At 28.4% G+C, this 72,089-nt stretch overlaps 7 protein-coding genes across 9 annotated transcripts in view; 5 read left to right on the top strand and 2 right to left on the bottom strand.

Annotated features, from left to right (window-relative positions):
• Positions 1-12,486, top strand: part of LOC112692684 — a 30,848-nt gene extending 18,362 nt beyond the window's left edge. The window contains exons 5-7 of the mRNA XM_025567423.1: positions 6,050-6,343; positions 10,664-10,963; positions 11,825-12,486. Coding sequence (XP_025423208.1) covers positions 6,050-6,343; positions 10,664-10,963; positions 11,825-11,828 — 598 coding nt within the window. The 3' untranslated portion in view covers positions 11,829-12,486. The remainder of the gene's footprint in view (positions 1-6,049; positions 6,344-10,663; positions 10,964-11,824) is intronic.
• Positions 12,487-14,714: 2,228 nt separating this feature from the next.
• On the bottom strand, positions 14,715-17,587 carry LOC112692682 (ankyrin repeat and MYND domain-containing protein 2). Its single transcript, XM_025567421.1, has 6 exons — positions 16,908-17,587; positions 16,653-16,818; positions 16,431-16,570; positions 16,148-16,341; positions 15,944-16,082; positions 14,715-15,448 (listed from the first exon to the last, which is right to left on the bottom strand). The coding sequence occupies exons 1-6, from the start codon at positions 17,100-17,102 to the stop codon at positions 15,131-15,133; spliced, it is 1,152 nt and encodes a 383-aa protein (XP_025423206.1). The 5' UTR covers positions 17,103-17,587; the 3' UTR covers positions 14,715-15,130.
• A 2,635-nt stretch (positions 17,588-20,222) lies between these two features.
• On the bottom strand, positions 20,223-26,646 carry LOC112692680 (ubiquitin carboxyl-terminal hydrolase ZUFSP-like). The gene is made up of 7 exons (XM_025567418.1): positions 25,909-26,646; positions 25,715-25,835; positions 22,703-22,993; positions 21,969-22,353; positions 21,672-21,802; positions 21,351-21,562; positions 20,223-20,456 (listed from the first exon to the last, which is right to left on the bottom strand). Exons 1-7 carry the CDS (start codon positions 26,278-26,280, stop codon positions 20,421-20,423), a joined length of 1,548 nt encoding a protein of 515 aa, XP_025423203.1. The 5' UTR covers positions 26,281-26,646; the 3' UTR covers positions 20,223-20,420.
• Positions 26,647-26,698: 52 nt separating this feature from the next.
• On the top strand, positions 26,699-30,220 carry LOC112692681 (survival of motor neuron-related-splicing factor 30). Of its 3 annotated transcripts, XM_025567420.1 has the most exons (7): positions 26,704-27,032; positions 28,452-28,593; positions 28,668-28,720; positions 28,879-29,005; positions 29,106-29,358; positions 29,422-29,548; positions 29,938-30,220. In XM_025567420.1, the coding sequence occupies exons 4-7, from the start codon at positions 28,921-28,923 to the stop codon at positions 30,073-30,075; spliced, it is 603 nt and encodes a 200-aa protein (XP_025423205.1). In that variant the 5' UTR covers positions 26,704-27,032; positions 28,452-28,593; positions 28,668-28,720; positions 28,879-28,920; the 3' UTR covers positions 30,076-30,220. The 3 variants fall into 3 exon arrangements, 2 of the variants coding, with proteins under 2 accessions (XP_025423204.1, XP_025423205.1); XR_003149426.1 differs by lacking the exons at positions 28,452-28,593; positions 28,668-28,720 and adding an exon at positions 29,653-29,827 and having other exon boundaries at positions 26,699-27,032; positions 29,938-30,029; XM_025567419.1 differs by lacking the exons at positions 28,452-28,593; positions 28,668-28,720 and having other exon boundaries at positions 26,703-27,032.
• A 1,878-nt stretch (positions 30,221-32,098) lies between these two features.
• Positions 32,099-34,260, top strand: LOC112692679 (uncharacterized protein YJR142W). The gene is made up of 7 exons (XM_025567417.1): positions 32,099-32,593; positions 32,709-32,947; positions 33,100-33,163; positions 33,226-33,475; positions 33,537-33,666; positions 33,736-33,835; positions 33,945-34,260. Exons 1-7 carry the CDS (start codon positions 32,503-32,505, stop codon positions 34,052-34,054), a joined length of 984 nt encoding a protein of 327 aa, XP_025423202.1. The 5' UTR covers positions 32,099-32,502; the 3' UTR covers positions 34,055-34,260.
• Positions 34,261-39,442: 5,182 nt separating this feature from the next.
• LOC112692678 (CTL-like protein 1) lies at positions 39,443-43,395 on the top strand. The gene is made up of 14 exons (XM_025567415.1): positions 39,443-40,125; positions 40,283-40,397; positions 40,496-40,635; positions 40,710-40,844; positions 40,908-41,179; positions 41,260-41,349; positions 41,411-41,550; positions 41,608-41,794; positions 41,855-41,983; positions 42,055-42,205; positions 42,263-42,400; positions 42,467-42,617; positions 42,693-42,914; positions 43,099-43,395. The coding sequence occupies exons 2-14, from the start codon at positions 40,284-40,286 to the stop codon at positions 43,228-43,230; spliced, it is 2,001 nt and encodes a 666-aa protein (XP_025423200.1). The 5' UTR covers positions 39,443-40,125; position 40,283; the 3' UTR covers positions 43,231-43,395.
• A 1,290-nt stretch (positions 43,396-44,685) lies between these two features.
• LOC112692677 (nitric oxide-associated protein 1) lies at positions 44,686-47,660 on the top strand. The gene is made up of 5 exons (XM_025567414.1): positions 44,686-45,347; positions 45,427-46,214; positions 46,271-46,421; positions 46,479-47,057; positions 47,445-47,660. Exons 1-5 carry the CDS (start codon positions 44,960-44,962, stop codon positions 47,609-47,611), a joined length of 2,073 nt encoding a protein of 690 aa, XP_025423199.1. The 5' UTR covers positions 44,686-44,959; the 3' UTR covers positions 47,612-47,660.
• Positions 47,661-72,089: the final 24,429 nt, after the last annotated feature.

The raw sequence follows: 72,089 nt of genomic DNA, 5'->3' as shown, positions 1-72,089 counted from the left end.
AAAAAAAAATATTTTTTGTTCATCAAAATTTGATTTAATTACCGATAGTATATTTACATGATAAATAATTTTGATCAATTCACACTTAAAAATGGCACAAAATAAATAATTAACTTATCATTTCATCCATTATTTTTGGCGACCCCCAAACCTCTGATTCGTAACCCCCAGGTTGAAAACCAGTGATCTAAATGAACACACATTAAAGTTATAGTTTTGGATAATGAAATTATATACATCCCTATTTGCAAATCTGATTTATGTAACTCGTATGATTTTTTTTTTTTTGTTAGCACGATCAAGTTTTATTCAAGTTTTTATTCCATTCGCCAAAATCATATTTATGAAAATTGTCCCTTTTAGAGTGCGATGGCCATGGAAATGACCATTAGCAGACGAATTAAGTACAAAATCAGACAAGTCATCATCAAATAATTAAGACTCATAATTTTCTCTCAATTATTTCAGTTGCCTTAGGTCAACCCCTAGGTGTTTGTTAGATTTCAAGCAATAAAAATGGCCGAATTTTATTCATAACAATGACATCTGTATTTTTGTTGTGTTACCATTGACTATATAAATATTAATAATATTACTGATAGTTTTCTATAGTGTAAATGAATGATTTTTGTACATGTAAATGAAATGTAAATTTAGTATAAATGAATGATTTTAAGCTGCAAAATAGAACTTTAAATTAACATATTTTTATTATATTGTCAAGCCATTGAAATCATCACTAAATCTTCTATTACAATCTATCAAATCACGCATATAAGACTTTTATTTTGAAAATAACTTGTAGGTATGTAAAAACGAATACGATTATTTTGGAGAGTATGATTTATTTGTTATCTATGAAAAATATTTTATAAATTAATCAGATAGGTTACCTAAAACGATTTATGAACCTGATTGTAAAAAAAATCCTATTTTTTCAAGAATGGAAGACTTTATTAACCTAGAATGGAAAAAAATTTTCCCTTCAAAAACATAAAAATGTTGTAACAAAAAAGGGAGATAACACGTGCCATCGTTATAAATTTGACTATAATAGTTGTAAAGCAGAATCTGTGTCGTTACACGTTTCGTTGCACACAAATAAGACACGAAACATAAAACAAGAATCGCGTAAAACTATTTGTACCTGATTAATATAAACGGTGGGTATTAGGCGAAATCCGCTACAATGAGTACTACTATGTTTCGGTGTAATATATATATGAAACACACAATGAGAAAACGTAAGTACTGTGTTATAAACGGTTCGTTAAAACCACATGACTATTGAAGACAATGTCATGTTTAATAAACGTGTATACTATTAGAACGATCATAATATTGAATGTATGTGTTTATGTTATTGAAAATTTGAATAACTGCATTTGCTAATAATAATTACTTTAACAATACGCGTTGTATATTCAATTCAAATCGAGATTTCTAAAATATAATTGACAAAAATCTTTAAGACGACTTTCAGAATAATAAAAGTAAATTTACAATGAGCAATGTGATTACATTTTCTAAAAATAAAAAAATATATATATTAGTCAACCAGTCAAATTCAATAAGAATTCTCTACCGCTCCTTGTAAATATACCGAATTTTTTTTTTTTTATATTTATAACAGCAAGACGTAATGAGAAGAAAATGAATGCAACAATAGAAAAATCAATAACTTACTTTGGACATGGAAAATAATAGAAAGAAAATATCGAAGGAAAACGATAGAAAAATTCAATATGAAAGACGTGCACGTACATGGTCGTCTGAAGGATTGTGTTACCGTTGGCACGCGATTTTTTCGATTGTATTCTTTTGGCTGCGTTTTACAGTGATATCGCGCGCGGAACGAGACAAATAATTGTTCGTTGGAACATCACCACCAACACCTTCGTGTCCATATATTCTTCAAAAAGGACACAGAGAAGAGAGAGAAAAAGATAGAGAGAGTGAGCTCGCATGGATGAGCTGAAACATGTGCTCTCACACGCGCGTGTGTGGGAAACCAGTTTTTGGTTTCGTACGTGACCGAAGTGACCGTTGTTCATCAATTCCTATGAATCATAATAAAAGTAATAATAATAATAATAATAATAAAAAGAGAAAAACGCAAAAATAATCGGCAGAAGTAATTTTAACCTCAATACAACTCGCGTCGGACAACCTAGTTAACTTTGGTAGTCTGTTTACAAACCCGACGAAAGCAAAATCGAAATTATTACGATGAACACGTCGCGAAATGTTTTGACAGTTGCCTGCATAAGTATACAACAGGGGTCACCAACCTTTTCTAACAAATGAGCTACATTGGAAATGTTAAGTCACTGGTAATCGAAATCTAGATTTTAGGAAGAGATTTTTTTGATAAGCAAAAAAAAAAAAGATCTAATAATTGTTTATTGTATCTCTATTTTTTACTTCATTATCATAATAATCTCATATTCTAATAGTAAACAAGAAAAGTAAAGAAAACAAATATAAGTTTATTAATGTGATACCTGACATTGGTTTTTTGCTAAACCAATGTCAACATTTTTTATTACAATCAACCTATATTTCTAAAAAGATCGACTGGTTAGTACCCCCTGGAATATAGTGTAGGAACTCTTGGACAACATGCTGTACTCTCCGATGGAACTATTATATATTTCAGCAATATATTTACACATTTATAAGTATTAGAATAGTTGACTTGGTAATTGATGGGAAAAAATAACTAAATTGTTAATGTTTTTAAATATTATATATTTGCTTAGAATTCTACTTTTAGATACCTACAGAAAAATAAAATGTTAAAGTTAAACAGTTAATATATCAATTATTTAATAAAATGTGAAAATATAAGCATAGAAATCACGACTTTGAACTTATCATATGATTTATTTACATACCGTGTTAGTTATAAAAAAAGATATACATTTAAATTAGTCTACAGTAAACTTGATTTACCCGCAATTCCTTCCGAGAGTTAGAATTTCGACACGATTTTTTCATATACCATTATGGTTATCGTAGATTACAAAAATAAAATTAATTCCATTTTGTAAGTTAAAAAAGAATTGAATTATAAAAAGAAAAAATATTTGTTGTTTGAACAGTATAATGTTTCATTAATAATAAGTTATTATTAATTATTATTATTATTAATTATTATTATTAATAATAACAAAATATCGGAAAAAATCTTGGAATATCAAACTGTTTTCATAATATCGACGTACTTCCGCTAGGACCAGTTAGTGATAGTGCGTGGAGATGAACAGTCAAGGTCAACACTACACCTTCCTGTAGGATGCACTACGAGCATTTCTGAAAGAGAAATTCATTAATACCACGGAATGTGTGTCAGACGCTTGGTTTATAATTTGTGTGGGTATTATATACATATACGTTTAAACATATTTACATATATATGTGTATGTGTGTGAACGCTTACCGTGTGTGTTATACATGAGTTGACGCCGACCGCATTGTAGGCCAGATACATAAATTAAATTATGACACCACCGCAGTAACACCACTTACAGTACCTAGAAAACATAAGGAATGATTAAAACTCTTTATCGATAATGAACGATAAATCGAACAACTTACATCCAGCAATATCGACATTAGACTACCTATAGACAAATAATATGAACTTAATTGCTTGATTTTTTTCTATAACCGAAAAAATTATAATCAGAAATACAACAATGTAAAATACGCAAGAAAAAAAAAAATAATAAGACAATTGCATACTTTCTGGACGTGTAGCATAATATACCGAAATGCTGATGACATAAAAGCGAAGTTATATTCAAAGCAAGACAGTCTACTAATCTAACAGTAATTATTGTCATAATCCTTATAACAAGAGTTGCAGATTTACAAGCACTGGAGTGATATAATTTTTTTTTAGATACTAACCGATAGTCTAACATTAGGAATCGAAATCTAAAATTCTTGTTACTTTAAACATTGTTAATATTTATACTATAATATCAACAACATCGATTAAAAGGGTACGTACAGAGGGGTCATTGCTTCCCCTTGGGTTTTTTTTGAAACTGTATGTCACTTAATAACATGTGCATCATCACTAATATAAAAATATAAAATATAACTGGAGTAATAACCTGTTCAGCTGTCTATTAAGAAAAATTAAGTATTAAACTTGTACTAAAAATAATGAAATTTTGTGTGATGGTCATATGGTCATACTATGTTAGATCATATTGTACAAGGAAAATGTATTAGAAACTACTTCCATAATTTTTATTGTTAATGGAAAAATGTTAAGACTTGAATTAAACAAAAAAGACATTTTTGAAAAGGTAATACAGATTTTTTGAAGTTATGTGGTTATATTGTATTATTCTAAAAATAAAACTGACTACCAGGTACACGCTCAGAGGATAACAAAATATATTTGAATGGCTTACTTTGATTTGATCACATTTCATACATATGTATACTTAAACATTTTACTCCGCTATAGTTTATTAAATATAGCCATTTATACATTATAATGTATTAAATCTATAAATTTTGTTGTAGTTTACTTCAAATGACAATACAAATTTGATTTTCGTCGTGGGTGAAAACTCGTATTTTTGAGCTACGTGCTCACATAGCTCGCCACACAACCAACTACATATATTCGAGAACAATATAAAATCATATAGAATATGCGTGTGTTAACGTTGTACAGCATTTAACGATGACGTATTTCAATATTTGTAGGTGATAGCAGTGACGTATATAGGAGAGGAGCCTAGTGGGTTACAGCCCCCCCCACCCCCCGAAATGTTTTAAAAAACTTAAAAATTATTTTTAATATATGTTATATTTTAATGGTGCTTTATGCTTATTTTGAATTTGCGTCCAACACCAAATCGTTTTGAGACTTTCGATAAATGGAATGTAGATAAGTACCTATTGTGTCTTGTTAGTAATTTCTTAAATAGCAGTGGTAATGTAACTCTGTTCATAGTAGCCCCTCCCGAAAATATTTTCTGTATACACCACTGGGTAATAGGGCTAAATTTTATCGACCTGATATGATAATAACATATTACTTCTGTCTTCTTTTGTAATTAATCACAATTGTTGGAAATTCAAAGAAATAGTTTAAACAACTTTTACTTTTATGATAAAACACAATGTTCAATATTATTTGACCATATATTTCCTGGAACATGTATCTATCTATATATATTTTCTCAATAACCCGTGTATTAGTGACTCAGGATAAAATAAAATAAATATAATTTCGAAAATATATTATACTGGTCGAAAATTCAGAATTCATCATTGTGTTTTAGAAAGATCCATCGTATTTGAACACGACGCACATAATAGTTATTCATAATGCTAGATGAATTTAATGAGTATTTAAACTCCAGATTCACCGACCGATTGATTGAACACCATGCGTGCGCTTTAGTCCGTATATTATTATTTATTATAATATGTATTTGTGTCGAGCGCATACTACGTAATGCATATCATTAAAATTTGAAGAATTGCGTTCTTTAGCGTTCGATGAAAATATATAACAGTCGTTTCTATTTTGTGATTAAAGCATTGTAATATAATATAATATATTTTATTATAATGCTTTAATCAATGAGTATAATATTATTATACTCATAATATAATCAAAAATAATGAACAGGAATTTCAAATAAAGGTTTCTAATATGAAATCATTCAGTTAAATACATTTTAAGTTAAATAATATTTCATTAATACTGCATGTTTAAACAGTTGAAATTTGGAAGAACACTTAACTAACTCCATTTACGAACTTATCTGAAATGAACATTTATATGTTATAAATTATGAATACTTTATTCTGTCATTCTTGTATCCTACAATTTCACATGAGAGCATAATACTTTTATACGACGCAACGGTCATATTTTTAATTCGCATTTCAATTTTTAATTTTTTTCTAAATATAAATATTTGAATTTAATTTTGAATAATTTACTAACTATATATAAATGTTATACTATTTTCTGCGCTAATCCTTTTAATAATATTATTATACTTTATAGATATCCATTGAAATACGGCCAGAATTCAATATCCAGCACTAAGCTGCAATCGGGTAATTACTACACAAAAGACAAAACCGAGGACTTCAAAGTATTCCACACTATACCAGCGAGTTCACACTTATTGGCCAACTACGACCCATTCTACAGTCCTCTGTTATCCAGAATCGACACCGTGTTTAAACAACTTGGCTACACCACGGAACCGTGCCGCGAACGTTTGGTTTGTCAGATGTACAGGAATCCTGCAAAGTTTGCACCGTACAGTAATCTCATTTCAGCACAGTTGAGCAGGTTAGTAATTAAGATACAAGTGGTACGCAGTAATGCTTATAATCGTTTATTATATGACATATAATATGAATTGAAATTATCCAAAAGTACATATACAAATAGTAAATTGCACTGAAAAAAAATATAAACAGCAGGCAAATAATAATATAACTCGGTAATTTTGTAAAAAAATTAACTCTTGGTCCTATAAGTTGATATAATATGAATTAAGGTCTATATTTTTGACTCGTTTTTGTACACTCAACCATTTTATACACCAGTTTTGAGTATTAGTTTAAGCGTAAAAGTACCAAAAGTGGAATTGTTAAATACTTGGATTATTCATATCCTTAATCACCTATTTGAGTACTAGTGATCAGAGAAGGGGCTTTACCGGATCTGGCTGACCGGAAAACGATCAACCACTCTGAATTGCTCACGTTATGCTCTAGTAAAGTAAATAGTTAGTAGCATTTTACGAAACTATAAAAACAATAAAAATAAAATATATTTTAATAATAATTACCATAAGTGCCTATAAACGAGTAACATAATTTTAATTTATTAAAAATCAAAATACATTTTGTCTAAAAATAAATGTCCATTTCGTTGAGAAGACCTATGTTAGTATACAGATACTAAATATTTTTAACGCGATATTTTTACATATTTTTAATCTGTTTCTTTCATCAACTTAATACTTTTATTATCATAAAGTATAATTTTACAATATTTAGTAACAGTAGAATTAAATTTAAAATGTTCATTATACTAACGCAAGCATTCATAAACATAATAGTGATATTAAACACTTGAAAAATTTTTTGGTTGATAATTTTTAGTGTTTTGAACAATCATATGTAACGTATTAAACAAGATTTTAAGATATGTATGTTTATTTTTTTATTTTATATTTTCACTATTATTATAACTAATATTTTTTGTAGATTTTTTTCTATTGCTTTTTTCGTCCTATATTACAGCATTACAGTTTTAATTTGTATGTAAATTCATAATTTACGTTTTTACAATTATTTAAAACTTTTATTTATTTTTATCGAGAATTTAGAAGAAGTATTGTATAGAGGGAAGAGTAGCTTTGGGAAAACAGTATGGAAAGTATGGAAGGATGGAGATGGCAAAGCGACGGGAAAATGAAGAGGATGTGATGAACGTCAGAAATCGTTTCATCAGCGAATTGGAGAGGTTTATATCATGGAACCAAGGAGAGTTAAGAATAGATGGAAAGGCTGATCAGAAAAACAGGGAAAAAATTTGAAGGAAAAATGAATTAATAGTTGGCTCATACTTTTTTAAAGTTTTATAGAGGGTGGAATGAATAGAAATGGGGATTTTTAATAAATGCAGAATGATTATATTTTTGGGAGATGGCCAGCAAGTCAGCAGTCTTATTACCTAGAATGCTCACGTAATTTGGTAATCAGATGAATTCGACGATGTTATGTATCGAGAAGAGTTAGCGTAAAAGAAATTTATTCGAAAGGATGAGTGAATAAAATAAAGGGGTTAAACTGTAGAGATAATAGGCATGTTTAGGAATCAGTAACTATGAGAATGGCGTTAAAATTGATCGAAAAAAATTATTGAAGGGGGTACATGATAGAATAACTTTCGATAGTAAAAGATACTAATAGGTGGATATTAAAATTAAAATAAATATTAACTGATGGAATGAAAAATGATAAACTAGAGGAGTAGAAAGAGGCTTTTTTTAGGCTGTATTACAATATATTTGTATTTTTTATCATTGACTACAAAATCACTATATTAGCCCCTAACCAACTTATAAACCTGTTTATAAAATAGGAACTAATTGCAGGCAAAATTGATTAAAACTCATCGCGTCACCAGGATATTCAGATAATTTTATTCGATTTAGCCCAATGCACATGCACTGACCAATAGTGTATAAATGGGCGTGCGTGTATGACTTATAAATGCAGTACAATGATACTTTCACTCGGAGTTTAAAAGTGCTTTAATCATATGTATTTATTATCTTGCAGTTGGCGCTACCGCGACAATATGGGTCACGGCTAGAAACAAGCCTCTTATTAGGCTGTTAGACAAACACATTATTAAAATATTACCCAGATGAATAAGTTATATGTATTCTAAAATAAGCATGTGATATGATAAGCAGTTTTCGTCGACAATATTGTTTTCTATTCCGTTTAAAAACATGACGTGTTAAATATTATTAAACGAGTTCGTCATCGCTTACAATTATAAGAAATCACTATGGTATATTGCAAATAATCATTCGTTGGTATTTTGCATTTTTATATGACAAATACAATTAAAAATAATTATCAATCCTGGCCCTATGCGATACTTTATGATGCTGCGTGATTTTTCTCTGTCCTCTAAAGGGCATTGCAATTTAATTACAATTTGATCGTAGCAGCGGAAGTTATAATTTAATTTTAAACAGAACGACCTGCATGAACGCAACTTATAAACGTAGTCAATGTGATATCAATATTGCCAGCCCAAAATTTATAAATAATTGATGTAGCTACACTGCACAACAATAATAATATTAACGTAGAATATTCGTTTCAAAAGACATTTAGTGAAATTTTTTGAAGATCATGCCGTTAGATATTTTACTATGACACTAAGAAACTGTATTTTGTGTATAGGGGGATTATTACAGTTTCGCTTTTCTTGCAAAATGGACTAGATATGTCGAATAATATGTAACGATTCAATTAAACACTATTTATACCTACCAATATTTCAGTTTATTTCTGCATTGGAATTGAATATTGAATAGTAAATACAATAATGAAAATTAAAACTTATAAAATCTAAATCAAATAATACATATTTTTATATCAATCGTCTAAAAATAGTATCATCTGGGAATATTTTACTGGACAATATTTTTATATAAGTTCTAATTTACGATCTAGTTGACATTTGTATAAAATAAAGCGTTATTTTAATTAATTACGTTTTTGCATAATGTATAATAACTAAAAATCTATAATTAATAAATAGTTAAAAAAAACTGGGTATACGTTATAATATGTAATGAGTTCTTTAACCTCGAACTTTTATTTTTCATTGTGTATAAATGTGTGTGTGTGTGTGTGTGTGTGTATGTGTGTATGTATATAGATTTATTAGTCGTATTCAATTTTATACCATAAAATTTGTTCTTATAATATTTGACTCAACCATTAAAATGTAGTGAATATTTTCAACTGATTCTAGAATTATTTTAAACTGCATGGATGATTATAAATATAGTATATTAAACCTGCGTAGAAAAAACATATTTAAAACTAGTTTCAAGGCGATGAACATCAGAGTTCAACATGTAAATACTTACATAGTCGTACGATTTTGTCAATTTGATAAAGGAGGCTAAATGTGAAAGTTTGATAATACTTTCTTACATTCATTACATTCATTACTTAAAATTATGTCTACAGGTGTAATGAATTTGTAAAAATGTTTAATATATTTTCTCCAGTGACACTGATTAGATTGTCGTATACCTAACAAATTCACGAATATATAGTTACAAGCTCGCAATGACAATAAATGACAAGCGTAGTTTTAAAAAATATTTTTTTATTCCGATAGTACTTACTCTTTATTTTTTAACAGTGATTGTTACATTATATAAGAATGTCTTTAAAATATATAAAAAGTAAAAAGAATCACAACATTCTTGATGACAATAGCAATTATAAGTACCAATGTGAATGAACAAGTAATAGTACCTATAACTTTTTGGGTAGGTTAACGTCGTTAATAATTCCCAAGTTTGGAAAAGATGCAATTTGGTACAAGTCGATTTACTTAACAAAAACACGAATGTAAAATAATGATAAAACTGTTTTTCTTTCATGCTCAATCTTATAAAATACGACACTATTGATATATTTTTCCTAATATTTCATATAAAATAACAAATATATCCTCGAAAGGTAAAACACAATGTGCTGCTGGAAAACAGTCTTTTTTTTTTTAAATGTATAGTAATAAATGACAGAAGTAAATAGTTGTCAAAAGTATATGGCTGTGTAATTTTGAAATTAGACTTCGAAACGATTTATTGCTGGTGTTGAGTTTTATAATAAAATGTTAAATCAAAAATTTACAAGAAAAAAAACGATAGTACCAGTGCACAACCATGTGTGAATAGTACCGATAGTTAACCTAAAATTGAATCGAAATCATTATGAAACATTATTAACGGCGTATTATGATTTTCAGTATCTAATTATTATATTTAGTATAAATCTAAAAAAATGTCACTTGCTTAAAGAATTGACATAAAATAACTATAATGTTTGGTTTCAGAGAACTGAATGAACTGCGCAAGCCATCTTCAGAAAACCCGGAGATATTACGATTTTTCAAGTACATGAAAGCTGCTAAGGATGGCCAAGACAATCAGGAGTGTGAGTTGATATTTTCTTCATGTGTGTCGCAAAGGTCTCCGGATGACTCAGTGCCTATGATGACAACATACAATGAAATAAACAAACTGGTGCAGGCTAGAAACGCGAAGAAACTTGAAGAATCGTCGGTATCGTCCACCGCTGCAGCAGCCATTAGTGCCATAAACGAAAGTGAACAGACATCGGTACCTACATTGAAGTAAGTGTTGTCGGAGTTTGTCGATCGAAGTTGGGGATTGGCCAAACCCTAGAACGATGGACGATATATTATCATACACATATAATTCTTCAAAATTTCAAATATATTTCAATTTCATTTTTCAATATCTAAATCACAATATAGGAGTTAACTTTGACAAAAAGCTAAACCAACCAAACAAACAAACAAACTAAACAAACAAAATTTAACTCCCATATCCGTACCCTCAACATTTTTTTTTTAAATTATAACAAAAAAACAAATAACAAAAACAAACATCACAGTGCCACCAGTGGGCGGCTTCTTCGCCCAAATCTACATGTCATTGTAATACTTAATCATCACTTATGTGTATTAATAAACTTAATTATCACCAAATTCTATAAATTGTAAAAATAAATAATAATAAAAGTACAGTTCAATTAATTATTAAAGGGTATTAGTTTAAATCTTCGAATTATTAAAATATAGTCGCCTTTAGTCTTTAAAAATGTTAAAATTATTTTTTCAAATACCAGTGACACTTTCTCAGTTCTACGCTCCCAAATAATTATACTCTGTGTCTTATAGATCACCTAAACGAAAATATATATGTTTAACGTATATACAACGTAAACAGCATGAATTCAAAACTATGTGAGTTTATAAATGAAAGAAGAATTTGAAAAAAATATAAAATTATTTACATTTAAAACGTATTTAAGCTGTTGACTCTTCATAAAATATATTAAAATTTCTCCGTTTTCTCTTGGTTTATACTATCCTTATGTTCATGGTTCAAATACTAAATTTAATTTTTATATACTTAAGTCAATTTTTTAAATGTACTAAGATTTATATTTATTTCATTTTTAATTTTAGGTGAAGAGACAAAAATATTAAAATGAGGTACGGCGTTTTTTTCGATCCAGACAATACGACGTGCAGCATTCAAGTCATTAGAAATTATATTACAATACCTCGACTAGCTCAATTTAGTTTTTAGTTGTAAATGCGTTTTAGCTAGTTGCCTACATACACACACATACACACACACACACACACAAACACAAATACACAGTACAAATACATATACACACTTTTTATAAATACGTAGAATAGATTATTTATTTATTGTCAATTATCATTATAATACTTATATAAGTACCTACTTATAATACCTATGTAATATAAATCCATATGGATGGTAAACATAACATTTCGATAATTTGTCATCAGTCGTTTTCAGTTACTTTTCGCGTTTTTTTTTTTTTCTTTTTCAATCAATTGAGGAGAGGGACTTATTTTTTAAACGTTAAATTACTGACAAATTCATCGAATTTTATGTTTTTAATAGTTATCGGTGTTTTCATATTTTTAAACAGGGTCGGTATCGAAATTACCTAGAGCTTAGTCGATGTCATGTGACACACGAGCGTTAGAAATATTACAACTGCGGTTAGTATTTCAAAGCTCTATACTATTGAAACATCTATTACTTACATATTTATATTTATTTATTTACATATTTATTTATTTATTTATTTATTTATTTATTTATTTATTCGTTATTCAATTTCGAATTGCTCAAATTGAAACTCATTCGAAGAATATTGTTTTTAAAACGGTTTCAAATATTTCCTTACAAACCGATATATGTTACATATCGTATGTAAATATACGAATACATGTTGAATGAGAATATACCTAACTTCGAACTCGTACTTCTTCGTAGTAAAAGGTATCAATATTATAATTATTATTATTACCGACCGTTATTGTAAAATTGTAAAAATAATACTTAATATATGATAAATGTTACGGAAATATTTCTTGACATTTTACACATACTACAAAGAGGAACACTTCGCTTATTTTCGTTTTATGCAAGTATATAATGTAAGAAATTAATAGCCTAGAAATGTATTTTAAACTCTAGACGAGGAAGAAAAACTAGAAATAAAACAATAAATTGTAAATAAAAGGGAGAATGTACAATATTTAAAAAATATAATTTTATAAAACATCTTAAAGGTCTCAAATTTAGGCCAAATAGATTTGATCAATAAATGTCCAATATATACACGCTGTTAGATATTATAATATGGGTTTATTTTCAATACATTTTATTCATACACAGATACATCAGTCATATTATGTATCGTAATATTTATTAGATTTGATTACATATTTTTGTTCTTTAATACTGATTTGTCTAACTAATTATTTTTGGCATTTCCTTGGTCCATTTTCCTTGTGTAATTTGCAATAACGTAGTTGAAAATCATATCACTGAGTTAGGTTATACATGATTGATTTTCAAAAAAAAAAATGCCCAAAAACCAAGAGTATTCTTGATAGGGTGGGAGTTTGTGGAGGTGCCCCGCAAACATTTAAATAAGGTTTTTTATTTTATCGAATAATTATTAAAAAATATTTTATTGTTGTTGAAATAATTCTAACATTCAAATTATTTACCTTAGTATAAAAAAATAATACATGGGGGGAAATAAACATACAATGTAGATAAAAATAGTTCAATTTACGAAATAATAAATAAAAAAAATAATACGAATTTTCGTCAACAAATTACTATAATATTATTACTTATTATGTATTATTGTTATTGTTTTTATTTATATTTTTATCATTGTAGTCAATATTTTGTAATTAATTTGTGCATTAATCAAACGTAGAGAATAATATAATCATGTTCTAAAAGTATAATCGAAATTATATCGTTATTTATCCTTGTGCCTTAATTCACTTCAATATTGTTGTTAACTTTTCATACAACGAATATTTATTTATAATTGAGTATCTGTAATCCCAACCGAATGTAAAAAAAAAATCGTTTTAAAACATAAACAGAGGTATTGAATAACTTTTTGTTTTATTTAGTTGTTTAAGTACGCTGAATAAAATAACAAAATATTAAAATTCGTAGTATAATTCTTTTGATTGAAATAATAACTTTTTCCAAAATACAAGCTGACAAATATAAACAAACTATTAGATCACAATAATACACAAATAGTTAACATTTGCATGACAATAGAAATTGCGATGTTCGTGAGTTTCTTAAGTTTCAAAATATATTTCCATTATATTGCATACAAGTAATGAATTCCAGGATTATAAAATAGTATTAAAAATACTAATCCGGAGCAAAATCAAAAATTAAAACTGGAATATTCGGATTTGGAGAATACTTAATCACAGAGCTGTAATATAATCATCAATGAATGAAAATTACTAAACATCAATCATAACCAGTTTATGATTACCATTAAGCAAGTGACAATGATCAAATAATGCATATAACCAAGGTGAGTTATTGGTATGTGAATGTTGGATGTATGCCAGCAAAATGAAAGCTGATTAATATTTAGCATGCAATGAAGTTTCTTCTTAACAATTGATATAATGCTAAACTATTTCTCTAGTGGAAACAATGTCTAACGTTCCATACATATCCACAAATGAAGTGATAATATGCATCAAAACCAATTAGAAATATAATTATGTCTGCGAAAAGACACATTCCAATTGTCAATCAGAAACATAATTATAACTAGTCAAGTCATTTATACCTAATATTTATAGGTAAAAATTCAAATGGCATAACTTGATTTTACCATTATTTGTATTGTTATTGCAGACAGTAGGATAGTTGACAAAATCACATCAAAAGTACACAATATTTTATTGATTATCAAAAGATTAGATAAATCAATATATTACACCAAATTGTTAAAAAAAAAAGTACAGATTAATTTGAAGGTATAACAATATATTGTTGTACAATTATAATCAATGGTATTATTAAATTAAACATAATTTGTATAAGCTAAAATTTGATTCAGTAATATGGAAACTAAAATGTTTGTATAACTAAATTATTTTATTTATTAAGAAGTACACATTTTAAAATATATTAACTTAAATATGGACTAATATATGGTTATAATGGTGATGTTTATAGTCTGTCTTAATGAAATTATTGTGATCAATGATTTTTAATACTCAATTAACATACAATATGAAATGACACATTTTTTAATTACTGAATAAAATGTTCTACAAATAAGTTGATTTAAATTTAAAATTTAAATGCTGCTTAACAATATATCGATAACATACATATTTGTAAAGTATATTACAACATAGGGTTGTTCTCTAAATAGTTTACTTAATTCCTATATTGGATAAACTCTCTGCTACATGTGTACTGTCCACCGATGGTTGCAAAGATCCATTGTTACCAGCTTCCCTATTACATTCTTTTTTGTGAACAAACCAATGAATGCGTTGACATTCACGATTACAATATTGTACGGCTTTGCACTTAGCACATTTTTTGGTAGCATTATTTTCAGCACACGTAGCACAGACACGTTCTTCACCAAATGAATCTACACCCATACCATGTCTATTTCCAATCATCACTAATATAACATTGAGAGCTGACATGCTATCTTTACCTCGTGTCAGACTGGCTACTATCTAAAATTAAACATTAATAATATTTAGAACAAAAAATAATGGGTTATAGTAATGTATTTCCATAGCTTAAAGTTTTTACCGCAAAAATAATTATATAGACCCGAGAGGAGTATGAAATCAATAAAAATTTTTATTTTAAAAAAATACCTTTTGCAATTTAAATCTTTTTGGTACATTACTTGTTGCTTTATTTAAGGTGAACTAACAAAACAAGTACTTGAATGAACTAAGCAAAAGTATACTTGTTTTAATACCTTGTGAATCATATTTGTTATTTAATATATTTTAGAACAAATAATTTATAATATGGGTACATCAAATATTGTAAAGGCTTAATAGTATATCTTTTCATCAAACTACGATCAATCTTATTTGATATTGTACTACAAAGTTAAAGTGCATAATCGTAGCTTATAAATTTACCTTTATTACTAGAAATCAATTTTTAAAATAATTAAATAAAATAAAAGATATAACAATAGAAAATTATTATACCTGTCTAAAAATTGTACAATCTCTGTAAGGGAACATTCTAATGGAATCCATAAGAAACTGTTCTAAGTAATTTTCATTTTTCAATATTTTCTTAATGAAAAATTCTTTAGGATCTGATTGTTTTTCATTTTTCACGTTGCTATAAATAATGAAATTAAAATACATAAATTTGATGTTTTATTACATATTAAAATTATGACTTACTGGTGTTTAGCAATTTCAATTAGAATGCTAGCTAAATAATGAAATTTAAAGGCCATCACTTCATTAGATTCCATTTGTTTTTTTATTTCACGTGCCGACATCAAATTTAACACTTTATAAATTGTTGACGCATTGTCGTCCACCAGAAAAACGGGAGGTATTTCCAGTGCAACTTTTACCGGATGGATGTTGGTCTAACAAAATTATTAAAGATTATTTGAATACAAATAACATATATAATTATTTGTCTTGATTATTATATATTGATATTATTAATAAATACCATCATAATGAATTTATGAACAGGTTTAGCCAATGCTAAAGGTAACTGTGGTTCACCATTAATAGTTTCTGATAATGTATAACACATAACTTCTTCTTCGGGTACATAATTACTAATGACTGCCACACAGTTGTGATTACCTTAGGAACATGACATAATTATAAACACATGCAGGACAAAATAGTAAAATATAATGATTATTACTGTACATAATTTACAAACCGACAAAGGCTCCCATTTGAGATGCGTTACGACCTACAGTGTTGGTCAGCTCGCTTTTGGCACCGGCAGCTAGCAGTAAGCTGCACACAGCAGGATTGCCACTCAGGGCGGCGAAATGCAATGCGGTGTACTTGTACTTGTGCTTTCCAGAATTGACGTCGGCGCCCTAGGGTGAAAAAATAATGACAACCCAATCGACCTACATAGCCCATCTCCCACGACTAGAGCGATGTACCAGCTACCAGCGCTACTTACCCGGTCCAACAACCAACGGACGATTTGCTCATTGCCCTTGTACGCGGCGTGCTGTAACGGCGTCATGCCATGCTCGTCCAGTATGTCCGTACCAAGGTTATGGTTGGCGTAGATCTTCTGCAGCCGATCAAAGTCGTTGACGAATATCGCTTTGAAAACTTCGTCCACCCCTTCCGATTGGATGCTTTTCGTCATTTCGCCGGCACGGTGCGTACTACTTGGGTGTTTCACGAAGACAATGGTCACAGCACGATGGACGGCCGCAGAAAACGTCTATAGAAATCGCAGAAGGACGAACGGTAATACGGCAACAGGCACCACTACTGACAGTGCGGGAACGGAAGTCACGGAGAAGACGTAACTGGTGTGTCGGAAATTATGTAAACAAATCAGGTACCGATCGATCGCGATGTGATAACGACGTACGGTACGGTGTGCCGGAGCTGCTATTATCGTCTCGAATTGACCGTGCGCGCGTTCTTGCGGTCCGCGACGGTTACAACTATCGGATTACGCGTTTACCGTGGCCGTGCGCGATCGTGATAATCTACACATGGGATTAGTGGCACTGATTTAGTGCACGGTCCAAGAAGATTTCCGTGCACCAGTCGCGAAAGCTGGGGTGGTGTTAGGGGGTTTACCTCCAAAAATGTCAAAAAGAAAATGTTTTATTTATAAAATATTATCGATACAAATATATGTTATTATCTAACCATTACATTTGTGGGTCAGGTTATTTTATTTTTTTTTTTATAATGGAAAACAATTTTACAAAAGAACTGACCAACAAATTTAATAGTTATTTCAAAGTTTCCCGAGAGACCTGCGAAATGAATAATTACGTATACTATGTAACAAATAGGTAAGAAAGCATGCGATTCATCAAAATTTTACACTTTTTCAAATCCTCACCCCCCTTAAACCGAAATGTTTTCTTGCGTTTGCTCCTGTCGTGCATACCGTCGTGCGCGAGTTGACGTCTTGAAATCGCGCAGCACGTCAGCCGTTCTGTGAAATGGCTCGTAATACTAGTAATAGATTGTTTTTTTTAAGTCCAGGTCGTTTAGTAAAATATTTTTGTCAACCGAATCGCCTTCGGCCGTTTCGTTTGATTGTTTCTCAATTGAATGGCGGCCCTCCTCTCAGCTGTCCACCGTTCTACTCGACCTTGAACGTTTAAGCCCATGCGGCAAACAAGCGCGCATCGAACGCACAAACGTTTTTGTATTACCGAAGCGTTTTTTTTATACTACACTCGTCCGGTCATCGTTGTTTATTCGTTCTTGCAGTAGAATCCACATGGGAGACCATCAAGTCTTAAAAATAACGGTCGAGAAATTATAGGCTTCCGATGGTGGAATAAAGAAAAATAAAAGAATAACGGAGTACAGATAAATGAAGTATAATATAGTTCATTCTATAGTTATTGTCTGTGTCTAATAATTACACCGTAATTTTCGATGTTTTAAATAGTAGTATAAAACTACTTACGTTAACACCAAAAAGTAGGCGCAAGGTATAGTTTTAATTTAATTTAAATTGCCGAGTACGTTCCATAATTATGTGGAAAATAATTTTCTAATTATACAGTTTAAAGCTTCCAATATTCATGCTTTTTATGTGTAATACTTAATTTGCAAAAAAATTTCTTATTTTTAACAAGGGATTAATAAGTATATGCATAAATATAAATTCATAGAAATTAAAAATGTATTTAATACACATTTTAAATGAGTACACGTAAATACAGAATATACTAATATAGATTTCACCTAATTTTAAATAAATTATTCATAATATGTAAAATTATATACGTTAAGTATTTAATACAATTTTTACAATCTTAATGAAAACAAATTTTAAATGGTTCTACTCAATTTTTTTGTTTTAGTACAAACATAATTATATATTATAATATTTATTATAGATACTGTACATCAGCGTTTCCCAACATAAGGGGCACAAAATATTTTTGATGGGTTGCTGTTCGTAAACTAATAATGAGAAAAATATCTACTAATCAAATTATAATTATTTTTATCGGAATAAAGTTTAGTAGCATCGCACTAGTAAATGATAAAATTCCTTATAATAAATGTAATAGTAATATTATTATATTAAAGCATACTAGCTTTTTGGAGGTTCGTTTAATAAATATAAAAGACATTTATAGGTGACCTTAGCATAAAGATTGGAAAACACTGCTGTACATTAAATATTATATAAAAAAAAAATCAAAACCTAATCAACAATGATCTAAAAGTATTTACATTTTGATAGTATTCAAAAATTATTATCAAGTATCGGTATACTAAAAATAAAAATACTATCAATTTAACGGACTTTAATTAATTTAACGAAAAACTATACATAAAAGTTTTTTTATGAAACCTCAAAATTTGTATTCAAGATATTTATTAGTTATTTTGAATATAACAATGTTTATTTTACCAATTACTTTAAGTTAATAATTTTGTAATTACAAAATAATATGAGTACTTTGGAGCTTTAAAAAATATAGCAAATTAAAGTTTTAGAAATTAAACGATCCAAAAAGATCTTTGACAAAAAAAAGATAAAAATATGTTTAAGGTATATTTATTATCTATAATTGTATTTTATTATTTTTATTATAATTATTATTATATTAGTTATTGTATTACATCATAGTTAAATATATTACATATTAATTAGTATTTGCTTGCATTTTGTACAGTATAAACAACATTTTTAGATAAAAAAAATTGTATTTCTTTATAACAAATTTTTTTAAATAACCTTCATGTTCTTTATGTAAAGGTTTGAATGTATATTCTAAATTATATATTTCTAAATGTAAAACCACAAAAGTTATTAGAAATTCAAATCATTGATACTATCAATACATAAAGTTTATAAATTAGCTACTATTAAAGTAGTAATACAACTAAAAACAAGTATAATGAAATTCTAAGATCGTTATTATTTTTTTTACTATTTAGTATCTTGGGTAATGTAGAAAATTATTGAGACATAAATTTAACATACAAGGAACGCACGAGAAAAATTTGGTTTTATACTTGAATAGTAAACATACTTTAACCATTGTTAATATTATTTTGTACAAATTTACATTAAACAATTAATTATTAGCTGAATTCTAATAAATATATTAAGAATATTACATAGATAATATTTATTATATCTTATATTTTAAAGGCTTGTTCAAATGATAATTGAATTAAGAACTTTAAAAAAATATAATATATTTAAAAAGTGTTTTAATAATAATATTTTATTTTAAATTAATAACTATAAATTTTTAATGTGTAATTATGACATAAACATTGAAGTCCGTAACTCTTAATATACTTTAAAATTCTAAGTGTCAAACGCTAAATTGCATTTAGGCTATAATTTTATTGACAAAATGTATTATATATAAATAAATAAAGAAAATTTTTAATAAACTAAAAAAAAATACAAACAAAATATTTAAGTTCTGCAAAACAAATTTTAGTTTCTTGATTGTTGTTATGAAACACGTTTAGATATAATTGTTTTGCCACTCTGCAATAAATAAAACATTTATTATTAATTAACAATTATTTGTTATCATAAATTGTATATTATAATCAAGAAATTATATTCAAACATTAAAATCTAAACATTACAATATGCTTAATCATCAATTTTCATTACAACTTCAAATACAGAGGTGGATTTAATAAAGAGAGTCGACATAGCGATCGCCTCCTCCTTGGGCTTTTTTTTATCACAGATGTATTTCATATTTTTAATATAGGTATACAGTCATACAGATATACATAATAAATATTTATAAACATTTACTATTGAAAAATATCTATATTTTTGTACAAAAAGCTTGTTTCATGATAATATATAATAGTATAAGTAACATATAATGTGTAATATAATAATAGTAATAGTATTCCTATTCGCCTATTCTCTTAAACAAGCTTCAGATCCGCCCCTGTTCAAATAAATGTTAAAAATGGCTTAATGTTGAACAAAGCTATCTCAAAAACAAATATAAGTACAAAAGATTTTAGATTTTAAAATTGTATTTTATTTCTATAACAAACTTGAAAATTGTTAAATAGTATGACCAAAATTAAAATATAATTTAAAAAAAGTTGGTCAATACAAATTTTTTTTTTTATATTTTTTTTTTTTTTTTTTATTAAATAGTTGTTATGCCATACCATTGAAGTATAATACTTGATTAAAATAATACTACCTTATAGTAATGATGAGATCAAGGTAAATTACTACTTTCAGTTTGACTTTCCCTGCATTTTTCAATTTTTTATTTTTTTAAATTAAAAGTTTAGCCCAAGGCATTTTATTTTTTCACAATGTGATTCAAACCATATAAAAAGATACACACACACATATATATGTGTGTGTGTGAATGTGTATTTTATTGTATATACTACTCACTTCAAACTCTGCATCACTTGTCATTATTCCTCTGACTGTAACTAGTTGATATTCCTTTGATTTGAACGTGTGGATAGACTTTCTTATATGGGACATAGTTATCATTCCACCTTCTGTTCTTAATTTATCATAGTGACCACTAGGGTCTAATACTAAAAGCAAAATTGTTCCATCAGACAATTTTTCAACGCCCACTACTGTCCGACTGTGACCTAAACAACAACCACAAACAAAATGTAATACTATTTATTTATTTAAAAATTGTGTATTATGAATTTTATGATTATTAATATTATTGAAAACAAATTTAAGCAAATTTACCATCATGTTGTATATAAACTGGAGGAATAAACTGTTTTTTTCTATTGCTGAAATGTTCATACAACCAGTGAAACATTTCTGGATGGGTATTTTTTGAACCAGTTGGTTTGTGAAAATCTAAAATGAGTGTTCTAAAACAAAAATAAACAAAATTAATAATTCAGTTTTTTTTTTTTTTTTAATTAATAAATAAATACAAAAAATGAATTTATTACCAAAGGGAAAAATTAAATAACTCTTATTTGTATTATAGATCTTTTATTTGTTTAAATAAATACATAAATATAAATCACATACTTAATTTTTAAAGCAGTTAGCATAGCAACAACTTCAGTAGCTCCAATCCATTTTTTAGTATTGTACACCGAACCACCTAATTGTTCTCTACCAGGTTCATCAATACCCATGCTCCATGATTTCTCCAAATGTTGTTGTAATCTTGATATAGATGGCATCCAAGCACGTGGTAAAGGTCCTTTCTCCACTTCCCATACTCTTGATATATGTTCATTATAATCCATTTGTAAAAGCATACTGGACATCAACATTTGCATATTTCTATATCCACATCCCCAACCTTTATCACCATAAGTTGATCTATAATGATCAGTAGGTGAAGCCAAATGTACTTCAATTACATTGGGTGATGTTGCACTGAAGTGACGAATATACTCAATTAAATCTGAAACAATTAGACTATTGATTAAACATCACAAAATTTACTGGGAAAATGTTTTAGAATTTTATTTTAATACATTAGTCCCTCTAGATCCATGTCTAGTACCTATCATATAATTTACTGGTAATGAACCCAAAATATGTATATAACAAAGATAATATTATATTTTATGTAAATAAATTTATTTTCATATAAAACTCAAGAATACATATATTAAATTACTTAAAAAATTAATTTAATTTTTTTTTTTTTTTATATATTACTTTAATAATTTTGAGTATACTTCATTCAATATTATTTATATTTTCTATTAAATAATCAGTCCAAATAAACTTAATAATAAAAAATTTACCTCTAGTAGCCGATTCACCAGTATCAAGTCCTTTACTTTCAGCCATTTTTATTTCATATATTTTTTCATAATAATCATAAACAGATAATTGACCACTGGATACAGCTTCTTGCAAATTAGTCATAGTTTGTTGATTATAATTGCCTTTATTATCCATACCATAAGCGGCTTGCAACTTTTGAAAATCTTCTTGTTCTTTTTGTTTCATACGTTCACGTTCTTGTTTTTCTAGCTGTTTTGCAAGTAACTGATCATGATTAGGTAAATGATCTTGAGTAGGTGGTGTAGTACCTAAAATAAAACAAAATATTTTTTATAATTAAGTGGTAAAATGAATATACAAAGAGATACTTATTAGATTTTTATTAATAAAAAAAGAGAAGGCATATGAATAATGAAGTTTTCTGTGGTGGTTCAAGTATTAGGTCAGCACATTTTTTAGTATTTTCAACAAATAACGACATACATAGTGCCTTCTCATATCAAATTGAATCTATCAGTTGAGGCAACTACCTAATGAATTGACATGTATATGGGTGATGAGAGAGCGTCATACTAATTAAGCAGTAAGCCGATATTTCACTGACTGTTTAGTTTGAAAAAATCATTTAGCCAAACAACTTATGAATCAACCGATACCAAATTGTTATATTGTGCGTTCTTACATAAATCTTCGTATTAATTTAAAAACTAACTGAACTATTGACTAATTATGTCAATAGTTTGCAAACTCTTTTATAATTAAAAATGCAGTAATAAATTAGTACGCCGAAAAAACATCAGTCTGTTAAGCGTTTACACAGTTTTGCTCCAAAAATGAGTTCAATACATTATTGTAGTAGGGTTATAATGGTGGATAGATGAGAGAACCTTGTCAGTTCAACAACAATCTGCAGACCTTGTGTGACTATTATACCATCCAATAAAAAACACGCCTTCAATGCTGTAAGTAATTCATTGACTTCCTTTTTTCATGTGTTAATTTAAATTTTGATAAATACAATGCTGATATCATATTTGAGGAGATTTAACTCCCTCCATCCATGAAAGGTACTGTCAAATTACTCGAACCCATCCCTTGTCTACTGACATAATATTTGAATGTTCCTCTACAAAATGCTATTTCCAGAAAATTATTATAAGCACAAATTTTGCTACTACGTGAAACATTTATTAATTAGTTTAGAATTTAAATTACTTTAATTAATTATTTATACAATAAATTCATAATATGTGTAAAAATTAAAGACTCACTATTACATATGACTAAAATTTTTTGCAGAAAATCTATTTTAAATAATATTGATCAAAATAAGTTAAATCATACTTCAAGATATATTTACATATTTTGTCAGGGAAACATAATTTTTACCAATTTTATTTAGAATAAAGTTATTACATATTTAATTAATTCAAGTTAATATTATTACCTAAAAATATATTTTGTTAATTTTCAACATAGTATAGAGTTATGCAAATTAGTATCTTTATTAGCACTTACAAATAATACATATTTACCATAGGATATTTTAATATTTTGAATATTAAAATAATAATAATAATAATTTAATATTTTATATTATATTTTAATATTTCATTTTGAAGTTATAAAAATATGATTAAATAAAAAAAGAAATACTTATTGTTGCATGTTAAGTATTCATGTATAACATACATAGTATGTTTATACTAATATTAATTTTAAGTATTGTAAAAGTACTTACATAAAAAATATTTGGATGGGGTGTTAAGGTTTTACATTTTCATACTTATATAGTCTATAAACGACTTTTACTCTATAAAAAACTATTTTATAATTTTCTTGGATTTCGGGGGCAGAGGCAAGGGGTTAAACTTCTAAATTCCCTCTTTGTTTACACACCTGGTGTTGTATTACAATTGGTGGAAAACATTGTACTAAATACAATTGTAATCAACAATCATAATGATTTATACTGTACTATAAAATACTAAATATGTATTATTCATAATTATAGTATCATGGTTATAAAAACTTAATTATTATATTTATAATTAATGATAATACTTAACAACTATTTTCATTCATAAAATAATAAATATATCTTATTTCAAAATGAATAGGTTATAAAAAAAAAATGGTTTAAAACAAATCTGATTTCTTAAGTACTAGGCAAAATGATAAATATTAATTAGCTATACATTAAATTTCAGGCCATAGAACATACAAAAACTTATTTTACCAAAGAATATATGAAATATAAATATATGATTGAAAATTTTAACTCTAGTAAAATTAATAATATATATATATATATATATATATATATATATATATCTGTTAATTCAGAAAAAAAAGGTTTAAAAATAACAGTAGATCAAACATTGTAAGACCAAATAATCTTTGATTTTAAATTGAATTACTAATTTCCAAACCCATAGTTTAAGATATAATTATAAAATTTTAAAAATGTATTTTTTTAGTAGATCAGTTTATTTTCATAATTTTTTTAAATCAAATATAAATTACTTTATATTTTTCCATCATCAAGCCAGATAATTTCACCATAGTATTTCATTTTATACATAAAAATAATTAAATCAAAAATAATTTTTAAAGTTTTTTTTTTTTAATATTTCATCAATTAATAGATAAAAATAAATTAATAAATTAGAATACAATATCCTGAAAAAATGGTTACATTTTATAAAATAATATTAATTATACAAAAAAACCATTTATACTGTAAATAAATCAATGAAATATTGAATAATCTTATTAAGTTTTGATTTTATAAATAACACTATAGTAATATTCTATTGATTTTTATGAATCCAAAGTTTGGCTGGAATAATTTAATTATTATAAAATTATAACTATTTAAAGTAATCATCTTATAGATATTAATAATAATATTTATATAATATTTAATAATATTAATATTTATATATGTTAAATAATTATATAAATAAAGATGAATAAGAAGAAAATTAGATAGGTTAGAAAAACATAAATACAACATAGGTAATTACCTCGATAATGTTGTTCAATATGTGCATCCAGATCTCTTAAACTATCAAAATTTTTCATACCACATATCACACAACCTTCATTAATATTTTCCAACAATGGTATCCTTTGACTAAGAGAATCCTGGACAAAAAAAAAATAATAATAATAATTATAATCTTCAGGTAAAATAATAACACAGTATTACTATTATTACCGATTGTGGGCTAACTATGTCGTGATGTTCTTCATTAATATGAGTTTCGAGATTATCACAATGGTCGAAAGCCAACGGGCATATTGGGCAAGGGAAGTCTACAGTACCGGGTCGCCGAGGACTGCCAGGGTCGAAATGCATACGATTAACGTGCTGTTGCAGACGATCTGTGTCCAAGTCAACGTAATCACAGAGCGGACACCTAACGTCGGAGTCGGCGTCGAGTTTCCGTCGCTTCGACGAAGAACCAACACTAGGCGACGGGCTCGTAGACGAGTGTACATGTCGTTGTGTTATGTGATTCGACAATTTGTTCTCCGTCAAAAACGATTCACCACATATTTCACACACCGTTTTCGATCTTAACGACATGATTACGTAACTTTACAAAATGCGCAAAAAATCGGTCACACGAAACAAGAGTACACGGGAAAAAAATTGGGAGTATTCAAACAAAACAAAACATAGGCCTGTAACATAAATTTAGATTACTTTTATTCTCCATAAATTACAATTCGATTATCAATATTGCAAGACAAGATAACAATAGTCAGGGTTAGCCAACGTTGACGAAATGAGAAGTGTTCCACGGCGGCGTTCAAACTAAACCAATCGTGGAAATCCAGAAATATTTCCGGTCCAGACGAGTTTTACGGATATTCGGTAAATGATTTGTCGGGGTTATTAATAAATTTTTAATCGTCGTCACGGAGTTACGCGAGATACATGTTGGCGTTAACTACGCAACTGATGGCAACACTAACCTTCTGATAATAAAACATATGATTCGCCTGTTGTTGACGTTTCCTTTTTTTTTCGTCATAACAAAAAAATCAAATCAAATCTCTTGATAAATGTTGAACAATAGAACGTACTCCGCGTGAAATGTGACTATAGTGAAATTGTATTTACTTACAGCCCGTGTCCGCGGTGTACTTTCATTGATATCTTAAAATCGATTACATTGCACCTTAACTAACGACGTACAGGTAATACAACCAATAACACACTTTGCTCGTAACCTATAAATTGTCTATTGTATATTTCATCGACGAATTTTTAATTTGAAATAAAACAAACAAATGGCGGACGAGCTCATCAACTACAAACTGCAGCTGCAGCAGGTAACTTTAATCATATTTATTAATCAATAATATTACAATAACTAATGTGTTATATCAAATAATCCTTGAAATTTGCATACAAAAACACTGGATGTTATGAACCATATTTTGTTATCAAGATTATGTAGAAACAAAATTTTATATTTTTCATATATATAATATTTTCCGTAAAATTCAACTATATGTAGATAGGACACAGATAAGGAATAATATGATGTTTCTATGAAACATTAAGCTATAAGTATAAATAGGTATTAGTGCAGCTAAGTTTAAATTTCCAAATTTTTTTTGACCTATCAACATATTTTATCCCAGGAAAACTTAACAAAGTTAAAATGGTTAAATTGTAGTTTTAATATTGTTATAAATTGTTTTTAAATTTAATAAACGACATATCCTAAGAATTATAGTTGTAAAAACTTATTTCAAGTTGAAATAGTATGTTTATAATACTTTTAATGCTTTCTTTTGGAAATCAAATAATTATACCATATTTGATAATAAATTTACCAAAATTAATATAAAATGCCTTTTAATTATTAAAAGTTGCTCATATGCTTACTATGAATATAATACAGGGATGGCAAACCTCCTGTGTCACAGAATGACACGCTTATACAATTTCAATGACATATCAATTTAAATATAATTCATTAGTTTTTCTTTACTTTCTCCTAAATTTTAACAAAAATTTTTTTATTATATTCTGTATTTCTATTTTGTTATTTTAGTGATTTGATACCATAGTAATTTTATTACGGAAGCTTTGGATTTATGATTTGCATCCATCACTCAAATTTACTCATTAATAACTATTATTATTCATTTTTTTAATTTAATTATAATTTAAGTTATATTTAAGTATGTATTAAAATACATTTTTTAAGTAAAAAAAAAGATCAATAACATTTACCCACAGGGCTAATAAAATCAAACCAAAATTGTTTCTTTGACATACAGATATTAAAAGTTTTGTCATCCCTGGTATAATACATTATAATATGTCAAAATTAATTAATTATATTTCCAGAAATCTTATGATTTATGTCAATTGAATGCACATGACTTAAAATGTATTGTTTATTTTACAATCATAGTTTTCAATAAAGTTGGTTTTCATTTTTATTTTAATGATAAAACAATTAATTATTACCTAATTTACTATTTAAAGAAAAATATCAAATAACCTATTTTTGTTTATTTTTAAGATAAAATAAAGTATACCTTAATTCAACTTATGCAATTTTTAAATCTTTCACCTGACACTTCTTTTTAAAAATAATAGATTTAGAATTGGGAAACATTGTTTGCACTATTTGTATATTATGTCAACTTTATCCAAAGTATCAAGGTATTAAAATTAGACAACAAATTAATTAAAATAAATTTTCTAATTTCTCCCGGTTTATAAAATTGTAGAGAAAATTTGCTGTCCATAAAAGTCTTGAACTTCAGATATGTTTTACCTGCGTTACCCCAATTCATCAATCAACATCAATTGGAAGTTTTAGCTGATATTTATTCACCAACTGATTGGTTACTATAAAAACAAACAACCGTGGTCTGTATTTTAATAAAAGTACTCCTGGTTGAGATTATAGAAATTATTTTTAAAAGATGTTCGGAAATTTTTAGGATTCAGCAATGTTGAACAGTCCACATCCGGATGTGATCATTTATACGCACCGGTAAGGTTTGACTGGTAAATCTATAGTCAATCGACTATAGCTTATTATATTTATTATTCAAAAATTAATTTTGTCTTAGGCCCCAATAACCTCTTTCGAGGAAAGTTGAAAATATTTTTATTATTTGCATTACTTATATATATATTTATCTCTTATAGGTAGAAGCTGCGTTAACCAATAGTCCTGATGATCCAGAACTTATGAAACTAAAAACTGATTTAGAAGAAGTAATTGAACTTACTGCTGAACTAGTAAGAACGCAAACTCAACCTAAAAAAGAAACTGGTTCGTAAAAAATAAATAAATAAGAAAAATAAAATGATTAAACAATTAAATAATATAATACCTACCTGCATATTAACTATTTTTCATTACTTGTTCTTAGTTCAAATAAAAAAAGAATCATCATATCAACCTGATATACTACCATCTGTTACAAAGACGAAAGGTGAATGGAAATCAGGAGACAGATGTTTAGCACAACTTGCTGATGATGGCAAATTTTATGAAGGTACTATTGAAACTATTGATGGAGAAGCTGTAGCAGTTTTAATAGATGGACAAAAAACTGCTGCAGTTACCACTATGGATTATATTAAAGATTTGCCTAGAACTCATCCTAATGAAATGAAACATAAGTATGAAATTAAATTTTGAAGTTTTTTGTTTTATTTTTAATATATATATATATATATTTTTAGAAAGCAACCTGTTGCTAAATATAGAGAATATCAAAAAAAAAGAAAACTTGCTAAACAGCAGAGATTTAAACAATTAGAAGAAGAAAGAGAAGTTGAGAAAAATAAATGGCTTGCGTTTGCTACTAAAGTAAGTTTTAATATCTAATATTTTAAATAGTTGTAATTATTATTTATTTAAATTTTGTAAGTTTTTTTTTCCTTAACATGTTCACTGCTGCTCATATTTGACAGGGTGAACCTTGGTACATACAAGTAATAGGCATGATTTTTATCACAACACCAATTAAATCTTACTCATTGTATAAATAACGTTAACAGCAAATATCCCAATGCTGATTGAATTATGAGACAATTTAAATTAGTTTATTGAATGACACCAATCAGTGGTGTCTACACTATTGACGTCGTTAGTAGCAAACATGTTAAATTATTATTAATAAATATAAATTTAAATTTATGGATTTTTGAATGATTCAATTAATGAATCTAACAATATGTTATTTTTTATTTGCTTAGGGTGTAAAAAAAGGCATACCGAAAAAGAGTATATTTGCTTCTCCCGATAATGTTAATGGAAGAGTTGGTATTGGTACCTGTGGCTTAGGAGGAAAAGGTATGACAGAATTTCCAACAGCTGAAAAAAGAAAAAAATAAGACTGCAATATTTATGTATTATATTTGAAAATTGTAAAAAAAATATTTAAATCAATCCATCATATCAACATATTTGTTTGATCTTCATGAATTAATGTTTTTTTTTTTTATTATTATTAAATTAGATATTACTTTTCGGTGTCTATATTTGTACATTTCATTCATAAATATAAGTTACATATATGTGTGTGTTATTAACTTAAATGTACTACTTTTTAAATTTTATTAACAAAAATAAAACAAAAATTCAAGTAAAAAATTAATACTTTTACAATAGTTTTAATTCAAAATGTAAATAGTTTATATTTATATTAATAAAATTAAGCAATCATAAGATTTCAAAACATAATTTGTTTATATAATTCAATATAAGAAATAATTTAAATAACTGAATAAATATTTAATAGTATTTGGTTAATAATTTATTTACTTTAAATGATGTACAACAATAAGAATGTTGAACAATGTGTATGAGTATTCTAATATTATTTGGCATTAATTGATTTAGTCGATCACTTAAATTCCAGATCAAAATAATCATTCATATTTTCTTTAAAATCATTAGTTATTATAAATTTCTTTTGATCATGCTTTGTATTTACTATGAGTATGTATTTTAATTAGAACTAGATTGAAATCTGACTGAAATTATATAAAATCAAATCAAAAGTAACATAGTGAACAAATAGCAACAGTTTTATTTTAATTTCTTAGAACTGGAAAAATCCATATTATTACCTAAATATTTGCATAATAAAGAGTAAAGGCAATAACAGTGATTATGATGATTGTTTTGACAGTATATTTGAAAACGCAGAACAAAATAAAATTGAAAATCAACCTGTATTTGTGACCAGAAATTTAGAAAATATAGGAAGTATGGGAAATTTATTTAAACTGTTTTGTGTATCTCAATTAAAAAATGTTTTTCCAAACTTACACACTTTATTTTATATCACTATATTATGCCAGTTTCAAGTTGTTCCCTGGAAAGATCTTTTTCTAAGTTTAAGCTTGTGAAAACAAAATTAAGAACTACAATGAAAAATGAACGTTTGGAAATCCTTTTAAAAGTTACTTGTGAACAGGATTGTGTACCAAATGTAGAAAACGTTATCAATATTTTTGCCAATAAATGTACGGAATTATCAAAAACACTTCTATGTTAATACTACTAATAGTATAATTGATTTTTAAACAATTTTAATAAACTTTTATTATACTGCATTTACATTTTTAAAGTACGTATTATCTACTCTATATGAAAAAAACCACCAATCAAAGAATATTTTTTTTATGAAAAAAAAAGTAATACAATCTGTTAAGAGTAAATAAAATTTATGTTTTTTTTTATAATATATTTTAATTACGTGTTTTTAAATTTGTAATGCTTAATGTACACAATAAAATTGATAGTATCATTTTGTAACCCCTAACTCCCCTGCCATATTAAAAATTATTTGATACAAATATTATAAGATAAATAAAGAAAAAATATATACCTACGTGTGGTGGGTGGTTAAATTAATTGGATCTAGTTGGCAACATAAAATTTTTGATACATCGGCGCCACTGGTTACACTTGCTTAAAAGCTTCTGTTTAGTGCAAGAGTTGATGTCATAATACTTCATAATAATTTTTCGGAGTACTATTTTTTAAAATAAAGAAATGCAATTATACAATATTATATTTTGATTGTATTTCTATTACACAAAAAGTTATCCATTAAATGTAAAAATATAAAGAAAATACGTGAAGTGTAAATTACGGGTTTCCATTTCACGAAATGGACAAAATAAACGTGCATTACATAAACCTAAAACCATTATTCATGATATGATCTAAGTTCATAAAATGAACATTTATTTCGTGAAATTTAAGATTACACTTATTTCACTTATTGTCCATATTTTGGTCAAGCCAAAAAATAAACTATGCGAAATGCTGCAACATTTCAACTGCAATTACATTATTGACATATAATGTGTTCCTATCAGACGCATCTGCACTTTTTTCAAACCACTCGGCTGCATCTGCGAATTTCAAAAGTTCAAAAAGTCGCGCCATTTTCCTACCCTTGGGCATCGATTACCTGGTAAAATTTAATCGAGCAAAAACCCTTATCACCGGATAACATGCCAAATATTAGCAATAATATGAATAAGACCCGTCATTATATCACTCACACTCCAAGGTATGTGCGTACGATTTCCTTAGAACAAATCCTACATCGAAATCATTAATTTGTCCGTCGATACCATCGCGTGTCGCGCTGACCCGTTGGGCCATCACGGTTAAACATGTATACTTGCTGATCGAAAATAATCACGAACGATGCTGCTACTAATCGGCAGATAATGACGTATTGAACCGGCGGCGCGAATCACATGACATAGTTTATAGTGTTACACTCCGGATAGTCGGTGATGAACGGCTCTTCTGCTGCATATCCACTCGATCGTACAATGTCTAAATTTTTGAAACTAGCGCACAAGTTTAATAGCTTCTATTTGAACGGTACGTATTCTAACATTTTTAACGTTGCACTATGGATGCGATACAGTGTCTTAACCCGTATTTAGTAATAATGATGATTATAACAATATTTTTTATATACTTTGTGAATATGCAGGCTTGCAGAAAAAAGAATGCCTCGCATTCATCGTGGATGGCATCCAAGTGGGTTTGGTCCGAGCCACTGTCATGTCAGAATTAAGTCGCTATCCAAATGTGTTTATAGTCAACCCCAATAGTGTGACGTTGAATCCGGCATTCAGGAACTATGATGAGCGTTCAGCAAATATAGAGTCTGTACTTAAAGATATGAAAGATAAAAAGTTATTTATAACGCTGAAAGGGTGGAGGGATGAGGTATTAATCCTAACTTATATTTTATTATTATTTATAACATAAGTAATACTAATAACTATATGATTCTACTAATTATCTATTTTGTTCCTTCCAAAACAACCACTTGAAGTTTTAGTTTATAGGAAAATAATTTTATAAATTTTAATATTTAGTGTTATGAAGTACGTACAATGTTTGCTGAACAACCGTTGCTAAAAATGGATCGCTCTGCTACTTGTAAATAATCCAAAATATAAATTCTTTTCAACAAGATAACATCATATTTTGATTATCTACAGGTTTATTTGGCATTTGCAATTATGGTGTAGATATAAATGGTTATGTTAATCACCCACAAAAAGGATTATGCATTTGGCTTCAACAGAGGTCTTTGACTAAACAGACATGGCCTGGAAAATGGGACAATATGGTTGCTGGGGGCTTATCAGTTGGAAATAGTGTCATAAAAACTGCTCATAAAGAAGGGGAAGAAGAAGCATCATTGACTGCGGATCTTTTAAAAAATTTGCATTCTGCTGGCACTGTATCGTGAGTATTTTTTCTTTCTAGTATCCCTTTTTATGTACGACTAACTATAACTTTGTTTCAGTTTTTTCTATGAGAGTGAGCGAGGATTGTTTCCTGATACCGAATTTGTATTTGACTTAGAATTACCACAAGACTTTGTTCCTTGTAATCAAGATAATGAAGTAGAAAAATTTGAACTTTTGACTGCAAATGTTAGTACTTAATTTTTAGAATTTTTTTTTAATATTAAATATGGACTTATATGGAAAATAAATATCTAGGAAACTGTGAACAGAATTTTATCACCAGATTTCAAGACTACTAGTTGCCCTGTGATAATTGATTTTTTGATTAGGCATGGAATTATCAATCCAGAAAATGGTAGGTTAAATATCAAACACCAGTTTCTGCTTATTAAATGTTTAAAAATCTGTAAAGTCATTTATTTATATATTTATCAAGTTTATCATTTTTACTTCAAATTTTACAGAGCCTCGTTTTCCAGAATTGGTTGAATTATTACACATACCATTACAGTCTCTTTATAAGAAGAATGACAATAATATGTTGATTGAAAACAGCTATTCAAAAACAGAGTGAATTTTTTGTTATGTTAATTAAATTAATATCTTCTTGCGTTTTATCTTTGCTTATTTTTAAATTTAACTTCTCATTCTTTGTTTGATTTTGAGTTATAATTTATTTTGCCAAATATTTCATAAATTCCATTAGGTTCCTTCCATTTTCATTGTGATACATAAATTAAATGCGTACCTCACGCCCTAATATTTTGTTATTATTTAATTTTAATTTTATAACTACCATTTTTTTTTCTATACATTGTTATTTTTTAATGATTATTTAACTACATTGAATTAATAAAGCTGATTATTTATTAAGATTTAAATGTTTTTATACTATTCAATTAAGTTTTGTTAAATATAATTTGACAAATTTTAAATAGACATAATATTTCCAATTATTAAAAATTTTGAGGTTTGACTAGTTCAGTCTTCATTTTTTATTAATAATACTTAAATTATTGTAAACATCAAGTAAAAATATGTAGCATTGTACTGGAGTGATAATAAAATTACATATATTGTTTATAAAAATATTGTGTAACAATTTTATGATTTTTATACAGTAAATGTAATTTAATACCATTACTACTTTTTTTTTTTTAATATTCTGGTTTTTATTTGTAATTAATTTTTAGTTGTATTAAATATATGTATTATGAAAGTAAATAATATTGCAGTAAATTATTATTTATAATGTAATGCACATATTTGATGTGTACTTATATTTTTAAAATATAATTAGTTGTTGCTGCTTGAAATGTATTACATTTCAAATTTATATTTTTCTTTTAATTCTGTTGAATAAATATAATGATATCTAAAGCAGCTGTTGCCAACCAGTCAATCGCGATTGACTAGTCGATCTTTCTAAGAATATACAGCAATCATTAAAAAAATTAATTTTACCACTATTGATTAATCGAATAATGAGAATATTAGATTATTATTATTATGAAAGAACAATAATTATGTTAATTATTCTTTGAAGCTTAGACCTTTTTTTTTTTTTTTGCTTATCAAACAAATCTTTTCCTAAATTTCCTAAATACCTGAATTCTCCTGGATGTCGATCACCAAGGAGTTTAAATTTCAAATGTAGTTCACTTATTTGAAAAGGTTGGCGACCCCTGATCTAAAGGATCAAAAAAAATATATAGATACCTTTTTTTAGTTAAGCTATCCATATATTAGAATTTTAGTACTTTAACTAAAGTGAATTAATTATTTAATATATTTACTAAACATTTTAATACAAATATTTTTTCAAAGAAACTGATTTAATTTAAATGTATTTTAGATGTTATTATTGATATGATGTGACGTCTTATTTTAACGTAAATTAGATTAAAGGTTACAATAGGTCATTGCTTTTTCAAAAAAAAACCAATTTATAACACTATAAAATGATAAGTGTAATTAATAATAATTATGTTTAAAGTTTAAAACGTTCTATCAAAATATTTAATATCAATGGGTCTTGAATTTGAAGTTATTCATTTTAAATATCATTCAAAAATAATTTCACTATAATTATGGTTTACTTACAAGTTTTTAGATCTAAGTAAAAAAAAATAAATGTAAAGGTTTTACCATAATGTCTCACAAAATAAAACATATAATATTGAAAATTGGTTTTTTCTTGGTACATTACTACACTTCTTCTTCAGAGGATGTCATTTCCCGATGGATTTCTTAATAATTGCGAAAAACAATTATAAAAAAAAAGACCAAAATTTACGGCTTACCGGTTTTCAACAAATTCGAATTTTTATTACTTTACTTTTTTATTTTAATTTTTTTTTAACTCGTAAAATAGTAATCTTAGATACAGTAGGTCCGTTTAAGACGCTTTCGCTTCATACGATTTCCTGCGTAATACGCTCATTTTCACGAGTCCCTTGATTTTAAAAGCGGTTAACATTTAAATGACTCCGGATAATACGCTTTGTATTCGCGAATAAGATGGTCTATTTCAATGATGTTATGTAGTATGAAATTAATAATCACAATATCAAAATCAATGATGATTTTCAAGATCTAGAAGAGTTTCCTGGGTATGCAGAAATTGATGATGAGTATCTTTAAAAGTATTGATCAGATAACTACTGATAACATTTCATTTGCTGATGTCAGTACTATAGACAGTGCCGCAATAACCGTACAGGTTGTGTGCATAGTGTACCGCGCACACGGGCCCTAAGGCTTACATACATTTGGGGGGCCCCTAGTCCCAGTCTAAAATAAACTACACTTTACAAACATACAATTATTTAATAATATTATATTATTATTTTATAATAAAAAGAAACTTTTTTTAAAATTCCGTTAAGAATGTTATAATATTTATTTAATAATGAGTCCATTGAGTATTTGAGTAGGCATACAACATATCTACCTAAACTACTTAAATAAATAATTTACTACATAAATTATTTAATTATGTAGTGAAGTATAATATACAACAGTTGTAGGTATTTAATTTGATATATATATATATTGATATATATCATACACTAATTGATGTAAAACGTGTTTTAAAACCTAAAAAAATTGATACTTATAAATAAGACGTACCTACAGCAAAAATAAATCCTAGGAAGGGGCCTAATATAATTACCGCACACGGGCCTCTTATTTTGTAGTTGCGGCACTGACTATAGAGGAAGAAAGCGAAGAGAAGAAAAAGGATGATACAACACCAATTCTACCCGTAACAAATGCATTTCATTATGTACCTGTAAACGAAATAAAATGATTAATTTCACTTTTTGACATTGCAAATGAAACATTACAAAATCTTAATAAAGTTGAAAACTTCCTCTATTCAAAAAATACTAAAAATTGATAATTTTCTTAATGCAAAAGCCTAAAGGTGTGCTCTTGCTGCCCCTGGACGGTTTGAATATATTTGTAAGGGCCGAACTGGTCCAAGCTGGACCGCCACACTGGTAATGCTTAATACAAAATAAGTTGGTTATCCAAAAAGTGTATTGTTACCAAGCTAATATTTTCCGTTTTTAAACTTTAAATAGGCTTTGAAACTTAAATTTGAGCTTAAAAATGTTAACTTAATACTCATGTATGGGCCGTTAAAAATATTCGCTGCCCCCAACTTGAAACTCTGCGCACACACATGCCCGTCAGTTGCAATGTCTTCGATTACCACGTGCCCAAAATCCTCATCATCTCTTGACACTTCTACATCCCGTGACATGTGTACAGAGCCGTGGAGAGAGAAACCCGGGCATCTTAATTTTTTCTGCAGTGTTCATAAAATTCTCATCATTAATTGTGTTTAATTTTTAATAATTTGTAGTCCCTAATTTCCAGGCTCAGGGGGATCATCCCTTTCCCCCTTTCTCGCCAGGCTTGTATGTGAATAATTTTGGGCATGTGGAGCCAGGCCCGTATTTAAAAATTTGGCGCCCCCGGGCATATAATGATTAAATAAATAGAATGAATACTTAACGGTGAATGATTTTTTTTTTTATATCTAAGAAAAAATACAATCTGTTAATATTTACTTTTAGAATTTGTGATATTTAAACAGAAAAGGATATAAAAAAAATATAATAAAATTACAATCACGGCCTATTTAGAATATATTCACAGATATGGCCAACAAACATTTCATTGCAATTGTTTTAAAGTTTAAAAGGCCAATATAGCAATATCATTCACTCATTCTTCTATCTCACCCGATCTAGGAGTTTTGCCTTTTTTACAACTTATTTTGATATACTGTTCATGATTCATGGTAAAAAAATAAAAACAGCATAACGAACATAATTTTATATGGCCACATAAAACTTTTAAATGGCCTGCTTAAATTCATACATATTTGAAAAAAACTGAAATTACACTTCTGCTTAAATTTCAACACCAAACACATTTTACAGAAAATACTGCACCGTGAACATATTTATTTATTTAATTTATGGTCTATTACAACCGATTAGATATTAGTTCGTAATAAAAATAGTAATAATAACGTATATCTGACCCTATATTTTTATATATTATGTAGTGTAAATTGATTTAGAAAAACATTAGTCTAATTTCCATGGTGTTTTTACGGAAGATATTGAGCTAATAATTTCAAAATCCTGTTTATTGACGTCACTTTATTATTGAATTTGAATATTTATAAAAAATGAACCGACGCCAAGCAATTATTTCGTAACTACGTGCAGTAACTATGTATTGTTAGCAGTGTTAGTATTATAATATACAGTATATATAATAGATTATACAACGTTAGTATATGAACGGCACCATCGCGTCTGACTTAAAGGCCAAACATATTAGAATATAGCAATTTCAAGTTCTTCAGAAGGGCTATTCAAATTTTTCGATATTTTAAAATCTTCACGGGTTTATTTCAAAAGTAATTTTTAACTTATATTTTAACCAGATATGTCGTAAAATTTGCCGTATAATTATAATTTATTAAGTAAATTAGACTAAATTACTCTATAAATATTTCTTAAGAAATTCTGGAGCGAAAATGTAATAATAATAATAATACAAATATTAAAATTTTTCGATTCGAGCATGGACGTGGTAGATAATTAGATTCTAAACACAAATACACACAATTAAGTTAAACGATTTTGTCAAAAAGGAGGGATAATATGTCCGGACAAGATGGTATAGATAGTATGATATATATATAAACTTTTCTGATTAAAACAATACCTACCTAATTAAAGTTAAATTTTTTTTTGTGCTTGTAATTTATATAAATTAAAAAATGTGTAAAGAGTTCATTAAATTATAATTTATGATTATACATAAAAACCTAATTTAACACAGTTCACATAATTTTGGACACTTTATTGTAAAATGTAATACAAAATTGGGAAATTTGAACATACAATTTTAACAAATTGGACATTTGTATAATTTTTGGCCTATAAGCTATCGATGACATTCATAATACCTTGTACTTATAACAAACGAACATAATACAGGTATGAGCAGTTTCGCTTTCGATTAGGTAGGATTGATATCGGAATCACTCGAGTGAGTCATGAACTGATCCCCGTAATACATTTCCCCGTCTAGCGATTTGATATGAGATATACAAATAACAATAGTATAAAACAATTTATTTTAATTCCACGCTGTATAATATGTTTATATAGCTTATAATATTTGATATTTGTTAACTGATCTAATAAATAATTTAAAGTTGTTTAGTACTAGTGTTTTGTTTCCACGTTTACTTTCGATAACTTTAGATAAAGGAGGTGTGGGAGCATTGCCCCCCATAAGTTTGCTATATAAATTAATTTTGATCCCCCCCATGAAACATTCTTAATTACGCCACTGGTTACGATCAACCGTCAACGAAACGTAATAAATTATACCCAATATAATGAAACACGATATAAATTTTTTTTTTTAATTAAACATTTATAATGAACGCGAGTGACGATTTGGTTGTGCGTTCCAGTGAATTTTTCGATGAAATGTTAAGGGGTACGATTTTTAAGGGCTACCAAAGTTTTAGGGACCAAATTCTTTTACTCTGATTAATGTCAAATCAGTTAAATGACTAGCAGTAGAGATGTATTCAAAAATTTGACGATTAAGTGCTAAATTATATTTTATTTTTTCGTCTCCCCAGCTCTTTCCACTAATAAACATCATCAACTCGCGGTTGCACTATTTTTTATAGCTGCAGCAGGTGCAAGACAGACGAGAAGTCTGTTTGTATTGACTGATCCATTGAAGTCGAAAATTACGCTTGGCTCGTGTTTACACACGCTGATAGTGAACGCGGCGTTATCAGACAATATGTTATTGTTTTTAACAATTTGCGTTTACCGTCGCACGGCCTCATCGTCCAAACAAATATTACTTATCGCCATTCGCGGTAATAATATGCCGATTTGAAATCGATCGACCATTGCCGTATTGGCTGGACGGTTGAAGCCTAGATCGACGGCGACCAACAGTCCTCTTCACCAAACCGCTGACCGGTCATGTCATCCTCTGGAGTTACTCGTACCGTTGCAGATCACCTGTTGCTGTGCTGAGATTTTCGCATGTCATTTCTACTGCGCCGCCAGTTTTCAGCAGGTAAAATTCCATACACGTGCAGCGTTATAGTGGCTTTGTGCGGTGCTCAATGTATGGTCTCCCGAAACAAGACTGTACTGTTTATAATAACAGAAATATTATATTTCTATGCTGCATATTAATGTTGTCATATAATAACAATTGTGTTTAACTTCAGAATGGCTTGTTTTGGATTTGACAAGGAAACGCCAGAAGAGCCTGGACAGGTCAGAGTCAGAGGGTGTACAGACGTTTTATGGCTGAGTATCTTTTTGGTTTTTTGGTGTCTAATGGTATGTTATATATTCGATAAATAATATACATCATTATAGTTGTATTCTATACCATTCTTTTTCGATTTATCTGTATCTTGTACCTATGATTTTTATAGATTTTTATAGCTGTTTTCGCTTTTGTTTATGGTGACCCATTGCGTTTGATCAACGGTCATGATAGTTTTGGCAACACTTGCGGTTCATCTAGCAATTCCAAAATGGGCGAACTCTCTGGCCTTGATACTACTGACAAAAAGTATGCTTAAAGACAATTGGAATTTTGAAACATTGGCAGCTATGAATATAGATTCAATTACTCTTTGAATTCAGGTTCCTGTACTATTTAGATCCAGCCAACATAGAACATAGTCTTCAAATATGTGTAACACAATGTCCAGATAATAATATATTGGATCTAGATGGACTCCAAAAGTTTTACAATCGAACCAAATCAGCACTTTGCAGGTAATATTTTTTAAATTATCCAAAAACAAAAATATTAATATTTTGTTAAAATATTTTTTGTAGCTATAATTTTGATTTGAGTAATGTTTCTTATCATGAAGCACAAAACAGAACTACTATTATTACCACTTCCTTGGGACCATGTCCTCCATTTCCTATTTACAAAAGTCATCATGTTTTGAATAGATGTGTTCCTGAAGTATTAACCAATGAAACATTACCCCTGATTTATAATATTTATGGCATGATGAATGATTGGGACTTCACTGAAGAAATATTAAATGATATATATAAAACTTGGCCTCAAATGTTATACTACTCCATATTAGCTTTTGGCAAGAATACACTATTTAATTTATTACTGATTAATTTTATTAAATCTTATAGTAATATTTTTTTTTTGTATTGTTTACAGCATTAACGTTCATCATCATCCTTTTAGTTAATTTATTTGCAAAAATGATAGCATATATATTATTAATTGGTGTTAGTTTGATTATACTAGGTGAGTTAAATTAAAAATATATTTCATTACTTTGTTGTGTATATTAATTAATTAAGTTTAGTTAACATGATTTTACTTTGGTGGGAGTATTTTGTTTTAAAATCGCGCCTGGACAATACTATTGAAGCACAAACATTAAGTGCTGATGCGTGCAATGAACATATGTTTCTAATACTTTCAGTCATCTTTACTATATTTTCGGTAAATTTAATTGTTTTACTTCAAATCTAATGGTTCTAAATAAATTTTAAATTATAGGTAATTGTACTTTTATTGGTATTAACTATGCGTAAACGATTACATTTTTTGTCCACTTTGTTTCACGAGTCAGCTGATTGCTTATCCAAACTCCCTGCCTTATACTGGCAACCTTTGAGTACATTTGTTATGTTACTTGGCTTGTATTCATTTTGGATCATAACAATTCTTCATCTTGCTACAGCAAGTATGATACGTTAAATAGATCAGTAGAAAAATTAAATTTTTAATAAGTTAAATATTACAGATTACCCAGGGACAAGATCGTTAAAATTATTAACCAATTTTGTGGATCAAAATATAACAACTGATAATTCATCCATGTCTGACCCATCAATGCCTGATCCATTTGAGAAAAATCTAGCATTTGTTCATGGTAAGTTTTTTTTATATATATAATTATGTCATTGGTAGTACTATTGTTAATTTTCCAACTTTGTGTTTCAGCTGGATTGACCGCAGTTGAGTTTAAAGATGCTACCTGGGTACGTTACATGTGGTGGGTATATATAATTGGTATAATATGGTCATCTGAATTTGTATTGGCATGTCAACATATGATTATTTCTGGGGCAGTTGCAAAATGGTATTTTACCAAGTATGTATTTCATTATATTAATTTATGTCATTTTACTTGCGTTATATTTTATTGCAGTGGAAAAAATAAGAAATCTATTGTCCTTTCTTCAGTTTACAACTTAGTATTCTATCATTTGGGTTCAATAGCACTTGGATCCCTGTTAATTATTCTATTCAAAATTCCAAGGCTCATATTGACAACATGCCATTCTAAGTACCTATTAGAATTTAAATTTAATATATTCAATTGTTACTTTATCTTATAAATTATTGTTTTTAGAAGTGATACAACATCAACAAAAAAACCTTGGATGAAAAAAATATGTGCTTGTTGTTCTTATTCATTTGACAATTTTTTCAAGTATATCAATCATAACGCATATACTATAGTTTCAATGGAGGGCATTGGATTTTGTTTAGCTGCATCAAGGGTATATTATTTGAATGATGACTAAATATTTTTTTATTTTCAGCAATTGAAAATGTTTGATGATTTATTTTTACAGGCTTGGCATGTTATAATTGGTAATGCTTTGAGATTAAGTACCATAAATAGTATTGGAGACTTCATATTATTCTTAGCCAAGTGTTTGATTACTATGATTATTGGAACGGCAGCATTGTTCACTTTGCGATCGAATTCTGAATTGCATTTTTATGCTATACCACTTATCATTATATGCATATTTGCTTTTTTCATTGCTCACAGTGTAATTTCATTACAAGAAGTAATAACATTATTTTATTTTTAACATTAAATAATTTATTGTAAAAAGAGTGCATTATATTTTTATAAATAGTTCATATGAACTAAATAAATAAATTATTACAACTTTAAACTTTGATAAATATAATAGTTTATAATCACTATGTTTTAATATGTTTACATTAATTTTTACTCTCTATTTTCAGGTTGTAATTGATACATTATTCCTGTGTGTATGCGAAGACAAAAATATTAATGGTGAAATGTGGCACAAGAGTCCTATAATAAAACTGTCCAAGCCTAAAAAGCAAATTGTAAAAAATTCCAATAATATCTAATATGTGTAAGCTTTTTTTAAGCAATAACTTAATTCAAAGACAATGAATTTTCCTTTTGTGCTTTGTTAACAGTTGTTTTAAAAGTACTCGTTTTACATTTATCAGCTTAGATTAAGTTAATAACATTATTAATGTGCTTTTTAGATATTTTTTGTATGACATTTATAAATATGTTTTATTTTTAAAATAGAAATTATCAAATTGTTGAAACTTATATATTTAATTTAATTTATAATATTAATTTTAAGATAACAAAGATATATTTATTTACTAGTATGGAATTAATAAATATTTATTTACACCACATTATCTAGTGTATAATTTTGTTTTAATTCACTTGTAAAATTTTTAGTTTTTAATTAATTTTTAGTTTAAATAGCTAAGGTGTATAATATATATATAGTTTTATATATATAAAACTATTTACTGTATTTGGCAAAAATTAAGTAAGATTGTAGATTTATAACATCTTGAACTCTATATATTCATTATGTATATACAATTTTCCATAATTGATTACTGGGACAGAGGACTTGTAGTACTTGCATGATAATTTTGCACAGTCACAAAAATAGCAGAGTATGAAACAAATATGTTTCATGCTTTAACAAAACTAGTTTTGAAATTTTATTTTGCATATAAACACATATTTCGAGTATTTTTTATTTTTAAGGCATATTTAATACTTTTAATAATTCCGTGTAGTAGCTGATAACCAGAGAACATTAACATTTGAACATATCAATTTAGACTGTTTATACTTAATACTATTTTTAATCATCTGGTTTAAAATTTTCAGTTTAAGGTGACCATAATAATGCAAGAAACAGTTGGAAAGAATTGATTAAATAAAATAAAACAATTTTAGTGCATTTTTGGTAGTCATTTTTACACATTTTTAATATATATATTTTTTTTTTTTAATTTTTTTTTATTATTTTTTTTTTTTAAATTTTTAAGTTCTTAATTGTATTTTTTTAAGGTATTTATTGTATTTTTTAGGGCATTAAAATCCGTGCCCTAATGATGACTATCTTATTTCAAGTATTATCTTTAATTAATTGATTTTTGTAAAGTGGACTAGTCAAATCGTTTAAACAATCGAATTCGGTCACCATTTCGACAAGTTTTTCATCCTCGATGATGGTAAAGAGTACCTTTGATATTAAATTATAATTAAGGTCCCGCGGTTCTGATTTAACTGAACTTAAAATATTTTATTAATATAAATTATAAGACCCAACATTTATTTTGCCCAAGGCCTCGCAAACTCTATCACCGTCACTGCCTATACTTATATAGTTCGCGATATATTTAAAAAACATTTAATAAAAATATTTTTATAACATTTGAAATACTGATATAAAAAATATAAGATGAAACTTAGTACTAAGAAGTAGAAAAAACCCATTTATTTTACGGGACCCCCTCATTTATTTTATTAAATCCGGCACAATAAATAGTTTCTAATAGGCCGATGATGATTATTCTTCATTATCAATTGTTGTTGTTCTGATAAAGTGATAACATACTAATAACATATTGATAACATATGCGCACGTGAGTTCGAACAAATATTGAAATACCAGTACGATCTTATAGGTTGGTGTACTAACGGTGATGTGATGTCACTTCTCAAGAATGAATCTACAGAATCATTATTCTTAGTGCATGTGAAATAGTGCTTAATTATCCGTCAGAATCGTTTTGTTATGTGTGAAATTTTACGATGTTCGTCAACCGTTTAGTTTGGTTGCACTTGAAACGACGATCTTGTGCCTACAGTCAATCAACGGCTTTGAAAAACGATGTATTGGATAAAATCGTGTACAATTCGGTGTTACAGGACAGTAAGAGCTCCCAATATTGGCGTAAAGTGGGAGAAAAAAAAAAAATTTTAAAACGGATAGAATTTAAACATGATATTGAACCTGTATCCTTGCAATACCTAGATGGATATATTGAACAAAAAGATTCAGCTCCAAAGCCTATAGTAGTCAAAGGATCTGAAGACAGACCGCATGTTTTACCATACAGCATTGTCAGTAAAGTTAATTCCATTAACAATGACGAGAAACAAATTGAAGAAAATGAAGATAACGAAATTTATTATGATTGTAAGTTTGAATGTAATAGTATTTTTCCTGCTTTCAAGTTTTTAAACTTTATTTTTGAAACTTTATGTTAATATTATAGATGAGCTCAATGAATTGATGAATAAAAACTGGATGAGTGATTATGAATGTTATGAAGAAAGAAATTTGGAGGAGGAAAATAATATTCCTTCATGGACTTCAAAATATGGTACACCTGATCCATCTATAAACATCAGCCATGTACCTTGTGGTGGCTGTGGAGCATTATTGCAATGTCAGAATGTGTCAATACCTGGCTACTTGCCCAGCGAATTATTTTGTCACTGTTCACCTGAAGATTTGCGTACTATGGTGTGCCAACGATGTCATTTTATGTTGAAGTATAAAACAGCTCTTTCTGTACAAGTTGACCCTATTGATTATCCAAAATTATTATATCCCTTGAAAAAAAAACGAGTCCTTATTATTTTAATGGTAGATTTAACAGACTTTCCTTGCAGTATTTGGCCAAATATAACGGAATGTATTGGTACAAATAAACCTGTGGTAATTGTTGGTAATAAATTAGATTTGTTACCTGGTGATTTTCCTGGATGGATCAATCATGTGCAGAAAACTTTAGTTCAAAGTATTCCGAAAGAAATAAATATCAAACATGTAGCTGTTGTTAGTGCCAAAACAGGATTTGGAATCGAAGAATTAATTAATAAATTACATACTCTCTGGCAAACTAGAGGCGATGTATATTTAATTGGATGTACTAATGTAGGCAAGTCTACAATGTTTAATACATTATTACAATCAGATTATTGTAAAGTAAAAGCTGTTGATCTAGTGCAAAGAGCAACAACATCGCCTTGGCCTGGTACAACATTAAATTTACTTAAGGTAAGGTAAACTTAATCAAATTATTTTGTTTTTATATAAATACATTTTAATTAAAGTTTCCTATAATGCGACCATCCAATTGGAGATTGTATATGAGAACTCAACGTCTTATGTCAGAAAGTAAGGAAAGAGTTCTAGAACAACAAATGGAAGCGGACCAAAGACGCTCACTGAGAATGAAAATTGATGATCTACCTTCTATTATTGGTAAGTTATTTTTAGTATTTGTTTTCCAAATTCAAAAACAAAAATATTTGTTTTCAGGTCGGATTGGTTATACTTTTTACAATCCATTAAGTAATGATACGGTTTTAAAAAAAAATGAAAATGACTCTTTTGCTTCTAACATAGTAAAACCTAAAGAAAATCGTGTCACTAGTAGTTCTTTGGGTTTAGATGAGAATGATCCACAATTTAAATTTAGTAAATGGGTGTTTGATACTCCGGGTGTAGTTCATCCAGATCAATCAATTAATTTGCTTACTACAGAAGAGTTGATGATGACTCTGCCCACCACTGTTATGGAACCAAGAACGTTTAACTTAAGAACTATGCAAACACTATTTGTTGGTGGTCTTGGACGAATAGATTGCTTGAAAACCTCAGAAAAATTTGTACGTTTCACTGTATTTAGTGCTTCTACACTTCCAATCACTGTTTGTGATTTTAATGACGCGGATGAGATTTACAAAAAACTTTTAGGCACACATTTATTTGCCGTTCCATGTGGTGGTAAAAAAAGGCTGGAAAAGTGGCCTGGTTTAAGTTGTTACAAGAAACCAATTCAATTAACTGGAATTGATCATAAAACTAGTTGTGCAGATATTGTTCTGTCGTCTGCTGGTGAGTATTATCGATTTCCAATTTTGATAATTTAGTATATTTAAAACAATTTTATATTTTTGTTCAATAAGTTAACTAGTTTATCATGTATTTAATAATTAAAAATGTTTTTAAAATTTTATTTAACATTCATTAAAACAAATAAAAATATTTATTAATTATAAACATGTCTAATTTTCTCTCATTCCTTGTATAAAATATAATTTATTTGTATTGTTTTCAAACCTCTAATTATTTTATTTAGAAAATTAAAATTCAATTTTATTTTCATTCCTGAAGTATTATAAAATTAATTAAATTTATATGGTTTTATGAATATAGTAAAATATTATTTTATTATAGTATATTGATTTGATGTAATAATAAATACTTATACTTTTTATGTAGGATGGGTAGCTGTGACTCCATTTAAAAATGATGTTTGTGATGTACAAGCTTGGACACCTGAATGTCGAGGCATTTATGTTCGTACTACACCATTGTTAAGGTATGCTGTTAACAACCGAGGACCAAGATTAAAATTTACCCCTACATTTTATACTAAAAAGGAGTAAATATATTATATTGTTGATCAATAAAAACGATGTTCATAGGATATATATAAAAATTAGTAATTTTATTTTATGGAAATTATTTTTGATAAAATTGGAATTATTATTATTTTTTTTTTGTAAATATCTTTACGATTTAAGCAGTAAAATTTACTGAGATGTACTATTTATTTTATCACTCATTGTATTTTGACTGAATTTAGAAAGTAAAGTAGGTATATTTTAAAGTGCAATTTCACTAGTTAATTTTAATGATAGAGTAGCCATAAAAAATATTGAGTTGTTTAGAGTACATTCATTTAAATGTGTTAATATATAATAGATATGAGGCTCAACAGTATTTTATTTAATTTGGGAATATAATTCTTGTATTATTAATATCATTATAATTGTTGTAAATCCTTTGTAGTTTTTAAGAAATATAAACTACACAAATCCACTAGTATTTAACTTGGCATTTGAATTCATCCTAGATAACCCTCCTCGTCATTTAAAAATATACTGGTGTCAATATATCTTGAATCTTGAGAGGTATTAACTAAAATTTCTTCTCCCCTCAAAGTCAAAGTTATTTCCATATTAGTAGCTTTTACTCCTAACATGTAGTTGTTATCTTAATTAAGCTACCAAATTGCCTTATTGTTTATTAATATTATAGATTGTAAATATACTTTAGATTAAATGAAATAAATTAAAAATAAAAAAATATTAGGATTGGGACATGTTATCATGAATCTATATTTAAAATAGGTGTGACTAAAATTATTAAATTTTAACTATATTTTATAATTTTGTAGTCAACAAAATTATATTGTTCTATTTGTGAATGTTTAAAGGTGCTCAGTATAAAAAAAAAAAAACTATGTGAAATGACACCCTTAAAATTATGATACAAGTTAGAGTGCTAAGCATTAAGTAAAGTTTTTAATTCACTTGTATTAATGTTAAATTAAATATCACTCAGTATTTAATCCATTATTGTAAAAGTCCAATGCGTGTATGTTTTTATGAAGGAATTTAAATTATAAAATATAATTTGATATATTTTTGAGATAATAAATATTAATCTAATATGTATATAATATGTGTGACGGACTTGTGTCTCGGTGTTGTGATTGCACTCCTCCGAAACGGCTCAAAGGATTTTAATGACATTTTTTTTTTTAATTTGGTAGGTATGAAAAGTTAGGTCGTTAGCCTCATTTCACGTCACACCCCCCATTTTTTAATCGCAATTTTAGTATTTCTGTATGAGGTCACGCGGTAACCCATTTCGTCGCTTCGTCTTGCGTTCGAGTACGATCTAGATATTGAATATTCCGAAATAATATTATCCGAAAGTGATGATTGGTTTTGTGGATAAATAATGTCCCCATTGTCATGCGTTCAAATTTAAATATACTGGCATTGTCAACCGGGATGTGTTGCGCATGAGGAAAAGTGTAACTACCAGTAATTGAAACACTACCTGAACCATTAAAAGGCGGATCAATACAGATTTAGATTCAAACTTGTGCTTGAAGTCCATTCGCACATTTAATTCATGTTATCAAATGACACAAATGGTGATCAATACTACGGTAAATGGTCAACAATTTCTGACTTTAAAAATATTCAATCGTTTGTTAATCATTTTGACTGGCCTACTACCTTCTCACCACTAAACGTTGAATTAGCTTTTAATACGTTTTTCGATGCGCTTCATCAGTCTATTTTACGTTACGTGCTTCTGCGTAATTATACTTATTCCCATTTCCCCCCTGGTTTACCAAAGATTTAAAAGAAATGTTGATACTTAAAAAGAAAGCACACGCAAAATTTAAATTCACTGCTAACATTCCTGACTACCGTGTTTTCTCACTGCTCCGGGCACGCTTTAAATATGAGTCCAAAAAATGTATGCGTAGTTATATTCGCTGTTCTGAAACATCACTTATTAACAATCCTACTAATTTTTGGAAATTTGTCAATAAGCACAGATCCACAGATGATATACCAAAAGTGTTGAAACTAAATGGTCGTTTATCAACTGACGAGTAGGAAGGATGCTGCTAATTTATTCTCGTCGTACTTTTCCTCTGTTTATACATCTGAAGTTATTGATGTGGATCAACCTAACGATGTAAGCTTAAATTTTGATTTGCCCAATAACATTATATTCTCGGAAGATGATGTCTTTCGTGGCTTATTTGCATTACGTAATGTCCAGTCCATTGGTCCTGACGGTTTATCTGGTGAATTCCTTTTCCAATTAATATATATTATATCTTACCCCCTTTTTCTACTTTTTAGGCGTTCTCTTGATGAGGGTATATTTCCGTCTATTTTAAAATTTAATTCTATAACACCCATCCTAAAATCAGGAAATGCCACGGATGTTGCAAATTATCGACCTATATCAATTCTATCCCACTTATCTAAACTATTTGAAAACATATTCTTAAACTGTATTAAACGCTCAGTTAATAACATAATTATCGACGAGCAACATAGATTTCGTACTGGGTGGTCTACAACCACCTGCAACCTAGTATTGAGTAACTTCTTTTTGAAGCTTTCCAAAAACGTTCTTAGGTAGATGTAGTCTACACTGATTTTTACCAGGCTTTTGACTCAGTCAACTACATAGTCCTATTGAAAGTGTTAAGGGCATCCGGATTCGGTGAACCTCTACTCTCGTGGTTTAATTCATTTTTGCTCAATAGACAACAATGGGTTAAGGTGTTTGGTATTAAATTGAACGTATACCCGTTTTCTTCTGGTGTACCTCAAGGCGGTCACCTATCACCTATACTTTTCTTATTATTCGTCAATAGTGTGAAAATTGTTCTTCCTTTTGCCAGAATACTTTGTTTTGCGGACGACATGAAAATATATTTGGAAATCAAATCAGCTGACGACTGTTTATGTCTACAAAATAATCTTGAGTGTTTCTCTATGTGGTGTAAAACCTTAGGCTTGAAGCTTAATCTTGTTAAATGCCGGGTCATGACCTTTTTCAGGTTTCATAATCCAATTCTTTGGAATTATAAATTTTCTGACACTATCATCGAACGGGGTTTTGACTCTATACTTGACTTGGGCTTCAAATTATCAAGTAATCTCAATTTGAGTGAACACATTTCAACGATTTTCTGTAAATCACTTAAAATTCTAGGTTTTTCTAAAGACCTTAAACTATCTAGATCACTCAAATCCCTGTATTGTGCTCTAGTTCGACCCATCTTAGAATATGGATTGGAAATCTGGAATCCTTATACGGTCATCGGTTCAAACCAACTTGAGCGCGTACAATGTACGTTTCTGAGCTTTATTGGTTTCTCCTTAGGTATTCCACGTGAACTTACTCACTCACCCGTTGCTGATGCACTTTGGCTACATACCCTTTCTGAACGTAGACATATGCTTAGCACTAAGTTCTTTAATGATCTTATATTCAACAAAATTGACTCTCCCACCTTACTTTCCTTGATAAATTTTAAAATTCCTCCTTGCTCTACACGTTCTAATATCTCTTTCCATATTCCCAGAGCCACCGATAATTAACAACAATACGAACCTTTCAGAAATCTGATGACTAATGCTAATAATGACCCTTCCTTCCTAGATTCTTACTCTTAACTGCTATTTTCTATGCTTACAATTTTTTTTTCAGAAGTCATAGTTGTCTGTTATACTTCTTTATTATATTGCTTACTCACTAATTACTATTTCGTGTTTATTAGTCTGCTCTTTAATTTATGTTTAACTCATTAAGTTACTTTATCTCATACATTACTGTATTTACTTTGTAAATTATATCATTATCAAAAGGGATTTCCTCTATAAATAAAAAAAATATATAAATAAATAAACAATTAATTCAATGTTTAAAATCAAAGGCCAAGTATACCACAAATTTGGCTAATTGCTATAAATGCCAAACGAACCACTTAAATTTTTAAAAATATGTTTACTTTATGGGCGATGAGGACATCAATCGTATAGGCCCTGAACGCGTGAATACACGTTGCGGCTAACTAACTCAATTTGCCTAAAGTTAGAAGCATTGTCGACGAAAATTATGATCACAAATTAATAATCACAATGAATTATTGAAATTGTTCAAATCGCACATGCACGAATTTCTAAATGGTAATCACGCTATTGCAGCTCTTATTTTTCATAAAAAATTGAACTATTAATTTTCAACGTACAATGTTTAACGGTATAATACTGAGTTCCCTGTACCCGACTTCCATATGATTATAATTTTTAGTACAATGTCAGTAATAATTTTTTTTTACTAACCAAATTGCACATTATAGTTAGATAACTACCAGTCTGCTGTTATTTTTTAAATTGAAAATATACTTATGTCTGTTATAAATCTGAAAACAATTAACAAATTATTTATTTCAATGTGGGATATATAATTAAAAATTTAATAGATATATTTAAGTTCTCATCAGCTGTCTTGCTTAAACTGGCTTCTTGAAAAACACCTTCATATTAGTCTTATTTATTAGTATTTAGTAGGTTCACACCTAGGGCTGGGCTTTTGTCATAAATCCTGATAAAACACCAGTTGAGAAGACGTTCGTAGATTCGATGCGCCTGTTGTTGAAGACGTTACTGGAATCATGGCTGGCGATTGCAAAACGACTCAAAAAATTGTGATTCAAAGAAGGAACAACAATCTGGAATTAATCGACGACATACACCGTTTATACGACGCTCTCCAGTATTCATTAATTTTTTGGAAGGGACAAAACGGATATTGCGTAAACGTTTAACAACTAGATCCTGTCACAAATTACATTTTTTTTTTTTTTTTTTTTTTATAGAGCGTGCCATGAAAAAAATATTAAAAATATTATATTTTGTTATATTATAATTTGATTGTATAATTAATGTATTAGTATAAAAAGGTTAGTTTAGGTACATAGTAATAATAATAAATAATAAATAATAATAATAATAATTATTATAATAATATTGCTTTATTAATTATTTATATTATATTATATATAATAGTAAAAATTTTCGCGTGCCATCTCGGGCACGCGTGCCATGGATTTGCCATCCCTGTTATAGGAGCTGAAACAAATAATAAAGTTAGGTCGATGGATTTGTATGCGTTCGATGATTTGACGCGGTCAGGATAACGTCATTTTGTGATGTAGTGAGCTATGGCAACAATGTATGGTCAACATTTACACGAAGGCAGAGAGTAAATGACGGCGATTCCTAACGATACAACAAATGAAGCTGTGTGTGGAAGAATACATTCACTTGCTAGACGCTATTAACAACGGCGACACCGCTAAAATTGGTGAATCCATCATTGTACCTCATCGTACGTAGACAGTCCACGTCATATGCAAGATACAAGATGTTATGACTTGCATGCGCTAGTTTGGTCAACTGTATTTATTTACAAAGTTTACACGTAATTCAAAGTGAATGGAAATAACATATTTGCTATTGCCAAGCCAAAAAGCAATGCATCGTCATGATATTACGATACGTGTTTTCAAATAAAAATTGAAGTCTTTAATGAGCTTCATTACAAAGTTACTAGTATTCAATCCCGCACTTTGCTAGATATATTCGGTTGAATGGCAATCGTGAGGAAGATTACCTCATGCACCCATTTTGATTTGGTTAATCGATAAAATACGTCCCTCCCGAGGAAAAAGATAATTCATTTTCCTTGGAAATTCCAGATCCGTCTACTGATCAACTATTGTACTGTTCGATATTGTTACCACAAACATGATTCATGGCCCATGCGGTGATCCGACTTGTTTATCACCTTACAACAGATGGAAAATGAAAAATGCATTTTCCTAAATATTTCATCAACGACACAATCACACACATCGAATGGATATCAAATGTATCGTTGAAGAAATACTGATAATGATTATGGGCGAAGGGAGTAATCGGCCCCCTCCCTGAATCCATATTTAATGAATCGATTATATGTGAGAAATTTTTTTAATGTGAATCATTTTATAATGAAATCAAATTACACGTAGCTGTGAATACTGAATTGAGCTTTTTGTCGGATCCACACTTAGCGAAAAATCAAATAAAACACAAGCGTAACTTTCAAAACACAGACAGGTGTTAAAAAAAAAAAAAAAACTACATAAAAGTTGATTCTAAGTGGATCCGGCATTAGTTAAAAAAAAATCACAAATATTAAGGATTCACCTGATTTAAATATTACCAAAAATTGTACATTTTGAGCCTGAATTAAAGAAAAAACTTGAGTCGCCCTCCCTAAAAGTAAGTCTAAATACGCCCCTGATAATGATGGACAATCATTCACAATAAATATTAATAACGTAGATATTGTTGCATCGTTGAGTGATACCATATTCTCCTCTGTTGAGCAAAACATTCAATCAGGGGTGTATTGGTACGTATATTTTTTTTTTGTTACATGTACAATGTACATTTTACGTGTTACCGTCAATGTTAAACATTTCGTTAATAATGCTTTTGAATGGTTTTGTCAATGACTAAATTTAATATAGCTCCAATTTTCGTTGTACTTACGGAATAAATGTAGACACTCATCGATTTGCTAAACAACTTTTTACGTCAATAACGTTTTTCTATGTGAGAGTCCATAATTATGGATCTCCATAAAATTAATAAAATAATCTATGAATTTGAAGGCATCATGTACCTTTGTACAGTATACTGACAGTACCTTAACACATGTTTAATCTTCATTGATTACCACATGACTACATGAATGTCACAGTTACTTATGAAAATGGTAGGCCAATCATGAAAATTATGTATGTTTTTTGAAGTATTTTTTGTATTTATGTATTTATTGTCATCACTTAGCTTAAGCTAGGTATTCCATAAAAATACTTTCCAACAATGTTACTGCCCATAAAAAACAGTTCGACATACACTAGAAATGTTCAATTACGCTTTTACAACTCCATTGACGGTAACATTATATGCTGTTATATACTTATGTCCCCAAAGATTTGGGATGTTTTGTGTATGGAAAATATAAAATAAATATTTGTTGAATTTTGATTTTATTCTATTTTTAAATTTTGATATAGAAATAAGGTAACAAAACGTGAACACTTTTTACTAAAATTATAAACATGATCATATGCATTAAAAGTTCGTGAATAAACGTTGAATAATTATTTTATTTTATAAAAAATATGAAAAATCTGTATTTTTTATTATAATTGTGGTGTCGAGTTAAATAAATTATAATTAATTTATTTAATTTATAATTATATATGGAATACACTTAGTTTCATCTAAAGTTGATTGTGCAGTGCGACCAATTTGAATACGAAATACCTAATCGTATACTTCTGTAGTCATACGAACTATATTGTTGGTAATGGTAAATTTGTTTCAAGTGTATAAAAACTATTCACCTGTATCAGTCATCTGCCATCCCTATATTTCACGCGATCCTTTCTACAGTAGCTCATTATTTCTCTTAATGGTCATTCAATGGTTGTATATGTCGTTATAGGTACCCAGTGGGGAGCAAACTGGGGGAATTTCTTCCGATATGGTTTATATAAAGTTAAATTTACCTATATGTATCCATGCTTGTAAGTTATAGCCCATAAGGTCTATTGTAACGGTGAACGACCACCCAACACTCAATTATTTTTAGGGGGATCGATCGCATTGACCCATAATGTGTGCAGTTAGGTTTGTTAGGTTAATTAAAGGAACAAGATAGATATTAATTTGATCAGATGTAAGCATTTCGTATCATAGATTTTATAAACGATAGATAAAAGTAATAACGATGGTGGAAAGTGATAAAAATAATGGCCATGCGTTTGTCGCATGGCAAACACAATTTTTAATAGCGTCGCTCATTTACCAGAAAAAGGCCTATACTTCATAAAATTTCTGTTTCACATACGATGGTCGTGCCGTTATGTACAGATTATCAAATAGTCACAGAAACGATGTTACACTTGTGCGACCGTCGGTTGTCCTGTAGGTACACTGCGTCATCATTAGCCTAGGGTGACCATATTAAGAAAATAAAAAAACGGGACAGCTGTTACTTCCTCCCAAATAAAAAACCTCATCCATATACATTCACACATGTGCACACAAATATCGAGAGTTCAATTTATAGCAATTTCAGAACAGTCTTCGATTAACTTTGAATTAAACCCAATTAAATAAATTCAAATAACACATTTTCATGGTGAAAAATTAATTTTAACCAATGATAATAATAATATTATAAATAGTACATAATACAATAAATAATAATATAATATGTAATTATAAATAATATAGTAAATAATATTAATTTTTACAATTAAATACATTAACTAGAAATTGGTGTCATGTTAAAGGATGTTTCGTCATTTTTCGAAGTAACTGCGTCTCGTATATACAAAAACTATTTAAACCATCGCTACTTTTTATGGGTTTTTTCATGAGAACAGTAAAAGGAGAGAATCCGCAAATTATTAGTATAATTTATATAAGAGTGATGGCCAACCCACGCCTTGGATAATTTTATGGCACACGAGCTAGATCTATCACACTTTTACAAACTATGTTTTTATATGTTTATTTTTTTACAAAAAATGTTCTATGTCGTGAATTTGCGATTATATTTTGTTAATCATAATGTTATCTAATAACAATATAAAATAATGATATTTAAAATTTTTCATTGTTTAAAGAAATAAAAAATCGATGTATAATAATTACATTTAGTATGCTAAGAAATAAAAAAAACTTTTGAGAATTATAAGTCGTTCCACTAATCAAGACAAATATTTACAACAAAATCTTTGAAATATATTTGTTTACCTTTCATGTGGATTCCGAGTCAGCTTTTGAATATTTTCAAATGAAACATTTTTAAATTTCAGAATAAAATTTATATCGCAAATGAAAAATTTTCTTATTCGAGAAATCTGGTACAAAAATTTGTGAGTGATTAAATATAATACGAGTATATATAAAAAATAATTAAAAATATTTCGGTTGGGTTACCTTGTATTGAAAGGAATATTTCGGAAGGTTTAAGGTAGTGGTCACAAACTCAAATTATTAATGGGCTATTTATATTTATGTTAAAGGTTCGCGACCAAAACACCTATTTTTTTAATGATTTTAATATTAAATCTAAAACAAACAAAATAAATTTTTTTTATTGATTATAATTATGACAAAAATGGACATTGTACTGCGTATTATTATTTTTTTTTTTTAATAATAATAATAATTTATTTGTATTTTCGAGATGAATTTGATATTTGACTCTCTTATTTTATACCAGATTGTGAAAATATAAACTATTTTATAAAAAAAAAAAAAAAAAATTTAAAAATTTCTGTATAAATAAATATTCAATATGTGTGTACACGGCTATGTGTTTGAGACCACTAGCTTAAGGTGTACTGAAATACACATTTTTAACAATTTTCAAATTTTTCACTCTTACAGTAACTGTAACGCATGCTTAATTCAACTTACTTTTTTTTTTTAATGGAAAACTACATTTTTTTGTACATGGTCTATTTTTTTTCAAACAATTTTTGTAAAGAAAGTTTTTTTCATATTTCAAAATTGACCAAATGGGAATAAGTCAAAATTTGAAGTTATGTATAGTGCTTTTTTTAGGAAATTTTTACCTAAAACGCTAAATTATTAAAAATAGTGTCAGATCCTTGAACTTTAGTGATATTTTTATAATTATAATAATAATAATAATAGTAGCAGTTATAGTAGTAATGGTAATTTATAATACAAAAAACAATTTATTCAATTAATTTATCTAATGGATTGTTCAATGTTTTCCCCTTTATGTTCTATAGGTACATGGTTCAAGCATTATCAAAAATGCAGTTACCGTTGTCGTTTTGATTTGGTCTTCGCTAAAAACGTCACATGCTGCCTGTATTTTGTCTTGGAGACTGACAGGTGGATCGGCGTAAGCCACAGTTTTTAAATGTTTCCATAAAAATCTTCTAACTGCGTTAAATCTGGGGACCGTGTTGGTCAAGGAATAATGCCATAAGCGTTTTGGAAACAGTTTATCTAAATATGGTCTAACGACTGTTGCATTATAGACTGGTGCACTAACTAGTTGTAAAAACATATTGTCATGTTGTCGTGTCTTTAATCAAATATCATCTAACAGTATTAGTAGTTCATTTGTTATACAATTTAAATATCGTCTACCATTAAGCGGCTTCATGATAAAATTTACGTTTCTACAAGTTTACCCCCGATCAATCCACACCATAAATTTATTCCCTAAACCATTTTAAAATTATCTTACCATGAATAGTGTGTATTTGTTTCATTCCAGTATTGATGTTTTAGTTTGTTAATTTTACCATTGTAAATCAGTAGTAAGCAGGGTTTCTAACCTAACTAACTATCAAATTTAAAAAACCGGCTTTAAATAAAATTGAAAATGTATATTGTTAAATTAGCATAAGCTTGTTTTTTGACGAATTTTATTACATAATCCTATTGGCTTCAACTGCTGTTAATCGGCAGTTGCTAGACACTGGACCACGATCATAGAATAATTGTTTAATAGAACTAGATAGTTGTACAGTGCTACCATATGAAATCGAAAAAAGTTGTTGCACTAACAATTTCATTGAGTATAAAAACTAAAAAGTATAATGATAAATCATTGAAAACATAAATTTATTTTTAAAAAATAAAATAACCGGCCATCTTATATGGCCGGTTTGATGCAAAACTGGCAGCAGGCCTTGGTATTAAAGAACCAATTAGGTCGACCAAAAACCGGTCAGTTGGCAACCCTGGTCCTCAGAATGTAAATAACAATTAAAAGGTCATTTAAAATAATTTACGCTATAAATTCTGACCTACTAATAAAATTTTCTGTACGCAAATGTTGTACAAAATTTACTTTATATGGGTGTGTTTTGTGTTTTTTTTTAGAATTTTCGTGAAAGAACCATATGAAACCCCAACTTCACGAGCAATAAGTTTAATTAATTTGTTAGAAATAATGAATTTGTTATTATTTTAATTACAAAAATATCACGTACTAAAAATAATGTTCAATTGTTTGACACTATTTTTAATAATTTAGTGCTTGAGGTAAAAAACCAACTAACTATAATTTCAAATTTTTACTTACTCTCATTTGGTTGGTTTTGAAAATTAAAAAAAAACTTTTCTTTACAAAATGTTATAAAAAAATAGTTTATCCTAAATATGTAAAAAAAAAATTGGGTCGCCATTACAAAATAAGTATGTTATATTGCCATGCGTGTACAGTAAGGGTTAAAAATTCAAAAATGTGTATATAAATACAAGGTCAACCATTCGAGATATTTAGTAGTATTTGAAATCGTGATTACACTGTGTATTTTGCATGTGGACCGTGGAATTATAATGCATTTATAATGTGACTCTCAAGATAATTTGGTTTGGCTACTAATAATAACTGGAAGGATATAATAATATCTGAAATTGTTATCAGGATAACGTATGTCATATTTATTTTTTATCCCGAATGAATTTCCTCCCCACATCAAGGTATATAATGTATAGGTGTTGTACACTCCTTAATCTTTTTAAATCGTTTTCGGTATGTTCTATTCATTAATATCGTAATTTTTACTGAGGCTATTTTCTATCTTCTCTGACTTGGTCTTGTCCAGTTCCACTACTCTCTTGTTGGAGTATCAATATTATATTACATTTAAATTCCCACCATTTTCCTTGGCTTACGGCTTAATTCAATATTTTTATTATCGGTTATTGCAAATCAATCGCTCAATTTTTAGCGTTACGTCAAAAATTAACTATAAAAATGCGTTTTAATTATATTTTAATTTTGTATTCAATATTATAATATACGTTTACATTCGTAAAAGATCGTATAATATGTATACATATATGTATACACAGACAAATAACTATAATACCTACTTGATATGTTTGGAAAAAGTTCAGAAAACATTGCAATTTTAAAAATATTAATTTCTGGTACAAATATTACACAAGTTTTGATGATGTGTATTGGGTCCTGTCATAATTGTATAAATTGTGTATGAAAATGACACATTAGCAGACGTATGAGTGTTCATATTAACATATTATATGTGTAATTCATTAGTCATAATGATATATGATAATATATGATAATAACATAATCATTACTTAAAATAGTCTTATTCTTTAATAACTAACAAATGAAACTAATGAGGTCCTAGGGTCAATTGTTTGTCTTCTGTTCTGCTTATAATTTTTAATAGTATAATAATTCTACAAATACATTTTAAAACAGTGCATAATCCACTTCGAAAATCGATTCTAACATTATGTGTCTTGATTAGCGTTATTGTATACAATAGTTATGATTATATTATAATATTGAAAATCTTATATTATTTTATTGTCCGTTTGCACTGCCTATTGTTGATACTCAAATGTACCATAAGATATAAAATAATTGTGTAACTATTTACTAATTGTATTATCAAGATTTAAATTTATTTGATTAAGAACGAGTTTGTAACTTTTCTAGTTAAATTTTTAAATTTATGATAGTTCCTACTATTTTTCATTAGTTTGTAACAAATCGGACCATTGGAAGTTGGATTTATTTTTTTCGAACGATTAGATTTGTGTTGATTTGTTTGGTAGGTACAGTGGCTGTAAGTAAACCTTGATAATTTTTTTCATTAAGTGGTGGTTGTCTCATCCAGAAAACGAAACCATCAGTTACTATTTAAAGCCTAGTTTGGTGTAACTGTTGGTTATTAAACAAATAAAACGAAATTTTAAATGAATCGGTATGTTAGTTTTGCTATACGCTGAATTACCAGGTTTTGTATTATAGAACCGTCTTTGTAGGAGCCAATATTTTTAAAATTTTTAATGTAATACTTTGCATAATATGATATAAAAAATATAATATTTACTTTTAAAAAAATAAATAATAAATGTAATTGGAAAAAACAAGATTATATTAATGAACCTATATAAAAAAATTGGAAATAAATTAATTTCGTACAAATTCATACAAATTACGCACTAATTACAAATTATTCAAAAATCAAAATCATTGCATTGTACAATTATATTACATTGTCATACATACATGTGTAATATGTAAGTAAATATTATATTACAATTACATTAAGTAATATTTTTAATTTTCTGTAATTTAGGTAATGAAAAATCTTTAAATGAACCAGTGGACATGTTGCCCGGTGCACACGCACCACTCGCACACCCCTAGACACGGCACTGAATTTAAGTTACCATAATATAATACCATATAATATTACATTGTTTAGTTAACTTTAGACTTTTGTACTCGACACGAATAAAAACCTATATGTATACACCAAGATGTTTCTACTGATGTCTGGAAGTCATAAAACTTAATAAATAATAAATAATAATGGAAACCCACTGAGTTGTATGCGCAACAATGTATATTAATAATATGGATGTATAGTGAAAAGTGTATTGTGTAACGGTAAAAAATACATTGATTTATTTTATTTTTGAATGAAATAGGAACTTAGCGGGCTTCTATCGAAGCCACAATATATGTAAAAAACTAATGTTTGCAATTCAGTCAAATCTCGTTAAGACGTTCTTGGGGGGGGGGGGGGATCGTTCAACCGTGTATCATGGGGGATGGCATTTTATGCAGGATCCCGCCTGATACACTTTTAAAGCGTTTTAAACGGGATGCTAGACAAAATAAACTAGGATGGAGTTAATATGTTTTATATAATAACATTAATACTTATCACTTAAAAGTGTATAAAATAAAAAATAATCAAATTAGTATACTATACTTATTTATTTTTAAATTTTTAAGATCATAATTGTATTTTTTAGGGCATTTAAATCCACGCTCTAATAATAATATTGGAATATGAATACATGTTAATTACATAATATGTATGTAATTACATATATTTATATATCTAATTGACTTGTATCCAATTGCAATTTTTTCATAGATTGTAAATATTTATATATAAATTGCTTTTAGTTTAAGAAATAATAATTTTAGTAATCAATATTATAATAATATAACATAATTTGAATGGGCCACCAAATATTTTAGACCAATGAGAAAGCTATATTTCTTTATGAGTAATATTTGATGCGCGGAATGTTATTATTATATAAATATGCATCCCGCTAGACGTTAATGAATCCGAATCGGTTCCGGGGTTTTGCCATTGTTTAAGCAGCCGTATTGTGATCCATTACGATAACGTATTGTGATTCTCACTGAAACTCACCGAATTTTTTTACTGCAATCGTGCCAATAACATAGACGACTCACACTTCCCCCCGGGGACATGTGGGATGATATTTCAAATGTAAGCGATCGCATCACGAAATGCTGTGAATCTTTTCACGCAAAATTCAATGCTGAATTCACGGCTGCTAATCCAAGCATTTTCAATTTCATGAAGATTTTAAAGCAGATACAGACTGATACGAATATAAAGCTCCGTAACATGAATAGTGGAAAAAAAACTAACAATAAGCCAAATATTTGTAATGTTATTTAGAAATATATTGATCATTTTAAACGAGGATAAATTACGAGAACGGAGTACCTATGTTAAAAAATGTTTTCTTCAAGTTCAAATCACAAGTTTTATAGTATTTATCCAGTTCAATTTTTGTAGATTCATTTTTTATTTATCTAACACGCCATCAAAATTTTTAACCATACCAACAGAGAATTTTTTTCTCACTATAGCCAGTAAATCCTCCTCAGTCTGTAAATGAGAAAGATAATTTGATTGGAAGCCGATAAGCCCAAAACACTTGCATCGAGTAAGAATTGGTTAAACAGAAGCCGATTCGGATTCAGTGTCACAAAAATCGGGTGTGCAGAGTGTGCCACACACACGGGCTCAAGGCTTACATATATCTAACCTGAAATAAACTATACTTTACAAACACACAATTATTTAATAATAAAAAGAAAATTTTTTAAAATACAGGTAAGGTTGTTATAATATTTAAGAATAATATAATATTTATTTAACAATGAGTCCATTGAGTATTTAAGTAGACATAAAACATACCTATTTAAACTACTTAAATAAATTTACTACATAAATATGTAGTGAAGTATAATATACAACAGTTATAGGTATTTAGTTCGATATATGTACATGTATCATACACTAACTGATGTGAAACGTGTTTTAAAACCTAAAAAAATTGGTACTTAAATTGAACAAAAGTAAATCCTAGGAAGGGAGCCAATAAAATTACCGCACACGGGCTTCCTATTTTGTAGTTACGGCACTATTCGGATACATAGAAATAGGTATTTATTCTACATCAGGGGTCACAAAATGGTGGCCCGCGGGAAGCATCCGACGCGTGAATGAATTTTAACCAGCCCGCAATCAAGGAAAGAAGATGATTTAAAGTGTTATTATTATTACACGGAACTGTTGTAGTAATTAATGTTGCAGGCAATTAAAATATGGTTTTGAAAAGTAGCAACCAATACTGAAATTATTGATAATGAAAATGTGTACATTGTTTGGATCTACGTACACTTGTAAGTCTACTTTTTCAAAAATGAATTATATCAAAAACAGATTTTGATTCCAGTTCACCAACGAACACCTCGAAATGATGATGCATTTGTAGTTTCATACATAGAAAGAGGACCATAAGCCATAACACTAACTTAAAATAGTTGAGAGCAAGATTTGCCATATTTTTCAATAAAAATGTTAATTATTTCATATATTTATTAAATGTAATTATATTTTCATTCGTTTTAGTTACATAATACGAGTACAATTTTTTTTTATTAAAAAATAAATATATTTTTTTTTTTTTTTGTTAAATATATATTTTAAATTATTATGGACCTTGAGCATTTTTCGAATTCTTATTGTGACCCTCGGTTAATATTAATTGGTGACCTTTATTTTAATTTGTTGAATATGTACTTCGAATTTTTATGGTTAAAGAACACTCTCTGCATTTTTTATTTTGGCTATAGGCGCTTACCAACCGATAATCGTATGCCTATACTGATACTATGAAATTAATACAAATGAGATTATAGTATAATGATTTTTAATAACTACAGAAGGTGAAATCTTAATTTTTAATAAACATAATTAAAAAAATATATATATCGCATATCCATATCAAAACATTAATAACTCAAAAAGTTGGTTTTTTTTAGTTAAACGTATATTCGAATTCTACAAACGAAATTACACAAATCAACAAAACAGGTTTATCTTTATTTTTAATATTCTCCGTCAAATGGCAATGTAAATACATTTTATTGAATGAATGATACCAAGGTACCACCAACAAAACCAACATTCCCGAAAAAAGCGTTTTTTTGAGTTGTGACTGTTTTAATATAGGTGTGCGATATATAAAAATAATTCAGGCGATAGTTATATTTATATTTGAGACAAATTAAATTATTATATTTTTTTAACCATGATAGTTTTATCCATAATTTCATTTTTTATGAAGTTTTCATTAAACGAACCTAGTAATTATAAACTGACTTAATTGTAATCATGTAAATGGATTTTGAATTAAAAAATAACATAATTATTAGATATTATTCATAGCAATTGTTTTAATTAATATAAGGACGTTGAAGTTTTTGAAAATAAAATATACAAGATAGACCGTTGTACTTTTTAACATAAAATGCAAATTTTTAATTTTTGCTTCCTCCCAGGAATTGCACCTGGAGCGTAGGCACCTTTCACTTCCATGCTACGGATCTGTTATAGAGTCCAAAGCGTATACAGAATTATTATGTTCACTATTTGGTCTTTTATAAGAATACCTTCTAACGCTGGACAGTTCTAACTGTTTTGTAAACTGAGTTTTTTAGGACGTGAAAAGTTTGACCTAGCCGATTGTATCCCGTGGGTAGAATTTTTAAATCGATCGTTTTTATAACAGATTATTCGAAAGCATGGTAGCTAACCTATTATAAAGTTTCTTTTACATTGTTATTCTTAAAAATCAATAAAATTATTTTAAATTCATCTCTCAGTTTTACGTGTGCTCTCCTCGTGAGTAGACGTACAGTGCCTCAACGACTTACCTTATCTTTGTAATTAAGCTAATCAACATCGTCGTTATCCAAGTAATATTAATATTATAATTTACCTAATCTACTCACAAATTTAATTAATTAGCAAATCAAATTGGTCCGTACAATGAATCCACCAAACAAACCTTCATTATCACACAGTCATAATCAAACTTCTAAAAATGTCACAAACTCGCCAGTCAAACCAATTAAAGTTATTAAAAACAATGACAACACAAATAATTGGCATACCGTACCGCTTCGATCACCAACGTCTTACAAAGCAAAAATACAAAAAATCAACTCCTTTACAAGCCAAAATCGATTCTTAGTCCTTGCCGACAACGAAAAAGCAAATGAAAACGAAAATGATATTGAAATGCAAATCCAAGAAAACGCAATCGTTCAACCCAAAATACCACCCATATACATAACAGATAATATCAATTACTTCGATTTCTGCAAAAAAATTAAACCTCTCACTGACCCTGAAGGATTTAATACTAAGAACTCTTCATCTGGTTTAAAATTAATGACGTACTCAATAAACGCATATAGAAAAACCATCAAATTTGTTGAAAAAATAACATGAACTTCCACACCTTTCAAACAAATGATGAAAAAGCTTTCCGAGTAGTAATTCGCCACCTCCACCATACCACACCATCAGCTTTCATTAAAGAAGAGCTTCATTCTCTCGGTTTCATCTCTCGATGAACCTTCCCCTTTAAACCATCATCTCAATAAAAACTATGTTATAGGTGGTGATTTCAATTCAAAACACTCCCAGTGCGGTAACACCATTACCGACACCCGAGGTCGTAACTTACATAAATTTATTAACGATTCCAACTTACTATCTCACTTTTTCATCCCACCTATTGGCCCTCTCACCTAAACCGAAACCCCCATATACTTGAATTTTTCATAATTAAAATCCCCCCAACCATTCAACATTCAATTCAAAATTTAAATGAACTTTGCTCTGATCATTCAACTGTGTTACTCTCCTTAAATGCAACTTCCCTCACCAATGATAAACCAAACCTAGCTAGAAGTCTCATATCCTGGACAAAATTTAAAGATATCTTAAATAATAAAACAATTATAAATATTCCACTAAAGAACACACACAATATTGAAGCAGCAGTTCTCAAACTAACAAACAACATTCAAAGCTCAATTTCAGATTTTTCGTCCAACCCTACCAAATCATCAAAATCTAATAATATCCCAAAAATCCTGAAAGAAATGCTAGCCCAAAAAAGAAAAGCTCGAGCCAGATGGCAATTAACTAGACACCCCCTGGATGAACTTACACTAAACTCTATTTCTAACAGATTAAAAAAAGAATTTCACAAAATCAATACTGAACGATACGAAAATAATATCACCAAACTCCAAACATCCAATGGCTCTCTCTGGCGTAAAACGAAAAACATATTAAAACTCAAAGAACTTATCCCGCCAATTAAATTACCCAATAACAAACTAGCTATATCTAACTAGCTAGCTGTAAATGGGTTAGAGACCTCCTCCATTAATTCAAGTAGGTAGCTCCATTGGGAGCCCTCCTACATCGTGCTATTTTTCATGTTATGTAAACCTCAGCATCACTTATACTTGTTGTGCTTAATTGTATAGTTGTATATTTCATATTTTAATAAAAAAAAAAAAAAATTCATCTATTTAATCATATTTTTTTCAATTTTTTTTTTTGATTTATACAAGGTTAATGACAAAATACATATATACTTCCTTTATTGCTTTCAATAGGGACGGCGCGAGGGGGTAGGAAATAAGGGCAGTTGCCCAGGGCCCCACGTCTTAAATTATAATTGAGACCCCGCGGTTCTGATTTAACTGAACTTAAAATATTTTATTAATATAAATTATAAGACCCAACATTAATTTTTCCCAGGGCCTCGCAAACTCTAGCACCGTCACAGGCTTTCAAATACATATATTGAACATTTTTAATATTAAAAAATAACACACTAACAATATAACATGATTCCTAATTAATAGTTTAACAAAAGCAAAACGAGTTTTTGGGATATAAATAGTAGTAAAGAATGCCATGCGTGCTACAGAGTATATAATAGTGATATTTTTTGTTTATAATTATAATTATTGGTCAGTAGTTCATTTTACCGCATGAAACAAGCTGAACTACCTACGTTGCATGCAGTTGTTATAATTCACTATTAGTTTTACAATAATTCGTTTAGTTTCAAAAAAAAAAAATTGTTCAAGTTATACTAAGAGTTAGTTAATGTAAATAATATTTAAGTGCTTTAAAAAATACACATAATGAGTATTTTTTTATTTATTTTTTATTGGGCTTTTCACGAGCTATTTAGACTCTTGGCCGCTAAAACTAATTCCTTCCATTGTTCTCTATTGTATGATTGTTCCCAGTCTCCTTCAATTTCTTCTAATACTTCCTTCACGCTATCCTTCCATCTTTTCCGTGGTCTTTCCTTTGGCCTCTTTCCTCTTATCATATATGTCAATGCTCCTTTCAATACACTTCCATCGGCTCGCCACACATGGCCTGCCCATTCTACCCTTGTTCCTCTGGTAAATTATGCCACATCTTCTCTTTTGTAAAGTTGGTTCTTATTTCCCATTTCTGTTCCGCATAGTTGAATACGGACCCGTAAATTTTTCTAAGAATTTTTCTCTCGAATAGAAGTAGTTTTTCATCATCGCCTTTTGTCGTTATCCATGTGGCACATGCATATGTCAATACGGGGCGGATGTAACTTATGTATAGATGTTTTTTTGTTTTTCTTGACAACAGCCTAGATTTAAAGAGGGTTCTTAGTGCATAAAAGCATCGGTTAGCAGCGTCCAATCTGATATTTATCTCTCCATGCATGTTGTTTTGGTTATTTAGATTAGACCCCAAGTACTTAAAATCTTGTACTTGTTCAAAGATGTTATTCCCCACTTGGAGGTTATTATGATCAACCCCTCTTCGTTTTACCATCATGTATTTTGTTTTTCCAATGTTGATTGTTAAGCCAATATATTTTCCTATCTTCATCAGTTCTTCAACAGTACTCTGAAAACTCTCTTGCGAATTCCCAATAACTACTATATCGTCTGCATATGCTAGTAGGATATTTCCTTTGTCAAGGTTTAATGTCTCAGTTCGTGGTATCTTTCTTATTATACTCTCCAATGCCATATTGAAGAGAACTGGTGACATCGCATCCCCTTGTTTCAATCCACTATTTATTGTAAACGAAGACGATATCTCGTTGTTCATCTTGACTCGGCTGCTGGTGTTTGTATTACACAGTTTTATCATGTTGATTAATTTAGTTGGTAAGCCAAAGTTTTTAAGGATTTTCCATAGTCTTTATCTATGCTATCATAAGCTTGTTTGTAATCTATAAAAACCATATGTAGATCTTTCGCGACTTCGTAAATTTTCTCCATAACTTGTCTTATGATAAATATGTGATCAGTAGTTGATTTATTTTTTCTGAATCCACTTTGGTAATTATCTACTATTTCATCTATGTATATTTGCATTCTTTTAAGTATAATTAATGATAGTATTTTATATCCAAAATTCAGCAGTGTTATGCCTCTATAATTCTCGACTTTATTTCGGTTACCTTTTTTGAAAATTGGACATATCAATGACTCATTCCAGTCTTTTGGTATCTTTTCCTTTGTCCATATTTGTTGAATTATGTTATGTAAGTTTTTTGTTAGGTTTTGTCCTCTTAACTTCAGTAACTCAGCAGAAATTTTATCATCTCCTGGAGACTTATTATTTTTTAGAGTTTGGATTGCATACTGTATTTCTTCTAAACTCGCATTTAGTACCATTTAGTACTTCTGGTTCCGCTGTGTAATACATGTTGTCGTCTTGTTCACCTATTCCTGTTGTTGAATTTCTGTTAAGGATTTTTTACATAATGAGTATTATAACTAATAATTATCAACTTCCCAAAAGTTTTCAAGTGCATAATTACTTGAAAAATCATAACTTTTCTTGTTTAAACATAAAAAATATATAAATATATTAAAAATAAAAAATATAACATGTTCTGAACATTAGAGTTAGGGTTAGTTATTAGAGTTCTGGTAGGTACTTTTAAAGAAAAATGTCCAAACTTAAGTTTACCACCACAACCTATTATTACCCGATGGGGAACGTGACTAGATGCCGCCTTTTATTATGGTAAGATTTCGGCACAGTCAAATAAGTGCTCGGCACATTTAACACAAATGTTACAAAGTTTATTCAAAATGCACAACAATTATTTAATGATAATTCCATCAAAAATAAACTTACGGTAATTTTATCAAATTTCCTATGCATAACAGACACTATCATTATCACGTGTCTACAAAAATCGGTTGTTAATCTTGAAAAAAGTCTAGAGTTGGTTCAAAATTTTGGAAATAAATTGATTGAAGGAGAACGAAGTATTAAATTTGCTTAAGTTAAATTATTGAAAGTATTACCAAAAAATCCCGGATAATCATAAATAAAAAAAAAAAATTCTGGAATTATAAGCGGAAAAATAAGGTAAACGATGATGAAGACCTAACAGAGTTGTCACCAAAAGATATTTCTTTTTTCAAATACGCAACCATTGTGTCAGCAGACGTAGAAAGAAGTTTTTCGAAATACAAGGTGATGCTACGTGATAATCGTAAAAATTTTCAATTTGATAAATTAAAAGCAAATTTTGTTACATTATGTTGGTAGGTACTCATTTAATAATTAATTAATTAATTTTTCGCTTAGTAAAATATTTTTTAATTTTTAGAAAAACAATTATTTTATAAATTTAAATTTTGAGTAATGAAACTTTTTAAAATTATCCATTTTATATTTAGATAAAGTGTATCTACATTTAATTAATTATATTTTATCTACTAGCTAGATAAATATTTAAATAATTATCTATTATCTGATCTAAGTTAATTCTAAATTAATTATCTGTTATCTTATCTAGATAAATCATCTATTAGTTCATCATCATTAGTTATCTATGTACTCGTACAGCACTGCGAATAACCATGTTAAACGGATAGTAATAATATCATATCATATAGTCTTTTCTGCTACAATTTTCATGTTTGACGCTTTTATTATTTGTATACGAATCTAGTCCATTCGTTTTGCGATAAAACTTGAAATGGTATAGTACAACCAAACACTTGTATTTACCCTTGACAAGTTCACCTTTTTTTTTCAAGGAAAACATCACCGACTAAACGGATACTGCGGAGATTCGTCGTTTGTAAAATATGTGAAGATCTTGTAAAAACGAGTTTTAATTTGGTACAGGTCAGTCAACACGTTTGAAACTCAGGTATTTCTTCAAGTAACATTGCGTATACTAAATAATAAACTCATAAAAATTAATAATATCAGTTTACTACAAAATGTTCTGGTCAAATATACTCAATACATTTCTGTTTTTATTTTATACATAAATATTTTTATTTCCGAATATCAATCGTAACTCATTCAACATAAAAAATGAACCTTATTTAAAATGATTAATTACTTTTCAAAGAACAATAATTAAAATTAAATTTTTTTTTGTTTCCGTAGCAGTATAGTACAGCAGAAATTGGTTATAACAAGTTTTAAGGGCCAGCCAGTTTTTCTCGTTATAACCACTAGCTATATTGGGTATATTATCGTTTAATAATACATTGTTTTTTATGGATTGAACGATTTTGAAATATTGAATTATAGTTAATTTAATCCAGGATAAAATTATTCGTATCTAGTTTTACGAACAATATATAAAATACATATCTTGTAGTAGAACATGAAGATAAATTAAATGCAGTTATAAAGTATTAAATTTTAGTGATTTCAGTCACATACTTAATCAGTAAATCAAATATTTTAAATACAAATTATATAACACATGAAGTTTTTAATAAAATATTTTATCGTTTTTTATTGATTTTTCTCGACATTTTATAGTCCACAATCGCCAACAAACACGTTATGCATAAGAAATAATTCGTAATAATAATAATAGTAGTAGTTGGAATAAACTGTTTTCTTGTGAAAGTAGAAAAACACATGAAATAATATTAAGTAATTACTTGTAATAGTTAAATAAAATAATAGGTTGAACTATGTTTGTATGTAAATAGTTTTGTTTATTTTAAATTGTAAAACAATAGGTAAAGTTTTTAAATGTTATAATAAATTGTTTAGAGAAAAACACATGTACGCGCATCGTTCGAAAACACATCTTAGTTATTAAATATTTTAAATTGCCCTCTAAATAATTAACGTTTCTATATAAATAACGTCCTCTAAATACTCTTGAATTCAAATCATGTAGATAATATCATTGTTTGAATAACAACAACGACACCTAAATATTGCTGTTCAATAGTGCGTCGAAGACGATAGAAACTCATATTTTTCTAGTGGAAGTGTCAGAATAGCAAAGAAAATGAGGAAAATTCTAAAGATTTTTTAATAGAAGTAGGTTCATATAAATAGTGCACACGAAATGAAATATATTGATAGAAAGGTAATAATTCTGGTGATACATAAAATAAATTATGCTTGTCCTTAAAGAATATGGATTTGGTGAGCTATTACTGTCTTGGTTAAGTTCCTATCTCGTTAGCAGATGTCAAGTTAAGGTGTTCGGCATTAAGTCTAAAATATTTTTGACCTTATCTGGTGTCTCCCCCTACCGGGGGTCATCTAAAAATCCATTTTTCATTATTTATTAACTGTGTCCATAAAGTTCTGGACCATTGTCGTTTTCTATGTTTTGTTGACGTCATTAAACTCTTACGCGAATATGCTCAATTGAAGACTGTCTGAAGTTACAAGCTGACGTCAATAAATTTTCTGTTTAGCCCAATATTATTTGCTTATCACATAATCTATCCAATTGTAAAGTCTTTACCGTTGCATCTGAATTGCATGCTAAAAAAATAAACATAAATTGGAATGTCCAAATTCCATGCCATCTCTTAGAGGAGTCTGTCCGAATTGCATGCCACGTCTTAGAGGACGAATTGCATGCCGTGCACCCCCAAGTTTATTTATCATGCACTTATAGTAGAACTTAAACTATATTTTTGACTTTTCTAATTTTTTGAAAAAAACGTATGAATAAAAACTGATTACTACACGAACGTTTACAATAAGCCCACCTTTTAATATTATTGCACAGTAATTTTTGAAAATAAAATTTTAAATTATCAATTACAAAAAGGGTTTTGTTTTTTTCGCTTAACATATTTTAAGCTTGTACTTCCACGATCACGCTACAGTTAAATTACTGTGGACAAGTTATCATTTACGTTCCGAAATGTACTAATATTATAATACATAGAAAAACTCACAGGTGA

The sequence above is a fragment of the Sipha flava genome, unplaced genomic scaffold (genome assembly GCF_003268045.1).
Source record: "Sipha flava isolate LNK unplaced genomic scaffold, YSA_version1 76_pilon_pilon, whole genome shotgun sequence".
Classification (NCBI taxonomy): domain Eukaryota; kingdom Metazoa; phylum Arthropoda; class Insecta; order Hemiptera; family Aphididae; genus Sipha; species Sipha flava.
Note: the sequence above shows the minus strand (reverse complement) of the source record. Positions and strands in the feature narration are given on the sequence as shown.

Coding starts and splice junctions, on each gene's coding strand:
- LOC112692682 (XM_025567421.1), bottom strand. CDS start 17,102: ATGACGAAAAGCATCCAATCGGAAGGGGTGGACGAAGTTTTCAAAGCG. Junction 16,819..16,907: donor TCCGTTGGTTGTTGGACCGG/GTAAGTAGCGCT, acceptor TTTTCACCCTAG/GGCGCCGACGTCAATTCTGG. Junction 15,449..15,943: donor ATTGTACAATTTTTAGACAG/GTATAATAATTT, acceptor GTTTAATTTTAG/ATAGTAGCCAGTCTGACACG.
- LOC112692679 (XM_025567417.1), top strand. CDS start 32,503: ATGAACGGCTCTTCTGCTGCATATCCACTCGATCGTACAATGTCTAAA. Junction 32,948..33,099: donor TGAAAGGGTGGAGGGATGAG/GTATTAATCCTA, acceptor TTTAATATTTAG/TGTTATGAAGTACGTACAAT. Junction 33,836..33,944: donor AATTATCAATCCAGAAAATG/GTAGGTTAAATA, acceptor CAAATTTTACAG/AGCCTCGTTTTCCAGAATTG.
- LOC112692677 (XM_025567414.1), top strand. CDS start 44,960: ATGTTCGTCAACCGTTTAGTTTGGTTGCACTTGAAACGACGATCTTGT. Junction 45,348..45,426: donor TAACGAAATTTATTATGATT/GTAAGTTTGAAT, acceptor TTAATATTATAG/ATGAGCTCAATGAATTGATG. Junction 47,058..47,444: donor TATTGTTCTGTCGTCTGCTG/GTGAGTATTATC, acceptor CTTTTTATGTAG/GATGGGTAGCTGTGACTCCA.
- LOC112692678 (XM_025567415.1), top strand. CDS start 40,284: ATGGCTTGTTTTGGATTTGACAAGGAAACGCCAGAAGAGCCTGGACAG. Junction 40,398..40,495: donor TGGTTTTTTGGTGTCTAATG/GTATGTTATATA, acceptor TGATTTTTATAG/ATTTTTATAGCTGTTTTCGC. Junction 41,551..41,607: donor TCATCTTTACTATATTTTCG/GTAAATTTAATT, acceptor TTTAAATTATAG/GTAATTGTACTTTTATTGGT.
- LOC112692680 (XM_025567418.1), bottom strand. CDS start 26,280: ATGTCGTTAAGATCGAAAACGGTGTGTGAAATATGTGGTGAATCGTTT. Junction 22,354..22,702: donor TGGTGAATCGGCTACTAGAG/GTAAATTTTTTA, acceptor TAATTGTTTCAG/ATTTAATTGAGTATATTCGT. Junction 20,457..21,350: donor CAAGTGATGCAGAGTTTGAA/GTGAGTAGTATA, acceptor TATTTATTGCAG/AGTGGCAAAACAATTATATC.
- LOC112692681 (XM_025567419.1), top strand. CDS start 26,991: ATGGCGGACGAGCTCATCAACTACAAACTGCAGCTGCAGCAG. Junction 27,033..28,878: donor ACAAACTGCAGCTGCAGCAG/GTAACTTTAATC, acceptor TATCTCTTATAG/GTAGAAGCTGCGTTAACCAA. Junction 29,359..29,421: donor CCTAATGAAATGAAACATAA/GTATGAAATTAA, acceptor ATATATTTTTAG/AAAGCAACCTGTTGCTAAAT.